At 48.7% G+C, this 70,602-nt stretch overlaps 4 protein-coding genes across 4 annotated transcripts; 2 read left to right on the forward strand and 2 right to left on the reverse strand.

Annotated features, from left to right (window-relative positions):
- The first annotated feature begins 1,253 nt into the window (after nt 1–1,253).
- Nucleotides 1,254–3,780, forward strand: LOC144123545 (deoxynucleoside triphosphate triphosphohydrolase SAMHD1-like). Its single transcript, XM_077656362.1, has one exon. It carries the CDS (start codon nt 1,796–1,798, stop codon nt 2,891–2,893), a length of 1,098 nt encoding a protein of 365 aa, XP_077512488.1. The 5' UTR covers nt 1,254–1,795; the 3' UTR covers nt 2,894–3,780.
- A 302-nt stretch (nt 3,781–4,082) lies between these two features.
- On the reverse strand, nt 4,083–11,020 carry LOC144123546 (high-affinity choline transporter 1-like). Its single transcript, XM_077656363.1, has 5 exons — nt 10,893–11,020; nt 9,423–9,552; nt 8,191–8,408; nt 7,439–7,640; nt 4,083–6,047 (listed from the first exon to the last, which is right to left on the reverse strand). The coding sequence occupies exons 1-5, from the start codon at nt 10,998–11,000 to the stop codon at nt 5,302–5,304; spliced, it is 1,404 nt and encodes a 467-aa protein (XP_077512489.1). The 5' UTR covers nt 11,001–11,020; the 3' UTR covers nt 4,083–5,301.
- Nucleotides 11,021–13,356: 2,336 nt separating this feature from the next.
- Nucleotides 13,357–18,830, reverse strand: LOC144124320 (high-affinity choline transporter 1-like). The gene is made up of 4 exons (XM_077656955.1): nt 18,806–18,830; nt 17,981–18,088; nt 16,280–16,435; nt 13,357–13,580 (listed from the first exon to the last, which is right to left on the reverse strand). Exons 1-4 carry the CDS (start codon nt 18,828–18,830, stop codon nt 13,357–13,359), a joined length of 513 nt encoding a protein of 170 aa, XP_077513081.1.
- Nucleotides 18,831–22,603: 3,773 nt separating this feature from the next.
- Nucleotides 22,604–25,010, forward strand: LOC144123547 (adult-specific rigid cuticular protein 15.7-like). Its single transcript, XM_077656364.1, has 3 exons — nt 22,604–22,656; nt 23,088–23,186; nt 24,099–25,010. Exons 1-3 carry the CDS (start codon nt 22,645–22,647, stop codon nt 24,516–24,518), a joined length of 531 nt encoding a protein of 176 aa, XP_077512490.1. The 5' UTR covers nt 22,604–22,644; the 3' UTR covers nt 24,519–25,010.
- Nucleotides 25,011–70,602: the final 45,592 nt, after the last annotated feature.

Here is a 70,602-nt window from a genome sequence, read left to right on the forward strand (position 1 = left end):
TGTTACAGCGACACATCGGCGCGGGTTTCTGACGCAGAACCCCCCTCTCTCTCTTTCGTTCATTCCTTTCTCTTCTTTTTTATGACAACAATAGTGACGTAGATGCAAATATGTCATTGATTAGAGTAGGGCCAACGAGAGCAGTCTCCAACGGAATAACCTGCGTTAATGACGCGTTCATGAAGGTTGCCTGCTCGCGGCTTCAAATGTCACCTCAGCAGTGCTATAATCTGTTCTGCCTGTTTCTCGAACATATCTGAAAAATAAAAATTCCTTTTTACCGTAAAATAAATCTGCTCGCTGAACTTGTTTGACAGGAGTTCTCCCATGCACTAGGGCACGGGGCGTGCTACTTGCGCCCTTTCGTGCCCATTCGCTTTAAGCCGTAAGATGGCTGTAAAATGTCGGTCACGTTCGGCTCCCTTACTGATCAAAATACAATGACTTAATCGTGATTTGGTGCAGCATTCTGATCAGTACGTTCCTAAACTTCTCGAGAGCGTCAGGATGCCGAAAACGGTACGCTCGCCTTAACACATTCCCTATGCCTTAGCTGGCTTATATATATATATATATATATATATATATATATATATATATATATATATATATATATATATATATATATATATATATATATATATATATATATATATATATATATATATATATATATATATATATCAGGCCAGCACCATATATCTATGGTGCTCGCCTGCTCACGGACATCTGGCACGCGAAGAGCAGGCGTCACGGCGTTCGGGGCACCATCTCCAAAAAGTATGCCGGCCGCATAGTTTCGGTTTCGCTTCTCTGAGCTTCGCTCCAGCCCGTGGCGACGGTGGTTATCGGCCGTACGCAAATTGGCCTGCATCCAGCCGAGGACAGCTGTGAAACGACTTCACAACCGTTGGCTTCCAATCGCCTCTTCGAAGTAACCATGCTCTCCATTTTCTGAACACGTTCCTCCGGAAAATATTCAGTCTTCAGGTAGCAGGCGCACAGCTATTCACTCGCAATTGCATCATGTCGCTCAACGAGCGTTTCACTTTCCGTAAGCGGACCTAAGCAAGCGGAATGTAATGAGAGAAGGGCGGAAAACTAGCGCCGACGAGCCTTGCCAACTCCTTCGATCAATGTCGAAAGAAAAGGCGTCCCCGTCACGTCAACGTCAACGTTGCGCAACGGAACGGCAACTGAGTTAGAGGGAAAGAGAATGTGAGAGTGTGAAAGAAGGGCCTATAGAAGCGGCACGGCTACAGCGGCGCTCGGGCATTCTTTTCGCGGACGAGCGAAAGGCGACACACGGCCGATGAGTAACGCTGATGATGCACGCGCGACGTCGAGTGCCGACCCCGCTGCAGCTTGGCATCCAGACGGAGACAGCCCTCCGGTGCCACTACGCCGTTTCAAGTTTCCGCCTCCGAAAGTCTTCTGGGACCCCGTGCACGGCGAGATCTCTCTCCACCCCGTTTAGGTGGCCATCGTGGACACGCCCGAGTTCCAGAGGCTCCGTCACATTCGGCAGCTGGGGCTGGTCTCCTATGTCTACCCGGGCGCCTCGCACAGCCGTTTCGAGCACAGCCTTGGCACGGCACACCTGGCAAGACTCCTGGGGGCTCGCCTGCGAGACAACCAGCCCGAGCTGAACGTCACCGAAAAGGAGCTCCTGTGCCTGGAGGTGGCGGGCCTGTGCCACGACTTGGGCCACGGGCCCTTCTCGCACATCTGGGAGCGGTTCTACCGCAGTGGAGCGAGGGACAGGGGGCTTGCGCGGGTGTGGACTCACGAAGCTATGTCTTGTAAGCTCCTGGAACATCTGATCACCGCAAATGGTCTGCAGGACGTCTTCGACGCTTGGGAGCTCCACTTCGGGCAAGGTCTAACCCACCGCGACCTGAAACTTATTCAGGACCTCATCATGGCTAACTTGGAACAAGCAATGCCTTCAAGGCGCTTCCTGTTCCAGATCGTGAGCAACGACGACTCCGGTCTGGACGTGGACAAGTGGGACTACTACTTGAGGGACTGCCACGCCGTGGGCGTGACCTGCGGTTTCCAGTACGAGCGGCTCGTAAGCAGCGCTCGGGTCATACGGGGCCCAGACGGCGCGGCGCACATTGCTTTCCGCGACAAGGAGGTAGGGAACGTGTACGAGATGTTCCGAACGCGCAGCAGACTACATCACAGCGTTTACCGTCACCACTTCGTAGGCGTCGTCGAGGCCATGGTTTGCGACGCACTTCGGCTGGCCGACGAAAAATTACGATTTGTCGGGCACAGTGACAATCGTCGCCTGCGCCTGTGGCAAACCACGCACGATGCTGCTCTTCCGGACTCCGGTCGAGAGGAGATGGAAGCGTTTGTTGCCCTCACTGACCATTTCGTGGAACTCTCGGTGCGCTACGCGGATTCCGGAGAAGCCGACGTCGTGCAAGCCAAGGCTATCTGGAACGCTCTGGAGTGCAGGTTTCGCAAACCGGACTCGTTGTACCGTTCTTTGGGAAGCTTTCCCCGCTACGGTGACTTCACTGCCGAAGCTCTGCGCGCGTTGTTCCTGAAAGCTCTGCCAGAGGGAGTCCGACCACGGCCGCAGGACCTTCTGGTAAACTTGGAGAACGTGCACTGGGGCCGTGCACGGGAGGATCCGGTCAAGAGTGTGCTGTTTTACCGGAAATATCAGCCGGAAGTAGCAGTTAGTGTCGACCGGCTGCGACCTTTCGGTTACACCGCCTTTCTGCCGTCAGAATTTGAGGACTCTCGCTGGCACGTTATTTTGCGGACATGCCCCGAACCTGGTCTTGAGGAGCACCTGGAGCAGTGTTTTGACACAGTGAGGGAGATGATGAGGAGGCATTTGCTTGGGCAAGAATGTGGCGTAGCCAAGATGTAGGGCGATTACTTATGCCACATTCTATGGAAGTAATTCTTTCTGCCTTGCTTTCTGATGGAAATACCTCCTTTTTAGTTCATTCATATTTACAGGTGCGAAAATAAGCGCATTAGATTGAGCTAACACGCGAGCTCGTCGGAAATTTGTGGTATTGGTATGCCATTACGAAACCATGGTGCCTTCTGGCGGTGCCTTCAATTAAACACTGCGATACCAATAAATATGTATGTAATCGAGTTTGAAGAATTTAGCGTAAAGCATTTAGGATATATTTGTATTATCTGGCACAGTTCTGACAACGGGTTTCCGTTGAAGCGGTTTGCACGAGATGACTCCGCCTGTAGACTTATTTCACCGGCCCTTGTGAGCAGGCACGCGCTGAACTCGTAACGGATAAGCGCATAGTCACAAAATGGCGCATGGCGTCACAGTTCATGGCTTAACTTTGCTGGCCTTTCGTTCTTAAGCTTAGCGAGGGCAGAGCCGGTGGGTGAAACATCATCATTGTTCTGTGGATAAAAAGCGGCTGAGGCGTCACTGGCTGCAATTAATAAGTGACGAATGCGGGATCTGAACCGTCTAAGACACCACGTCTGGTAGAAATTCAGCAAAAACCATTAAAATATTCGTAATTAGCACTGGAAATAAACTAAGAATGGTTATAGACACCACTTGTATGGCCGGGTACAAGTATGAGCGGACAACAGTGTTTCTTGTAAAGAATATAAACATTTCCTCTGGAGACGTGACCAGTAGCTTCTCTTCCGATATACGTAAATGTTTTTTTCTTAAAATCAGCACAAGAACGAATACGAGTTTCGAATCCGAAATTTTGCAAAGAATGCTCGAGCAGGACGAGAACCGTTGTCCGCGTCCGGACGCCTTTGACTGGGCGCAAAATGTAGGTCCTTTCTTTCTCCCCCCCCCCCCCCCCCTCTTCCCATCTAGAGCTGCAAACCAGATTTATACCTGCTTGACCACTTTTCATTCATTATTATTCTCTCTCCCGTTCTCATCAACGGTCTGCAAAGGGGGAATCTCGTGTCCCGCGGTGTCCCGTGCTCGTGCTGTTCACGAGCAGCCAGCTGTTTAAAGATACCATTAATTTATGCTCCTCCTTGTGCCTAATAGAGTGCAAAGATTATTCGCGGAAAACTGTCAAGCTAAATTATGCGCAAGCTAAAAATTTCACGAGAAATCTGCATAGACCGTTCGAAAGGTCACATGGAAGTTTCACGAGGCCATCCGCAAAATTTCCTGTTTCGGTCCGTTGTGTCTCCCGCACGCTTAAAGAAATGCGTGGCGCTCTCCGCTCTTCACGGTAAACTACAGTAACAAGAGGTTCGTGCATTATGAGCGTTGGAGGTGACGCGACCACCTGCGATTCGCGTGCCGGAAGCAGGACCAAGAGTAGATTCAGGCCAGATGCGGTGATAGCTCATTATTTCTAACAATGTGACTAAGTGTGCGTTGCTAAGGCTGCCGAGTGAACCTTCGAGGATAGCGCTGGCGTGTGCTGCCGTTAGGAGAAATTTGTGTGTTGACACAATAGCGCTAATATCACTATGTACATCGGCCCCAAACCAGTTGGCAGCTTAAAGAAACTGGCCATTTAGTGTCTCTCTCTTTCAATGCCTTTATCAGTTCATATTACAATCGTCGCCAATGCTTTTTGTTTTCAGCTTTGTTTAAAGCTTCGATCGCAGTGAGCAAGAAACGAAATGACAAAACTCATCTTGCTGCTGCAACTTCCTCTTAGAGGATATAGCTCGCAGCGCCGACTCCACAATGATGTTTTAATTGCTTGATATTTTAAACTGGCGCGCAATACCGTGATATATGTCAGGCTGCCACAAAATGAAATATCGATCGAATACATGCAGCGGACTCATCTTCTCCTGGCTCTCTTTGTGTCATTACGATTTGGTGGTCGATCAGAGTTCTCTTGATAACGGTAAGCTTGTCCATTTGATGAAGAACATTGCCTGATGAACCCCCAAAATTGGTTCAACAGACGCGTGCTGTTTTTTTCCCTGCGCTGTTTTGTCGTGTGCTGTTCTTCCTTGTCCCCGCGGCTAAGATAGTGCGCAAGACGACACTCTCACTCGAAAACAGGTAAGGTTGACCAGATTCAACTTGAATGTCCTGCCGCCGGTGCGCTCAAGCAAGATTTTCTGAGCGTTGCTTTTTTCACACAGGAGAGAATTGAATGCGATTAACAAATACAAAGCGCAGCAATGCGCGTGAAAGTTTGCGCTACAAATAGATTCCAACAAACATAAAACTCAGCTGCTTCTCTAGCAAGTGTATACATATAACAGAAGTAAGCATGCGCAATTCGAAGTAACACAAAATATACGAGTAAAAATGAGGTTCCTCAAGTGCACCGGAGAGAGCGCTGAGTGGAGTCATATTTTTTGCTTCTTGGACACCTTCTCGGAGTCGCTCTTGGGGCGCTTGATCCTTTTTGTGGCAGTGGCCGCGAGGGGCTTGGTGGATTCCAGGCTTGCCTTTTCATCCACAACCACCGGCGCTGGGTGTGGAGCGCCATCAGCGCAGGATGCAGCCGACGACGATGGCACGGCCTCCTCTTTCGGGGGCTGCTCAAGGACCGTCTCATCGGCCTGCTGCAACGTTGCCTCGGGGGCTGATGCTGGGACTGGAAATGCAGCTGGCGTAGGGTCTTGGACTGGGGCTGGGACCTGGGCTGGGACTGGGACCTGGGCTGGGACTGGGACCTGGGCTGGGACTGGGACCTGGGCTGGGACTGAGACTGGGGCTGGTACTAGGGCTGGGTGCGGGGTTGGGACTGGTACTGGGTCCGGGGTTGGGCCAGAGGCTGTGCCAGGAGCCGGGGATGGGGTTACCGTGACGGAGGTGGCCGGTAGCGCAGCGGTATCGGCGCCGGAGCGTTGTTGTCTGGCGGCAAAGCAACGCCACACGTCGAATCGTGGCGGTATCAGCCCGGTCCGGAAGGATACGTCGGCGACCACGGAGGTGACCAGCAGGACGCAGAGACTGAGCAGCATGCAGAGTGTGCGGAACGGGAACTGCTGGCCACGCTCGCGGTCGTACAGGGGCAGTTGCAGCAGCACTGGCAAGCCGAGCAACGGCTCCCCGCACATCACCCTCGTGAACAGGCCCAAGAAGAAGCCTGTTGACGGGACGCGTGTCTCAGTTTCGCGCTGCATATGTTGAGCTTCTTAACTCACAACCGTCACCACTCTATTTTCTTTAAAAGACCGAAGGGTCAGCATCCTCTGACTACTCTCGGTGTGACGCCGTCGCACACTACATAGAAATAATTGAATTTTTGGCAGTGCCATTGATTCGATGGAGTTGAGATTGCCTCATAATACTCATGTCATTCCTTACAATTAAGACTGCTCAAAGTTTATTGTAAGGCGGAATGAACAGTGATCGTCACTGGGTTGAGATAAGCTTTCTGATTATGACACCTGGGACAAACAAAACTCATGAGTGCAAAGTGAATCATGAGTTGATTCTTTTCAAGGTTCATTGAAATATTGCGTTTCTTCAAAGGACAGGTAATTGATCTAAGTGTTTTACCTAGTAAAACGACTTTATGCTTTCCTCGGCAAGCGCTCTCTGTCATTTATTCGTGTGGACACCCGCCGTGATGCTTAAGTGATTCTAGGGTTCGGCTGCTGATCCCAAGGTCGCGAGTTCAATACCGACCACGGTGGCCGTATTTTGAAGAAGGAGAAATAGAAAAGATGACCGTGTGCTGTGCGATGCCAGCGCACGTTAAAGAAATCCCAGATGGTCTAAATTAACGCAGCACTACTATGACGGTCCTTACAGCCCATATGTCGCATCTGGGCGTGAAAACCCAGTTTAACTTAATTTCATTCCAGTGCAAAGTTGCAAAACGCGTCTAGCCCACGTGCAACGTACTGACTGAATATTTTCGCGCGCCGTTATTACAAAATTCTGAGGGCACTTAAGTCTGCATACGTGCAGGAATGCGAAAGCATGGAACTTTATAGAACGCGTGTTTTTTTCCACGGCGCCTGTAGCCCCTGTATTTTTTTTTATTTTGAGGGCACTACCACCATCGGGTTGCCCATGCTCGAATTAGGCTAGATATCGGGGTTTTTTTCCACGACGCCTGTAGCCATTGTATTTTTTCTGTTGTTTTTATTTTATTTATCTTTTTAATTTGGCATTTTTATTCATTTATTTATTTCTGCTTCTGTTTTCTTCATTTCTATATGCCTTTATTTCTATTTTGTTTTTTATTTTATTTCTATTTCTTTGCGTTCATTACATTTTTTATTTTTGTTTACTGCTTTAGTTTTGATGACGTCTTTTTGAATGACAGGTGAGGCAAACACTTACTGCTAACGGAAACTTCCGGCGGACTCATGAGCCATTAAAGGCTTTCGCCTTAAAATACAGAGAGAGCGACTGGCCTTGCGGTGGGGCCCCTGGCATGCCAAATACAATGCCATTGGGCCAGATCTAAGACCGGGTCGAACATTGGGAGCATGCCAGTCCGAGCTCGGTGTTGCCAGAGCTCACCGAGCACGGCTCCGTAGGCGTTGCTTAAATTCCGGAGGAAGAAATAGGCGACAAACTGCGGGAACAGCAGGACGTAGACGATATCCGAGGACAGCGTCCAGAGGTCGAACACAGAGGTCACGTTCAGTGCCATGGTCGTAGCCACGGCGCCTATCAGGCAGACCATGGAGCGGAGTACTATGCACACTTCCATGTCCGAAGCCTGGATGCGAGAAACAGAAAGCCGCTCAGGCGTGCTCACGGATCGGTGAGTTATGGGCGCTCAAAGATATGAAATGAAAAGATCTCGGGCGTGGCAGTGCATGCCGTGGAGCACTGTGAGCAGCCATCACTTTAGCATCGAATACTCGCGAATAGAGCTTACTTTGGGGAATTTATATCTAAAGACCACACGTCTTTTGCCTATTTTAGCTGGTAAGGCGCACGTTTGATGTGCGATGTCAGTGCACGTTCCAGGCGGTCGAAATTATTCCGGAGCCCTCCAATACGGCACCTCTTCTTCCTTTCTTCTTTCACTCCCTCCTTTATCCCTTCCCTTACGGCGTGGTTCAGGTGTCCAACGATATATGAGACAGATACTGCGCCATTTCCTTTCCCCCAAAACGAATTATTATTATTATTATTAGCTGGTGAGGAAACCCACTGGTGCCGTTTCGCGGCTTGCTGCTCTTCTATGCCATAAGAATCTTTGTTGCCTGCTGCGCATTGCACCAGTAGCCATGTCTTCCGGGTTGAAGGCATATGCCACGCACCCTTGGCTTGATGATGACGTGGTATATGTTCCGCGTGATAAGCGTCGAGGCGCTGAGCATCGATGAGTCGACGGACGACATGACGGCACCCGTGATCGCCAGCTGTCCCAGCAGGGACACGAATCCCGGGTTCATGTAGCGCATTGCGTAAGGAAGCATCTGCTTGCGGTGCTCCTCCAGTAGGTTGAAAGGTCCCCGGTAACCTGCCGCCGTGAAGTCTGCGCAAAGTACAGCCTTTCAAGCTAACTCGAAAAAGCCGACGGCCAGCAATATCTGCAGAACTAAGGTCTAGAGCTGGATAGAAAAATGCAGAGAACATCGCAAGAGCAGAAATCTCTGAAAACTGCTCACGATTTAAGGCGCCACTGTTTTTGCCGTCATATTTCCTGATTTCTGTACTTTTTTGTTGTGCATTTGGGAACAGGAGTCGTTTCAATATACAGCTGACGACTTTTTGTATTGTCCGGCTGCATTAATGGCAGAAGCTGTGCTAATCGAATAACTCTGATCAAGTCCACAGGCCCGGTTTTCTATTTACAGTAAAGTGCTGCCAGGTCTGAAATGAAATAAATAAATGGAAACTCATTTTCCCAAGGCGCGCTGTGCGTTTTATGTGGTGGCCTTGATTTCTTATAATACGTTTACATTACACCGCGTCGGCGGTGTGTGAAGCCTCGGGGAGAGGAGGCAAATTGGAAAAGGGGAGAGAGAGGGAGAACGCACTGAAGAAGGATGGGCAGTTGGGAAAGTTGGTATCGGTTCATACTGGAATGCTAAGATTGCTGGATTGGGCTGGGCGAGGGGAGAGGAGGTACGGCCTATTACACGATGATTGGTGGACTGGATAACGCCGCCTGCCACCGTCAGGGGGGAACACTAATGCTAACGCATAGTGTGCCGCACGAATCGCATGGAACATCTGTGACTTTCTTTCTTGTTAACGCTAGTTTGATACTTGGCATTAAAAGATGATTTTTAAATATCACAAACGCAGAATATGAGGTACAACAAAATATAGGGAGGTATTACCTCTATAAAGAATTTTGTGCAATGACTTGCCGAAGGAAAAAAAAAATATTCAAATGCGAAAGTAGCTCTTGAGGGTTCTGCGTCTCGTTTTAACGCAAGATTTCGTTCTCGAGGCGTTGCGCGTTTCAGTAAGCGCTATTACGCACCTGTATTGATACCTGACATCATGACATATATACTGAACAAGAATAGAAAACGCGTACTGGCGCTCTTCCCGGCTGCGCCAATGACAACCGAGGGAATGGCCAGGAAGCAGCAGCCTAAGGCGGAGAGGTACGACAGCATCTTGGAGTGGAAGACCGAGCCGGAGCTCAGTACCCGCTGGAAGTACACCTGCGGCGTGTTGAAAGACGAGCAGTCACATTCCTGCATTACTGGCAAACCAGGGATCCTTAAAAGCGCATTTCACGATTTTCCTGATAAATCAGAACAACCGCATGCAGCCAGAGCATCCAATAGCTTAAACGCGTGTTGAAAGTGCACGATCTGTAAGCGAACCGAAAAAAAAAAGACTTATGGTACGGTTACCACTGTGGTACGCGAGATTCAGCGAAAGCTGTGGAGGTGTCTTCATTTCTCGATCTATTGAGGCAAGGAATTTGAGAGCCGCGTGCTTAGTTATAGAGGAATCTTGTTAGATTTGCACACATACTCGTTCGTCGACAAGCAGCGCTCTCCAGTCCTCCGCCCCAGGGGCGGAACGTTTCGCAGCAGTTGGCGTAGACGGAATGTTCCGCATTTCTGCGCTCTCGTCATGCTCTAACCATACTATACTTTCGCCATAACCACGCTCCGGATGTTTCCCGTGGAAACCACCCTAAGGTTGCGTGTTCCGAGTCGACCAGCTTCGTCTGATCGCCCGGGCCTCAGCAGTTGCAGTCGCCGTAGGGCTCCTGGAATGGGGGGCCTTCCCCGATACACTAGTTTACACTGACCTGCAGATAAATATGTTTTACCCTCTCTCTCTCCTGCGCTCTTGCCATACACTCCTCCTTACGCGGTAACTACCCTCCAACCAGCCACCTTACGGTAGCGCTGCTCCTGCTACACCTTCCTCCATTGCCGGTAACCATAACACTGGTTAATTCCCTTGGCAGCCACCCTCTGGTTGCACGTTCCTCTGATCTCCCCATACCCTCCTCCCACGGCAACCCTCCTCGTCCTCCCCCGTGGTTACCGCCCTTCAGTTACGCCGACTACTGCAACGACACTAAAACAAAAGAACAGCGAAACAACTTCAATGGAAATCGTTTCCGTACGTGGGTGATTGCTTTTCTCTAGGAGAAAGGCGTGGGTGTGTGTGATTTTCTGTGACAGAGGCCGCTGCGTGCGAGAATCGGCGCTTAAAGGATTAGCCATGTGAGCGAAACGTCAGAAAAAAGAATCACTTGTAAGTAAGCGCTCTGTCCTCTCCCTCACTTTTGTTCTACGCCTTTCTTGCCGTTAGTTTCAAGCGATGCATCTCGTGCACGCAATGTGGAAAGACCTAAATCTCAACTACGTCGTTTCGAAGCTAGTTGTGGCAGTGTAGAGCAAAAAGGCAGACCGAATCGCACTGCATATCCGCTGGCCATTTGTCCTGCGGCTGTGGGTCACGAGGGGTTACAGAGGGTATTACACGGCTGCTCCGGTGCAACCCTCCGGATGGCGCGATCAGGAGCAGGTCCACCCACCTGCCACGGGATGCCACCAAGGACGGTCATGAAGAGCTGGTCGAGGGACTGGCTCACATCCCTGCTGTGGATAGTGCCCACCCAGTCGTTGTGCGGCGCACCGATCATCCCCACGGCCTCGTTCGTCAGGAAAGACGCTAGGCTTGTCCACTGGAAAGGGGGAGGGGGGGGGGGGAGGACCTGCCTGAGTGGTTGCTGAGCGCTGCCACGCGCTCCAAACGAGGTTGTGTATATTGGCTCAAGACTTGCACTCCACAATTTCCTTACACTCCCTCTCCTTTTTCTTTCTCTTGTTCGTCGTCAAGTCTCTGCGTTATGGGCAGCCCTGCCCTTTTGCTGCCCGCGTATGCTAGATAAAATATTGAGTCTAATATATACGCCTATCGACGCAGATTAAAAATTTTCAGAACCTGAGTTGAGCTAATGACGAAACACGAGATATAGGTGGCTTCTACTAATTTGTAAAAAGACGGGCCCGTTGCATGGTTGTTAAGCGGTCCCTGGATGCGCTCGAAAAGCACAAGCCTCACGACCCACCACAAACGGGTCGAACTGGGGTAGTGCAGAGTAGGGCGTAACCCGGGACGACGCTTGGCTAACGTTACGACGCGTTAAACGGTGAAGTTATTCCTATCAAGATGCAGCGTTCTAGGGAAAAATCCCAGCAAATACCGCGACGACGCGAGCATTACAGCACGACTTTTAAAATCGTATTGTTTTAGTGCGCTAGCACTATAACACCAAATCTCGGATTTTGCCGATGTTTATCTGTTCGAAGCCTCGCTCCGTGGCTTTGAGCTGCTCAGGAAGAGTAACCTGGGTCTTACAGTCCCCGCCAGTGGCAGCACCTGCCGTCGCAGGGCAGTGGCGCATCGCTCAACCGCGACACCACTGTGCCAAGTGTGGCATGGGGACTCGCAGGTATCTATGAATGTGTGGTAGAGAATGACCAATACCGCATATATGGGCACTGACCCATTAAGGGGGGACACTGGTCTTTGGGACCAAAAAATGACCCAAAAATTAGTAAAAAAAAATGACATTATTGGAGCCTATCGCTATTATTCTTATACTCTACCAGTTTTCTCCTGCAGGAAATGGTTATTTTGACCATATATAATATTAAATTTAGATCACTGTGTGGGCTCAATTTGTGCAGGAGCAGGCGATCTAACACCATGAAAATTTTGGACACCTGGATGTCTTAGTACATCAATATCTAAACGTCTAGGACAGATAGACATGTCATATTATTTGCTAAGGGAAGCTGAAGGCACAATGTATGCAATAATCGAAGCGCAATTCTTCAATCACGTTTCAAGAATTAATAATTTTGCGAAGTTTACTGATGCACGATATTCACACTTTGACTGCTTGTTATTCTAAGTGCTGTAAAATTACTAATGAGGGTAAAATGAAAAAATGCTTTGATTATTGCACTCTTTACTCACCATACTATGTTGCCATTGTTAAAAATTACTTTCTATTGAGCCATTTTTTGTACCGAGGTAATAATAAACGAGTAATTAAAATTAATTACCTTAGGAAGTAATGTATTAATTAAGAAAGCAATTTCAAATTTGAAACCAATATAAAAACTGAGCAAGGTGATACAGTTTCATTAGGATTGGACTAAAAATAAGGAAAATAGGTCTGAGACCGGTGTCCCGCCTTAATGCTATACGGAGCTTTTGTCCCATTTCACCGATATTTGTGTGATGCCTACTTGACCTTGAAAACCGAGCCTTTGACCGAATCTGAAGTGCTAGCGCCCCTAGTTCGCATTTGGTCTAACCACGCTACATCGTCCATCGTTTTTACGCTCACAGTGTGTATTTTTTGAAAGGCGAGAACATATCGGCCGAGAGACGGGAGAGTCATTATTTTGATTCCGAGCAGAATGTCGATTGCACGAGCTGTAGCTATGCATTTGACAGTGCCTGCGGTTTATTTAGGGTTAAGGGCTTATCACTACAGTGAAAGATGAGGCCGAAAAGAGGTCACGAGATGCAGCCCTACGGTCCTGCGCAACCTTTTCCCCAGATTCTTGTTTTCGCACTGCATCGAAAACGTCACGCACTCACTCAACTTTAGTGGCGCGAGCAAGCTAACAGTTATGCAAGAGCCCCATTAGCTGTAGGGATTTTGGGTTGAGCTGTTCTTCCCGATTGTTTGCGGATATGTCTGGACTGACACACACGCTCAAAGGGCGAAACTTGTAAGCAACAATTCGTTCTTCCACCGTAACAGCATCAATATTTTGCAACGATTCATTTCTCAATTCGTTCTTTTGCCCCAAAATCAATTACCGCTTGTGTCAGCAGAGCTGATAGTTTGAAAGAAATGTGTTGCCATCTTCAAAGTCTACAGTGGTGATGACCAATTGCAAGAGGGCTCCATAAAGAAATGAACGCGAGAAAAATCTGCATACGTAATGGCCTTTGGTTTCTTTCCAAAGTTTCCCTTAAGGGTCACGCAGACGTGTGCAGGCAACCCTATGGTGGTGATTTCTGAGGCGATACCAGCGCCTTTCCCTCACCAAGCCGATGACGACGCCGATCATTTGAAACAAATCCGTGTAGATCACGGAGTACAGGCCGCCCAGTGACGTGTAAAACAGGATGACGAAAGAGGAGACCACGATGAAAAAGGTGGAGTCTATGTTCATCGTAACCGCCACTGTGTCGCCTGCAACAGAGCATACTTCTTTGAGAATGCACATTTGAACACATTTGTGTTGACAGAGAATGAGGTAACGAAGTAACCCATTCGTTTGTGTCACCGAAAGTATATACACGAGGCTGGAAGGTACACTCTAAACGCAAATACACGTATATGGGAGTAAAAAGGGGGTAAACTGTCCTCTTGCGCACACCCTTTTATAAAGGGTGCGCGCTAGAGGACCGTTTTACTACCTTTTTACTCCTTTTGTTTACAGTGTAGGAACAAAAGGTGTTATAAACGACAGCTCGACTGAGCCACAGGCCTCCGTGCACTGAGCACCACACTTGCAGTGAATGATGGGCCCATTTATGAACCAAATAAAATTACGCAATAAAACTACTACTAATGCAACTCGGCGATCAACTTCATCACCTGGTTTAAATTAGAGACAAAGGAGCACAAAATATAAATGGCAAAGTCGGCTAAAAGGAATCGCACTTTTTTTTTTTTTCAAATCGTAGAACACGAACACTACCGTAAACAAACGAACTTAAGGAAAAGAAGAATAAAGAAGGTTTAGAGAAGAAAAGAAAATGGCCTGACACATTTTAGTATAAGGACAAATTTCCCTGTATGTCCCTTGTTTCACTTTGACCACCGTTTGCGAACTCGGCGTTTCTGCGAGGTTATTTCTTTCGTTCAGGTCCCCTCGCGCTCTCACTGCCACTTTTCTTAGCCTGCTCACAAATCTGCCTGCCTAGAGTTGAACAGAAGCAAACATAAGTAAGCATAAAAGCTACACTGGCAATGTTTCTTGTAGGTGGCGTGTGGCTACTCTTTGAAATGCTGTCGAGAACTTCCTGTGCCACATAGAATACTTTTTGTCAGCAAGGCCTTCCTGCTTCCTAGACTCGCATACGTGAATTTCAAACGCCTTAGGTTGCTATTTCTACAGGAACAGTTGGATTATGCAGGTTTGTAGTGCATAGCAGCGTCATAGGCGTCAGTAACTAGACATTTTATGACGCCATAATCTCACAGCATAGAGTCACTCCTTATGGTTTCCCTCTCATGTTGTAAATGTTATGCATAACATGAATAAATAATTGGATTTACAGCAAAAATGAAGCCATTAGCGTCTTAAACTTTGGTTGTTCCCAAACTGACGCTAGAGAAATCTTTATAAGCCGCCGATCTTTCCTGCGCATTTGTTGCCGTGGGTGAAGTGAAGAAGACAAGAGGAATAACCTCGTGCCCGCATTTCGCGGCATGGGGGAAAAGAAAGAGGGAAATCAGCCTTGTTAAAACAGATCCAGAAAATTCACGTCTCCAGATTTCTCAGAAATGCTAGGAAGCCTCTAACATGCGTTGCTCACAATCTGCTTTAGGTCATACCATGCGGATGCTTTGCAACGTTCAGTGTTTGTATGAAAGATGAAACTATTGTGTGTATTAGCAGCCCTAAAATAATAGTAAATTATAAATTACTGGGCACATTAACTATAATGGCGGTGATATGCTGAGCCCAAATTACCCCTTTCTGTATTATGGTATTGTCCTTGAGAAAGGAGGCGGAATGCAAAAACGTTCGTATTCTCACAATTTTCTGCGCGTTAAATACCCCAACGGTTCCAAATTCATTCGAAGCTTTCCTTCTCGGCAAGCCTCATAGTCACAGTGCTCACACATAAAAACTCATTGATCGCTCAGCACGTTGAGTGCACGTGGCTACTGCACAGCTTACATATATACCGATTAAAGAAATTTCGACAAACAGCAACAACCCCAGAAAGAAACGCATTTAGCTCGGGCTGCTGCCACTAGGTGCCGCATGACACTGGACATTCAAAAATACCACGGGAATTTTGGTACAGCCTTTTCCAAAAGTAGATCGCCCCTCGAGCGCTCAGGACGGCTCCCGTCGGCCACGATTAATTCGGTGCTAGGGCACACAGCGCAAACCGCTCAAAATGAACATGCCAGTTCGATACCCAGCACTGTCGCGGCTGGTTATATCCTCGCCGTAGCTCTGACTCGACTTAGTGCCGAACACGTCCCTTCAAGTCACCCTCCCTTCAACACGTCCCTTCAAATTGCTCTCACCTTGGAGATATACTAGACATGAACAACGAGCCACACAGCGCGGCCAGAAAACAGACCAGTCGAGCTCGAAACTTTTGACAAAGGCTGTACATGCCATTGATTTTCTACTGCCGTTAAAACTAGCCCATGTGGGCGCAGTAACCATTTTATAACTGTAGTTTTGCAGCGAGTAGGAAGAGTAGGCCAGCACAACGATCATGTTCACGCAGCACCTCACAACGCTCTGTAGTTCTCATAATCGCAAGTAAAAAAATTGACAGACGATTACGATAGTCGACAATGCGAAATCTGAGCGCGGCTCTTCACACGTCACCTGCCACCGCTGGCACTTCCCGAGGCAACTGTCACCTTCCGGTTGTCCATTCCTTCGCTCTCGCAGTGGCGTTTTTGCTCTGCTACTACCAACAACCTGTCTCCTGTCAGCCACCTTACAAATGGCGTTTCGCTCTGCTACTTGGGCAACCGGTTACGCCGACTACGACGCTAAACGCAGGAACACCTGGAACGGGCGCCTATTGAAATGCGCTCTAAAATATCTCATTGATTCACTCGATGTTCGTTACTGGCAGGCGACAGATGGCGCTAGTTGTTCGCTGGGCTTGCTTGCTCGCGTTGCTTACCGAGCGCGGCCAAAATGGCTGCCGTCCAGAAGAGCTCTCCGCAAATGGCGGGCACGCAGAGCAAGATGGCGATCCAGGGACCATAGTGCTGCTGGAACGGGTCGAGCATCGTCAGCGCCTTCGTCACGTGCATCTTGCCAGCGAAGAACCAGCCGCCTGCGTTGTAGACCCAGTGTAAGATGTCCGGAGCGCAATGGCGAGATGGCGTGCACCACCGGCTATGTTAGAAGTGCTTGGTTTGGGTCGTGTACATACGTCGAACTTGCTCACCACGGGACAGCACAAAAACACCAGGGACGCTTCCGCCTGAACCGACTAGGCTGCACTGCAGTGGTGTATAAAGGTGTAGACTTGGCGGACGACTACGGACGCACAACGTTTGACCATGGAAAAGATCTAGTCACTCAGTGAGCGACGCCTCAAAGTCTGGGAAGTTGATATTAATACTGAACTTGACACAAGCCATGCATCATTAGCCACGTATTCATTAAGGGGTAAATCTATAGCTTTAGTAAATGAAACTAGTTAAGCCTCTAAGCTTCATGTAGGCGTACACCATACAACAGACCAAGTGGCAAAAGAGAAATTTCAAAACAATGACAGGAAACCACTTAGGACACAGGGTGGGCCCTATACCTCTCATGTATTTTGGGGCACATGTAGGACCTGTTTTATCAGCAACTAATGCACTTGGCTCTTTGGGGTTTATTGTATTTGCTTCCCCCTTATGTTCTCATGCCACTGGACTAGGATTATTATTCTGCATCAATTAGAAACAATTTGGCAATTTTTTTCGAAAGCATAATTTTTTTTTTGTTTTTCACAAGAAAATCGTTTCTCAAAACTAAAATTATAAGCGTATAGGAATAATCCTAGTTCAGTAGCTTGGCGCTGCTATTTAGCTTATGCAGAAAAAAAATAGCGTTCTGTCTTCACTGGGTTTTATAAGAAAAAGGCAAATGTAACAAAAAGGTCATTCGAGATATTGAGGTTTAAAGAAAAAACCCATTTTATTTCATTTTTTCTCAAGTACAAGATGCACTGAAGAATTTATTTAATAGCCCCAGCTATGTGGTCTTCACTACAGTCAGTTTGTCGCTTCGTTACTTGTCGTTTTTGCTTGCCTGGATTGTTTTGTCATCCATTCCGCATTTCTCTTGGGTAAGTACTTTCGGCGGCGGTGCGAAGTTTTGCAGGCAATCCAGCTGTGACGCAGAATTTTAATTCTAAATCAGATATTTTTTTTTTTTTTTGCGGCCGCCGCGGTGGCTGAATGGTTATGGCGCTCGGCTGCTGGCTCGAAAGACGCGGGTTCGATCCCGGCCGCGGCGGTCGAATTTCGATGGAGGCGAAATTCTAGGCGCCCGTGTTCTGCGCGATGCCAGTGCACGTGAAAGAACCCCAGGTGGTCGAAATTTCCGGAGCCCCTCACTACGGCGTCCCTCATAGCCTGAGTCGCTTTGGGACGTTAAACCCCCATAAACCACAAACCAAACCAATCAGATATTTGCAGATACTAGGCCTACAATTCCGAGATATAGATTTCTGGTTTGTTTTGGTGTCTAAATCATACGGCTCAAATTATAAAGGAAAAAAAAATCGCTGAAAGCACACAGCACCCAGTCGGGCAATTATTGCGTGTCTGTTAAGAAACCGCTGCGCTGCACGTCAGCAGTGTTTGTGACGTGCAACTGCACTCACCGATAATCAAGCTGAGCGCGTAGCCGAGCGGCGCCTGGCACCAGACGATCCCGTAATTGAACACGGCTTCGGCAGTTCCGTTGAGGTAGCCGCCTCCGACCCATGTGGCTGCGTTAGAGAAGGCATTGCATTGCGTAAACCTATAGCTTCGCTGGCATCACTTCAGCGGCGGGGACTCCTGGTGACTTGCCATTTGAATCGCGGCTTCGTGCTAACAGGCGCCAGCGGACTTTAGACTATGGAGCCCTGCCATCGGTAATATTTTGTTCGCCACTTGCAGCAATCGCCTCGGGGGATCAGAATTTCACAGAGAACGCCAACTGGAAGGATATGACGTCCCTTCGCGAGAGAGCATTGAGCAACGCCCTTAAAGCGGAGCTGAAAGGACATCCGAATGTCGTTTCATAGCCATGCTATATAAAACCATTCTTGCAAACTATTGGGGCAATGATGACATTTTTAGGCTTTTCACAAAGACAGATGAGACGGTGCAAACAACTTATAACCGCAGAAACCAAAAAAAATCATTTCTTAATGGTGCTTTAGTGGAATTCGCCGTAAAAGATGGGGTCACACTCACGAGGTACGCGGGTGTCGCCACCAAATGGGCACGGGTTGATATAAGGGGATGTCGAAGGTTGAAGTTGAAAGTTTATTAAATAATCCAAACAAAGTTACAAGTAGCAACACAGCAAAGTGGGCGAGTTGGTATTGCATCTTAAGGTACGAAACAGCGCCACTAACACGAAGGACCAGTGTCCATGTTTCTTCATTTTCTGGTCCTTCGTGTTAGTTGCGCTGTTTCGTACCTTAAAATAAAGTTACAAGCGTGTACAGCGACAGGTCCCATGGTACAAGACCGCAGGTGGGATCTCCCATGACAATAAATTTCAATAAGCAACAAAACAGGAAATATACAACACATTAATTAGCGACGCAGAGAATAAAAAGATACATAGTGTAATATGAGTTACCGAAATATTTAAATACAAACAATATAATGTAGGCGAATGTACAATAAAACACTCGCAGATGAAGCGATACATAGGATCAATAACAAAAAGAAGAAAAAATCACACATTAAGAAGCAAAAGCTTTAATTCGACCTTGAACAAAGAACGCATATTAGTTTGTTTGATGTCTAAGTTCAAGGAACTCCAAAATGATATGCTTAAACGGGGAATTTTAATGCAAAGGCGGGAAGCACACATGACTAGCCCTCCAGGACTGCAGGCGAATTGCGAAGCACCGTCTTGGTGTATGTTCCTTGCAGCTTCCAAGCACCCCTACGTATGATGCGAATATTTTGTAGTTTTAGCAATACAAGCAACGCTGTAATGGCGGCTAGTTGGTTTGTTATCTTCGGGTTGGTGCGCTATACTTTGGCACAAAGACTAGTTTACAAAAAGCGGGACAAGACACGCACGTGCGCGCACCTGTCTTGTCCCGTTTTTTGAAACTAGTCCTTGTGCCAAAGTATAGCGCGCCAACCTGAAGGTTAGTAATGCAGTTCAACGGCTCCGAGTTGTGGAATTCTTTACTAGGGGCCCATGCGCTGTGGTTAAAATATATGAAATTTTAGTGCTGTACATATACGGACTGTGATTTTTATTCCTTTTGCTGTCGGCACACAGACTTATTCGAGATCCTTGTTCATGCTCCATCATATTTAGTGTGCCGAACACTAAATTAGACTGAAGGTATTTGTAGAGCTGTCGAGTCGTACTAGGATGATATTTGCATCTGATTTTTTTTCAGGAGAGAAACATATAAACCTTACAACTGCGCGCAGCTTTAAACCCCAGCCTGCACACGGCATGCCGACAGCAATTAGTACCGGGATGCCAACTAGCATCAGTCTGGGAAGAAAATGACAGCAAAATCGTATTTTCACGTGCTTATAACCATTTACTATACACAAAAACGCGTGTTGTCTGAGCGCGTTGAACAACTCTTGTGGTTACTCCATGTCGCAGAGAGAATCACCACAAGGGGTACAATACTGTTCGCTGCCCCCAGGAATGCAGCCCATTACCTTGGGCATCGGAAGCATTGCACTTTCCCCAGAAATGCTTTACAAAAGCAGCTGAAATACTGGGGGCATAATAGTTTCCCCTGCATCCGTAAAGGTGGCACAACAGTGGGCACTGGAAGCACTGCAATGTCCGCTGTCGTCCCGAATGCGGTACAGTTGCGGAGGAGGCGCTGCTGGCGTTATGCCGTCCGCTGCCCTCAGGGATGTGATGCACAGCGGCTGAGGCACTATACATACTACCGTATCCGCTGCCCCAATGAATGCAACACAACAGTAGTTCAGGCACGACAGCATTGGCGATGACTAAGGGGCCCCTCACCTGTCATGGAGATGAAGCCCAGCGTAAGCGACACGTTGCGGTTGGCCAGGAACAGGCGCAGCAGGTACTCGTTGTCGTCCGCCTCTTTGTGGTCCGCGGCTGTATGGACCACGTTCTTGTGGTGCCTGTAAACAGGCGGAGAAAACGGTAAGCCAAGTTTTGAGAGCTGCAAGACAGTTAAGGCTCAAGTACGAGGGGCAAAGTTCACTGAGGGGATGTTGGGCCAGACCCAAGGGGCACCATCTGGTATTTATTGCCAAGGATGCTCGCATAAAAAGAGGTGAAAAAATAACGACTTACTGCTTTAGCAAAAGTTGCAATGTATTCGAGGACGAGAATATTCTCTTATTTATAAGCACGCTGACTTTAAAAACGCTGAAGGAATGTAGCCTGAAACCTTCAATTTTATGGTATTAGCGAACATCATGGTACCAGATTGAATCACCTAATCTGAAGAGATCGATGTTGATGATGGATTTTTATGACGCAAAGGCACCACTGGCCAAAGGGCGCCATGGCACAAGGTGTTTTCGACTTCTCAAGGTGGGGTCAAGGACCCACTTCCCAAGCATTTCACCCTAAATAAGCCGAGCATCAGGCCAGGGGAAACCTTCTACCCATTGTTTCACCGGTGGGTGCCCGGCGGCACTGGGGATCTAGCCCCGCACCTCTCGCATGCGAGGCGGATGCTCAACCACTTGGTCACCGCTGCGGTTAAAAAAAAAAGGTGTTGCTGGTACTCACTGCAAGTGGGCTGCAGAGTGGCGGTTGGCTGCGAAGTTAACATTATAACTACCGTTACGGCTAGCAACGATTCTGAGAGTCTCTTGTAGTACATGGAAGTGAGGCTTTCACTTCCTGTCTAGAATAACTATGAGGTGCCAGCTGTACTTCAGGCGATGGGTGATGTGCGAATTAACTGCACGCTCTTGTTACACGGCAGGCACACGGCGTGCCAACAGCGCTCTGCTCAGAGAGTGGTGGTGAACTCCGTACCATTGCACTGGGCCTCGTATCCTGGCGCTGGCAGCGAGCCTCGCAGCCTCGAACGCGCAACGGAAATGGGTGTCGTCGGCGATGTAGGGGCGCACCTTGCGTCCGGCCCACACGCCAACGGTGACGACTGCGATGTAGTAAAGGATAATGGTGAGCGCATCGAAGATGTTCACTGCCATGGCTCCCGTCTGAAAGAGTTCTTTTCTTCTTCTCCCAAAAGGGGGTGCGTCGCGGGCTCGAGCAGCTCGAGACATGAAGGGAACGCGCCGAGGATGCCGAAGAAATAAAATATTGTAGTTAGACATAAAGTTGTCCTATACCACAGCCCGTATGAAACTATTTTTTTTTCAGATCTCCTATTTTGCCTCCAACATGTAGTTCCATGTGTTAACTTCTATGATTTGTTAGGTTCGGGATTGTTGGCTTGGAGACCTCACACAACAATCAACACTGAAGATAAAACATAGTGGTTATGGAGTTCTCCCAAAATTGTATAAGAAGTGAAATTACTGAGGCATAGTTCATAAACGTGAGCGTCAAGTGCATGTCTAGCGTCCTTTCCAATGGTCTCACATTCAAGATAGTCCAGCTCATAGGTCTGAATTTTGCAGGCCTCAACTGATACTTCGCGAAGACAGAAGTAAAAGAACTACCATTTATATCACATGCAAAAACTTATATCTTTTCATACTCAAATAACATGTTAATGAAGTTCCCATTTACGCTCATGTGTTCGTGTCTTGTGGTTCCTGTGCCCTCGCCTTCTGCGTTGAAGGTTGAACATTATCTTCAAGGCTTATATTTCAGTCACTCTAGACAGTTAATCGATAGGAGCCATGCAGTCTTTGGTACAGTTCTGAAGCAAGTGATCATATCCTAAAAGTTTGGGTTTCGTTGGGCCCATCTGATCGAATGAATGAAAACAAGTCATTGGGTGCCATGAAGAGAGCTTCGACTTCGGGGTGCGAAGTGTCAGCCCCAATCAAAGCACTGCACAGCCTCTCTGCTGCGGCTGTCAGCCAAGGTCACCAGTCAAGCGGCGTGTTTCCTGCTCCTTCTTGCGTGACATAGGTTCCCAATGCGAGCAATGCGGAAGGCCCCGCCTTAGGTGCGCCACGGCCGACTTAAAGGCTGCTCCATTGAAAGCGACAAGGCGCATTTTTTGAAGCACGTAATAGCTGGTAAGCGCGTTGCCTGTTGCAAGAGCAATAATAAATCCCAAAAAGAACACGTTCTTCGGCACGCAGCGGCCCTATAAAACGGCGTCACCTGTTGACGAGTGTCAGAGGAGCTCCAGCACTCGCCGCTGCCAACATGATCGCTCAGGTAAGCCCTCGGTAAAATCTGCGCTGGGCGCAGCGAACAATGATGTTCGTTTATGTGAACATATGCCTAAAGTGAATGGCGCGGCCTGGTCTCGCTGTCCGGTCACGGCAGAAGAGACCAGTGGGCTTTGAGCCGTTATAGCATGAACCGGAGCTTGAACTTTCCGAAGAGCTGGCTCTGGGTTCGAGTCTGCTCATATAGTAAGGCATCCTACTTAGAGATCCCCACCAAGGAGTGGCTGGAACCTAAATTCTGATATGCTGTGTATTTCGCACCTGCATTTATCGACTGTTCGAAAGGCCGAGATCTTCGACGTATCTTAAACCTACAAAGCACGGTGACCCGTTAAGGCTTTATGATTCTAAGACTGGGGGATCTCGCGGTCTCAACCACACTGTGCTGCTTGTTTGATACTTGCTGCTTTTTTATAGCTTGCAGTACTACTTGCCATACCTTTCTTGGTTTGTGCCGGAGGCTACGGCGGCTACGGACACCACGGGGGCTCTAGCAAGACCTACAGGAAGCAGAATGTGCGTTGTCTTTTTTACTACATACATTGGCAGCCATACAATCGCCGTTCATGCTAAACGCAGCTAAAATATTCAGAAACACGACATATATTACTAGCTGTATGCCTTGCGACTTTCGATGAGGGACAGAAAGTTTTAACGACTGGAAGAACGGGAATACACTTTCAATTGCATTTTCTCTTTTAAAACACATGACTTTTTTATTGTCTTTTTCATCTCCTTTGATTGGCGTCGAAGCGCACGCCGTTTTATACGATCGCGTTATATCTCCTTCATTTAATTACTAGCTCAATCGTGTTGCTGTCTGAAAGCGTTGGACTGTAAATCAGCCTGTGTTCTAATGTCATTTTTGAGCAGCAGACAATATTGCTCTTTCGGTCAGGTTTCTGCACATCTTTGCTGCACTTCCGAGAGGTCACTGCTGCTGATTATGAGTGTGCCCTTTATTATCCAGGATAACAGTGCAATCTGAGAAGAGACGAAAGGAACTGGAAGGAACGAAACGCTGGCTAAGAACTGTCAGTCAGCGCCTGTCTTAATAGTAATAATAATTGGTTTTTGGGGAAAGGAAATTTTGGCGCAGTATCTGTCTCATATAACGGCGGACACCTGAAGCGCGCCGTAAGGGAAGGGATAAAGGAGGGAGTGAAAGAAGAAAGGAAGAGGTGCCGTAGTGGAGGGCTCCGGAATAATTTCGACCACCTGGGGACCTTTAACGTGCACTGACATCGCACAGCACACGGGCGCCTTAGCGTTTTGCCTCCATGAAAACGCAGCCGCCGCGGTCGGGTTCGTACCCGGTAACTCCGGATCAGTAGCCGAGCGCCCTAACCACTGAGCCACCGCGGCGGGTCAGCGCCTGTCTTCGCGAGTCGTTTTCACTCTGATCGCTGTTGCGTCTCCTCTATCCAGGACCACGGCCACTACAGCTTCGGCTACGACATCGTCAACGGCTACGGGGCCGTAAACGGACGCCACGAGACCGGCTCCGCGTACGGCCCCGTGCACGGCTCCTACTACCTGGGCGACATCGACGGCCGCCACCGACAGGTGCACTACGTGGCCGACAAGTGGGGCTTCCGCGCCGTCGTCAAGACCAACGAGCCGGGCACCAAGACCAGCCTGCCGGCGGCCGCGCCGTACCTGTCAGCCCACGGCAAGGCAGTCCCCGCCTACGGGCACGGTGGATACGGACATGGAGGATACAGTGGATATGGCGGATATGGACACGGTGGATACGGTGGATACGGCGGATACGGTGGGCACGGCGGATACGGCGGCTATGGTCGCGGTGGATTTGGCGGATACGGGGGCTATGGCTTCCGAGGTTAAACCTTTGTCGTGAGCAGACGCCAGACACTGATTCAGAGCTCGGTGCCATGGACTGCGTAGTTGTTCTTGCATTAGATTGAATAATGCCTTTTTGCGGATAGAATGAGTAGCTCCAAAAGTAGTTTGCCGAATACTGGAGATAAAATAACCTTTACGGCATGATGTGCGAGCTAGTGCAGATCTGGACGGCAGATATGTATGCCGATTATTCCGCTGTCTTTCAGATCAGCTCTGATAGCTTTCGGCTTTTACATTTTTCCATTTACCGACGCGCATATCTGAGAAACCAAACGAAAATTGTAGCCCTGAAGAACACGAGATGTCTCCTGCGTCTTTTTTTCGTGATGCACAGAAAATGACCCATATTTCGATGTCACTGTCCTCCGCTTGATTGTGCTGCTGATGCATATGTGCATTTTGTGTCGTTTTGGGACTTAAGTGTTTGTGTCTGTGCGGTGTGTAATGTGTAAATAAAATCTTGATAGAGTTACTGCGAAAACTGCGTGCTCTCCCTCTCTCTCGCAGACTTCCCCTTTAGCACTATAGAGCAGGTAGCAATGAAGAATAAGCTCGCATGTTCCGCCATGTCTTAGGGCTAACGAGCGGACATTTCACGCGATGCAGAAGCTATACAGTTCTCTACCCGACGCGGTGGCTCAGTGGTTAGGGCGCTCGTCTACTGATCCGGAATACCGGGGTTTCTAGCCCGACCGCGGCGGCCGCGTTTCGATGGAGGCGAAACGTAAAGGCGTCTGTGTGCTGTGCGATCTCAGTGGACGTTAAAGATCCCCAGGTGGTCGAAAATATCCCGCAGCCCTCCACTACGCCACCTCTTCCTTCCTTTCTTCTCTCAGTCCCCCCTTTACCCCTTCCCTTACAGCTCGGTTCAGGTGTCCGCCGATATATATATGAGATAAATACTGCGCCATTTCCTTCCCCCCAAAACTAATTTTCATACAATTGTCAGACTATGAAGCCCCATTTTGTACACTTTACTAAATTGAAGGAGAAGGAGCAGAAACGATCTGTCTTATTTTGCTATGTTCCTTCACACGAAGACATCACTTTCTTGGACGATATTGCTTAAGTCGACAGCGCATAGGACGGGAAACGTCCTTTGGCACCATCCCTCCCTCCCCCTCATCGTGTATTACTATATTAGCCTTTCGTAGACAAAACACTGCGGGAGCGATGTACCTCGCCGTACCGCAAGTACTCAATCGCGCTGTTGTACCCTAAACGAGACGCGAATCGCATGCAGCTTCTGTTCAGCGAAGCATGTAAACCCACATAGAAGTGAGAGACAAGTTAGTGAAGGATTCAAACACTAGTCATCGTGAACGCAACGCCGTAACTAGTTCGAAAGCCAACAGAAGTGGTCCTCTTGCAAGAAGCGCCGCAGCGCAATGGACAAAAAAAGTTCGATATGTAACGTTTCAAGCATTGTTTAGTAGATGGCGCAGCGGTGCTGTGTTTAAAAAAGAATGCACGCAAAATCGTATTTACGAGTTTAAGCGTGACAATATTTTACGTCCCCTATCGCATTTGCAGAAACGTGCACATTGTGCGTTTTTGATCCATAATGTCATTATGATCCATACTGAGACTAAACCATAAGGAATCCATCGCTTTGCTCGGGGGAGGGGGCAGGGGTTGCGACCCAATAGACCCTCTAGCTTGCAGGCATTTGCCTTTTCGCTTCGCTTCGCGTCCCTCTTAGCACAGCGCTTGTTAAGTGTCGGTAAAGATTATTATTATTATTATTATTATTGTTGTTGTTGTTGTTGTTATTACTACAAAGGATACTTCAGATTATTTCACGTTACTTACGTCAGGCGCCTAAAATAACTGCAGCGACTCAAACTTCTGTGATAACCAATGCGTATCTGCCTCGTCATCTCGTCATCTTCAGCCCTTTGTTCAGCCTCTGGCAGAACAAAGGCATCCTTTACTGATCTTTAATAACCTCATCCCGTGTAAATCCCTGGTGACCCCTGCCTAAACAAACGCAATAACTGGACCTTCATCTCTACCAACCCGGCGATTTATCTTTTACCTTGTATCGAGTCGCTCGCTCTAACACACAACCTGTTCTTTGCTCTGCCCATCGCATCTGCTAACGGGTCATGGCAAGTTTTAGCTGATGTTAGCATGAGGAAATTACTTATCAGAAATTCAGCTCGCAGTTCGTCGGTTCCTGTTCGATGTGTGGGGCATGCATGCTACTCACTCTTTAACCTTGACGTCACACCTAACATTTTCCTTTTTATTGCTCGCATTAATTTTGCCCTCAAAATTTCTTGTCAGTCTTACCTACGCTGCCTAAACTGAAGGCTAACTAAGTTGTTCGCTTGAAGCACCAAATAAAAATGGAAGATAAATTACCTTTTCTTAGCGATAGTGCAGCTGTCATTTTTTGAACTTATGTGAACGAATGGCTGGCTTCCATGGGGTGCGGTGAGCCCAAAGTCCTGGTTTCGGTGTTTTTAACTTATGTAATTTACTTTTCTAGATTGCTCCCACAGAAAAGGTATTATGTTTGAAGCACATTCATGATTTTCCTAGGAAAGTAACCTTCCAGCTTAAAATGATTAGAGGGTCATTGCTTTACAACAGTGCAAACACCAAAATTTTGTCAGGTACATTAAGGGAGTGGTGTTCCCCATATCCTAATGTGCTGTGATCTTGGCGATTCAATTTAGGTTACGCCTCGTCGGAGCAAAAATCCCAGTTGCCTGGGAGTGTTCAGTATTGGATTATGGTTTCCTAAACACTGCTACCACAAACGTAAGAGGAGAGAAGCTTCGGCAAGGTAATCTTCGCAAGAAAAGCAAACCTTTCGTAATGTCTTCGCCCCATGGCACTAACCAACCGGACAGCCTCATCACACATGCGCGCAATAAACCAGAAGATATGTGGTAGCACTCGAGTATTGTTTCTTAATTGCGCATACAGCCGGTTTCTCGATATTTTCATTATCAATGTACACAGTACAGAAAAAAAGGGGCTAAAAGTGGAACAGCTAACTGGTGATCACAAGAGGCATCACAACGAGCATTATGCAGGCATGCGCCATACAGGACTTTAGTCATTATCTCATATTTTTGCTTGCTTATGACTGCTGTGAGAGTACAATGTGGTACTCGATTGGGACTGGTGGGGTAGTTAGTTTTTTTTTGAACCCAATGATACATAGTACCAGCGCTATCAGACCAGGACTGTCCTGATCTGTTAATCTAGTGCCATGCCCTATAGGGTTCGAGCGAGACTTTCTTCGAATTACGACTGACTGAACACGTGCAGTCATACAAGAAAGTTTGCGAGATGAGGATTCACTAAAAAAAAAAACAACAACTTATTTCTGTGTTGCTTCGCTGCTCATTCATCTGGTATTTTGCCAGAGGACAGAGCAGACTTGCCCCAGTGATTTTCAATGCTGTCTTTTTACTGCGGCAGTGTGCCTGCTGGCATAAAGTATTATTTAAAAATATTGGTACACACTGGACTCTCGAAGAAAGTCCAGTAACATCCGGTGGTGCGGTCCAAAAATCTTGAGGGCGGCCCGCACCGGAGAAGGTGTTTCTGCCGGCGTCAACTTCCTTTTCTCGATACCAAAGAAATATTTTTTTTTTTTGCAGTGAACGCACACCCCGGAAACTTTTGTCCATGATTATTTGTACATGGGACCCAAATCCTACAGAAGGTCATGAAGCGAAAGAAAAGACCTACACTGCGTCTTCGGATCGCGATGGTACGAGCTATTATGTGGAACGGTGACTGTGTGAATGTTTACGTGGTCCGCCTGCTGAGCATGAGGAGCGTAGTGTTGGAAGAAAAAGGAAACAAAAAATGGCTTCGGACAGAGCACTTCCTCAAGGTATGTAACTCAAAGAGAAATCTACCGTACTTGTTCCACTCAATAATATGAGACTTTCGTCAGAGGCTCGCTAGTATTTCGCTTTTCTGCTGAGTTTGCAAGTAAAACCCATACAGCTGTTTAAAGCTGCACGAAAGCACGTATGCTCGAGTTTATCAGACGTTATGGGAGAGTTGCGAAGAAACGTATGGATAAACGGCTTCGCTGCATCGTGCGAAGGAAAATTTTTTCGCGTGAGCCATAAAAAAAAAAGCAATCTCATAAGCATGCGCAAACAAAATTTTGATTAGTTTTTTTTCCCGAGAATATCGCACACAAGGCATTGCTCAGAATACCATGACCTCCATACATAAAGTAGTCAGCTCGAGAGTTGAGACGCGGGAGCAACCCTGTTTTTAGCCCCGTTTAGGTCGGTGAGTTCGCGCCTGGACGTGCGCCTGTTAATTAGCATTCGCGAACGCATTTGCGTCGTTTTGAATTTATCGTAAATGAGTCTTCGCTGGCCGTTCAACCGCTTCTGTCCATCGCTGTGCAACACGGCACACGGAAAGATATCTCTGTAAAGACGTGAAACTGAATGTAAAGAAGAATACTAAAGAATCGTGCGGAGATATCCTCCTTAGCAGCGTACTATGCAAGAAACGAATTCATTTCGCACTCACTCTTAAATCATGAACCAAGGCTTACACATATCATTCTAAAAGAAATTGTGCAACCGACAGCTGCTGTGAGCACTTGTCTACGTACAGCGCCAGAACTTGGAGGTTAGAAGGCACGAAATCAAGCTAGCCAGAGTGTAGCGAGTGACGGAAACGAAAACAAGGCATCAAATCGAAGGGGCAGAATGAAAGCAGCGAGTATTTAAAAGCAAACGCGAAAAGGATACACCTTGGCTCCTAACGGAAAGAACTGGACACGGGCAAGACAAAGGAGGGTCAGAGCGGAAACCAAGGCATAGAAAACGTAATGGGGCCAATCTAGAGATCGATAGAGTGAGGAGACTAGAAAATATTTTGGATACGTGACCGTGGCTGGTGTTGAACAGAAATAAGTCAGAGTCCCTTGGAGCTGACTTTGTTTTAAGATGACTAAATTTGTCTGACGACGATGGCAATATGAAAGGGAAACTAAGGAGAAACTGAAGTCTGCCTGTATCGATAGACTGCCACATCAACGACAATGGCGCTACTATCACCAAAAACGGAGCTCAAATAAGCAACGGAAGGCATAAAAATAAATGCAAATGCTGCCATCACCGTCCAATTTCGTAAATGAACTGCTTGCGCCGACCCATTCAACGCAGATCTCAGAGTATAGGCTACTCCGCCGTTTACTACAAAACGTTAATCACAGAGTTCTTTTCGATGTATATGTCACGCGTTGAAATCTAGTGGCGGGAAAGTTTTTAAATGCAAATTTATCGTAAAGAATTGCGTTGTTTACTGTTTGAGAGAAGCATAAAAATAGCCAATAAGAGGCACAGAATCGACATTTATTGAAGAAAAAAGACTGAAGGCCCTTTAGTATCGGTTTGAGACATTTCTTCCATGTTCTTCCTTTGCCCAACTCATTCTCATTGCATTAGTCGTGAAATACGCTCTCTGTTTCGCTTCCTTTTCAGGAAGCCTCACTGTAGGTATTGGAGCTTGTGATGAACAAAATAAGGAGTTTTATATATTTTTGAACGTTTCCTTAAGCTATCGCGTAAGTAGAATTTTCTTTAGCACAAGGCTGTCAAGGCCTGTAAAATCTGTGGCCTTCAAATTGATTATTGAAGAACTCGTGAATTGACGCACCAGAATGCTACTTAGGAATGCGTGTAGCGTGACAGAGACAACAAAAGACAGCAAATGAATGGGGCAAGCGCTTGTCCCGTCCATATGCTGTCTCTTTTCGTCGCTCTCGCGCTACAAGCATTCGCAAATAGCATAATGAATACACTAGGCAAAAAAAAATGTTTTCTGTACGTTTACCAAAAGTCGTGCTTTTACATCTGCTCAATGGCGGCGCGAATTTATTTTGGCCCTATTGCGATTTAGACAAAGGTATCTCTTAGTTCAGGAGCGTATATAATAATGATCGATGCGCGCGCACAGATATGAAAGGTTTGTAAAAACAAACGTTTTTACGGCGTTAGTCAGAGTTCCCAATGCCGCAAAAGGCGAGTCCCGTCGCCCGTTCGTGACTGCAGGCAGATACGCGGCTATTATGCCTTTCTGACGCCAGGACTCTTCAATGAATATCACAGTGACGGAATAAAAAAAGAAAAAAAAACCTGACCACAATTCGAATGCGGAGACTATCTGTTGTTTAAGTGATGCATCGCACTTAGTTTTAAATCCTCAAAATGGTACTGCAGAAACTGCACGCTTGAATAGAGAGAGTAGGGGGCTGCTATTATGGTAGTTTTGCAGACAAGCATTGCCAAAACAAACCGCAAACACTGCCAGCAAAATGAACGTTTGACTCCTCAGTAGACCTGCTGTTATGACAGATTTACGAACAAGCATTACCACTACAAAGCGTACTGTCAAGGAAGCCGCACTGTTCCCCGTATAGTAGGGCTACATTTGTGATAGTTATGCGTACAAGCAATGCGAAAACAGAGCACAATACAAGCGACATTTCATGCCGGAGCACGCAAAACGTTAGAAGTCTCGTTGCATTACCGGCGTTGTGACGGCAATCGAAAGAATGGCGAGATAGTCTCAGCTATTTCCCGTTGGAACCGGACGTGCTTCATCGACGCAGCTTAGGCACGGGCAACAGATAATTATACTTAGTTTTTTTTTCACAGTTGCAAGGGCTGAACGAGTGAACTTTAACGAAAACAGTGGAAGGAGCGGGAAGGGCAAGTATCAGCGTTAATGGTGCGCTCTGAAACGTGGTTTTGACGACGGAGCACTATTAAAGGCAGCTGGCGCGGGGCCGGATCAAGCTGTGGTCATTAATCCTTCCCTGCCACTGTGATGGCAAGCTGGAACTCAAAGCGCCGAAATGAACCGAATGGTCGTATGCCTCCGCACGTGTTCTGCGCTTCGAACTCTGGCTGCAGAGAAAACAGCATGCCGTTTTGCGTTTGATCAAGAGATTTTCTTTATTTTTATTACGTGTGAATACAGCAGAGGAGCAGGACGCCCAAAGCTCTGAAAGGCTGCGGCCATCTAAAGTGCCAGAAACCGGATTAAGAAATGTGAAAGACATTTAAAGCAAAGAAAGCATTCATTGGAGGACTCAGTGTTGAAGTACTGAAAAACAAATACGTAACGAGCTTCTTTGAAGCCGGGCTGTTAGGTTAAAGAAACTATTTTTGGAAAACAATCCAGGGCGAATGATCCGATTAGACGCCGAGACCAGTGAGGGTGTTTTAATAGCTGAAGTTTGTCGCAGTGCACCGAGAGATCGGCAGCTGTCGCTTAGACCTGCCGTTGTCAGTCGAAACTGGATAAAAAGAAGTTTGACTGCAAACACAGTAGCAAGCAGAGCTTTGTTGTTTTTAGACACGCACAGTGGGGTAGTCTGTCTCGGTTTATCGGACAACTTAGTGAAAAAAAAAAAACATCCTCGTTTCAGATGTCACATGCGTCACATGTCGTTTCGACGTCAGATATGTGTTATTAGAAAACAAATTTAGAATAATCCAGAGTCTTGTGTTCTCAGAAATTGGGCTCTTCCTTGAAGAAACAGCATTGTAATGGTGCATGCTGTCACGTACTGGTGATGACATGAAATGATGGTTTATGGTTTATGGAGGGTTTGACGTCCCAAAGCGACTCAGGCTATGAGGGACGTCGTAGTGAAGGGCTCCGGAAATTTCGACCACCTGAGGTTCTTTGACGTGCACTGACATCGCACAGCACACGGGCCTCTAGAATTTTGCCTCCATCGAAATTCGACCGCCGCGGCCGGGATCGAACCCGCGTCATGAAAGGAAAACACGCGTGTGAGACAGACAGACAGACAGACAGACAGACAGACAGACAGACAGACAGACAGACAGACAGACAGACAGACAGACAGACGGACGGACACGGACGGACACAGACGGACGGACGGACGGACAGACAGACAGACAGACAGACGGACGGACGGACGGACGGACGGACAGACAGACAGACAGACAGACAGACAGACAGACAGACAGACAGACAGACAGACAGACAGACAGACAGACAGACAGACAGACATACAGACAGACAGACAGACAGACAGACGGGCGGGCGGGCGGGCGGGCGGGCGGAAGGGCGGGCGGGCAGGCAGGCAGGCATAAAGTAATGAAACTCGGTGGTGGGAATGCTTACAGACGCAAGCTTTGTAGCCGTATGGCTGCGCTTAGGTGGATGCTAATGAGTAATTACTCCCTTATTACAAATCTACTCCTCCTTGAGGTATTCCCCTCTACATTGGACCAACATCAATGCTATCTCACCGTACATGCCATACGCTAGCCACATAACTCCCGAAACTTTGCAGGAGGACCCACAAGATTCGTACCACTAGAAAACATTCGATGAGGCCTTTAGAACGCCGTGTGGCGAAGTCGTCAACAGCGGCTAATTTTCGCGTTTCCTCTTCTGAAAACAAAGCTCGTCTCAAATGTTGTGCAACTTGATACTTTAAGGATTGGTCATCTTTGGGAATATTCAGAGCATTGGCTGCAACTATGGGTTCCCTTACTTTGGATATCTGCATATATCGATCGCCTCCTCGACTTTACGAAAAACTTCAGCAGACGTTCTTACGCTGTGCTGCAAGACGGGCAGCGCTATTCGCCACTGCACCCATTTATTTCCGGTGTCTGTTCGGCGGAAAAGATGCGGGAACAGGCAGGTCTGTGAAGCGAAAAATTTTCTGCATGATTTATGGCTTTTGCAAAGGCTTTTCATTTTTCTCTAAAACTAGAGTGAAATTAAGTGGCCAGTTGGAAGCGGCTTTTTGTGGAAGCGAAGTATAGATACCCCCACCCCCTTCGAACACGCCACATCTTTAGTGCAGCCGACCGCCAGCGAACGGTATATGAGATGCGGCAACCTTTCTAAAGGCGAGAAACTTTGGAGAACTAAAAGAAAAACATCGGAAATGCGGTTAGGAAAGGACCTTTTAATTTTCCCTCCCTGATGCGTGAGGGCGTAAGTGGCGCGTTTTTCGCCAGAATGAGGGATAAGAACAAAACGGGGAGCTGTCTCGCATAAAGCAAGCATTCTTCACTGCCACGCGTTGCACTTCTCTAATATCGGTACTTTAGCGTGCTCGCGCTCCTGCACCTTTCTCGGAGCGCTTTCCACTTCGATATTAATCCTGCTAAAAAATGATGAACTTCCGCGCGAGGTCCGAGAAAAAAAACGATTGCGTCACCACGAGCGAAAGAATACGCACAACTTGTTAACTCATAAACTAAATATATCTCATTCCAAAATTCTTAATAAGTTATCGTCAGTGCGAACACAATACTGGTAAAGTCATTTTGCTTCAACCAATTGTTGCAGGAACTGAAACATTCAAGCGGCGTTTTTTTTTTTTTCCGGGGACCTTTACCGACTGGAACTGTCTTCCTGGGGGGTGGGGGGCGACATCGTGATTGGCGCTTTCTTGTGCCATTCTTTGTTTTCTTGCTTTGTATTACCTTTCCTGCATGCCAACAATGTGGGAGTGTAGTTTTTCAAAGAAACAAACAAACACGAAGACATTGCCATAGTCTGTTTTATTAAAGAATGGAAAAGAGCGATTTAAAGCTCGCTACCTAACTGAGACCTTGCGGCAACGTTTTCAACAGCTTGCGTGTTGGCAGGGGCGAGAACTCCGTTTCTAAGCCGACATTTCCTTTCAACGCCTTGGTACCTATTCTGCTCATGTGCCACAACTCGCCGATATGTCCAGTTGAAAACGAATCACCGTTTATTGGCGGCAATAAAATTTATCCCGCGATTCTCGTTTTCCGAAACCGCTCTAGTGCCAAAGACTGCGATCAGCCTGCATAGAACTCAACGGAGTTCTGTGGACGTGCGCGATTCAGGCCCGCAAACTCTCTTCTACTCTCGATACCTCTGCACACTGCTCTCAAAGCAGCCACGGCCAGTCCCAGTTTTCTATTTCCTGTAGCTTTGTCGCGCAAACCACCTGTCACCAACAGGAATATCCGAACGGGTACCCTCACTACTTTTTCCCTGCTCTACCTGTTTCTTCGGGGTGGGGCTCAATCGGCTGTACCGGCCCACCTTCAGTAAGTTCCCTACCAATGTTGTGGTTATACCCGCGATACCAAATTCCTCGGCAACGAGCCCTCGTCAGTACTCAACGCAGGCACGTCTCTATACATTTATAGTACACAGCTGTGATACAGAGCAGCGTTGCATCTCTACGGATTCCTCAAGTGTTTAAGAACAGACGAGAGAGCGATGGAACACGGAGACGAGAGTACAATCAATGGCTATCGAATGTTTTACCGGAACAAGCAGAGCAGAAATTTATACGAGGCAGGAGCATCATATGGCCAATCGCGGAGAAAGAACACCTCTGACCACTGCCTCTCCCAGCGTGCGAGCCTCGAGCATTGCCTCTCTGTGCCTCGGATCCTTCGCCCTCAGATTCTCTTTTTTAAAGCGAGATTTATTGTCTCAGGGCATCAATGATAGGCGAAGGTGTGATGAAAGATGTAGTAATGATTAAATTAATGAAAAAAAGACTAGCTGATGTTATGAAGTCTAGTAGAGAGTGATGGTATGGTCCCTGCGTCCAGGCAATATATGAAGCAGGGTTGCTTGGTGAACGACCCGCTACCTTCAGGTGCCGGATCCTTGTAGGCTTGTCAGCAGAGCAGTCCCACAGTAAGTGATGAATGTTGGCTTCAATGTCCTCGTGTTTACATATCGGACACCCAGGCCAGGGAAGGAAATCTCCACACTGAGGCTCCTTCCGAGTGACGGCAGCTGTGAGGGCAACCCCGGCCCGGAACCTCCGAAGCGCATCCTCCTCTGCACGGGTAAGACCGCGGGGGAGGGTTCCAACACACGGAGGGTTGAGAGCACGTGTGCGGCGCCGGAAGAGTTCCTTTCTCGACGAAAGGAGGGTAAGTAGTCCAAATGATGCAGCCGAGGCAATGATGATGAGCCTGGAGTCACGAGGCGGGTCGTTAAATCTGCCTTGCTTTGAGAGGTCAGCAGGTCCCGTGGGACCCACTCAATAGCATCGCAATTTGGGGCAAGGGCTTCTGGTTTCCTTGACTGCCACCATGGGGCGCATAGCTTAGATCAATTAAAAACAAATTGGAGTGGACACTCAAGCTCCACCTTGTGGGAAGCCTGCTAGATTCCCGCCGTGGCGTCTGCGCGGCATCCCGCGTCGCCCTCTTTCCCTTTCTCCCGCCTCGGGCGGCGGAGAGACGGCTGGTGGCTAATCGCTGTCATTCGGCCGCAGCTCCGCCCCCGGCTTCCCAAGGGCCTTTGCCATTGGTGACTTTTGGCGGGAATTCGGGACCCGTTTGGGGTGGTCGCGCGACCTTCCGAGCGGGGCCGAGAGGAGAGAGAAGACCCCTCCGAGACAGCGTAAGGTGCGTACGTTACTGTTCGTCCGGGCCGGCCTCTGCCGTTCGGACCAGTTCATACTCGAGCTCGCCAGCGTGGGTCCTTGATCCGCCGCGGCTCGAGCCTGTCCAGGGGTCCAATGACCTCTGACAGGCGCACCTTGCGTTGACTGCCCATTCTCTCTCGCAAACGGCCCATCGGCCGACACGAGAGAGATCACAGCACTGCCGCGGGGACAATCTCCAGCAGCGGCGTTCTAGCGGCGCGCATTTCTCTTGTTGCCCCGAGCGCGCACCGGAGCCTTGCTCTGAGCGCGCCCCGGGACGGGGTGACTGTTGAGTGTGTGTATGTACCGCTGGAGGACGGCGTCAATAAACGTCTCCTTCGTGAACTTGGAGGCCTGTTTCTTGCGGCGAGCCGCTCTCCTCTCTTCAGAGGTTGAACGCCGCCGCAGCGGTGCCCCAGGGTGCGTGTGGTGACGGCTGATCGGGGCCCTTGGCTCGCGCGAAGCTCGAACCCGCGGTGGGTAGTGGCCTGTGCCTACTGAGAAACCCACAACTGGCGCCCAACGTGCTAAGTCACTGGCTCTTAGCCTTTGATAGCACATTTGCCGAGCAGGTCGCCTTGACGATCACGCTTGCGCACCATGTCTGCCACCCCCATCGGGGCACTCGGCAGCTACGTGTCGGCTCCCTTAGGAGTCGAAGCGTCCTTTGATCCGTTGGCTGCTGTTCCTTCGAATAGCCAAACACCGTGGTTGGCCGCGGCCCCCATTGGGGCATACGGCGCTACAACCCCCAACGTCGATCACGCAGCTCCCATTGGAGCTGTATCGGGAGCACCCTTCGGTGCACCCGTCAATCACATGCCTCCGCTGTGCGTGCTTTGCACCCAGTGCGAAAGCGGTGCGTGCGACGCTGCCGCAACCGGCCGTCCTGCACAGCAGCAGCCGTGCCCCGCGAGCAGTCAATTCTGCTCTGGGAACGGTGAGGCGCTGGCCCGGCTCCCTGTGGAAACCGCGCCGCTCATCGAACTGGGCGCCTTGCCTCTTGCGTTCGTGCAGCCCGCCCAAGCCTCCTCTGAGGCCGGGGCGCAGGCGCTGCTAAGAAGTGCTGCCCAGATGATTCAGTCGCTGTCAGGGGCGTATGAGACGCTTTTGGCCGCGCCGAAGGTGTCTCACCCCGCGGTCAAGTTGCCCATGCCAACATACCGCGGGTATGATGACCTCCTCAGTGCCCGGGATTTCCTTGAGTCCCTCACCCATTACCAGAGAGCTATGGGTCTCACTGATCAGGTTGTGCTTGCACACATCATCCCCGCAGCACTGACTGACACCGCAGCTAGGTGGCATCGGCTTTCCGGCCACCGGGCAGCGACTCTCGAGGAGTTCCGTGCAGCATTCTTGCGCGAATTCCTGCCCGCTGACTATGAGCGTAGGATGCGGCGAGAGTTGGAGCTCCGTACACAGGCTCCGGATGAGTCACTCCTGGAGTACGTACGTGCGATGGAGGACCTTTTCTCAATCGCCGAGCCCAGAGCCTCGAACGAGGAACGTGTGGAAAGGACTATCAGGCAGGCACATCCGACTTTTTCGGCATACCTGCGCGGAGGCCGGTTCCGAGATTTTGAGGAGCTGGCCGCCGAGGCAAAGCGCATTCAAGGCGACATTCTCGCCGCGCGCGCCTATCGTCCGCCACCGCCGGCAAGCGAGGCCCTCGAGCCACGCTGTGCATGGAGAGGGGCCATGCCTCTACCCAACCGGCGACCACCCGCACACGCTGCCTCTGCAGCCGTTAGCGGGCAAAACGAAGTATGGGAGTTGAGCGATAGAGCTCTCGATCCCTACTCCTACAGGAGACGGACAGCCTGCGCTGCACCGTTTTCTGGACCGCCTGCCCAGGGACGCCAAGCGCCCCAACGCACGGCGGAGGGGGAAACCCGAATCAGCCGGCCCTTTGGCCGTGCAACGGGCGGAACCAGGCAGGGAGAGGCGCCATTGTTCCGCGACCAAGCTCGCGGCGGTGCGCGCTGTTTCCGCTGTCAAGAGACGGGGCACTTAGCGAGAGAATGCCCCGTAACCAGGCCTCCTTTGAGGCAGGGAAATGGCGGCGCGGGTCGGTCGTAAAGGGACGACCGGCCCAGTCCTCGCTAATCCCCTCAGCGTACAGAGCAAGCTCCCTTGCTAATGCGCACGCGCCGTTTATTCCGGTCACCATTGCTGGCCGCGAATTTTTGGCGTTACTGGATACGGGGGCCACTGCCTCCTTGTTCGGTGAAGAGGTGTTGTCCCACTTGCAAAAGCACTCGGTGCGCTTGCGGGACTGCCGTACGACATTCAACCTTGCGAAAGGCGTAGCCCATTCGGCTGGCGCCGCGAGGTTGACTGTCAGGTGGGGAGAGCGGACGAGACGCACTCGTTTCATCCACCTCCCAGGGCTCAGTGTGCCCGTGATTCTCGGAAGGGACTTTCTCCTGAAAACCGGGATCGTGGTGGACATTGCGAATGGCGGCTATCGCGACGGACCATTTTCCCAGCTGAAGCCGTTCATCTGCCCACCGGCGTCGATAACTGCCTGTGCAGTGAAGGCGTTCGGAGAGTGCCACGCTCAGCGATCAGGGCCAAGCCCTTGTGTCGAGCGTTCCGTCGTTCACGCTCCCCTTTGGGACCGAGCGGCGCGGCACGACCAGGCACCACATCCGCTGGCCGCCTTTGCGGTAACGTTGGATGACACACAGAAGGCTCGTTTGACAGCACTGTTGTGTCAGTACGATGAGCTCTTCACGGATCAACCTGGCTGTACTAATTTAGTGAGCCACAAGATCCACACCGGAGATGCGCTTCCTTTGAAGTGCAACCCCAGACCCGTCAGCCTTGCGAAAAGGCAGGTGATCGATGGGTTGCTGGATGAGATGCTGTCGGCGGACATTATCCGTCGCTCGTCCAGCGCTTGGGCGTCTCCGGTTGTGTTGGTGCCTAAGAAAGATGGCAGCCACCGGTTGTGTGTGGATTATCGCCGTCTGAATGCGCTGACTCGAAAGGATGCCTATCCGCTCCCGACGATCAGCTCAATCGTAGGAAACCTGGGCAGTGCGCGGTACTTTTCCACGCTAGATGCCTCCAAAGGTTACCTACAGGTCCAGATGGCGGACGCTGACCGGTCTAAGACCGCGTTCACGTGCCACAGAGGGCTGTTTGAGTTCACTCGCATGCCCTTTGGTCTCTGCAATGGTCCTGCGACTTTTCAGAGGCTCATGGACCGCGTCCTGGGGGAAGCGAAATGGTCTCATGCCATGTGCTACCTGGACGATATCGTGATTTATTCACGAACCTTCGATGAGCACTTAGGCCACATTGCCGACGTGCTCGCGAGGGTACGGGCTGCTGGGATGACTTTGAATCCTGCGAAAGCCCAAATAGCGCGGACCCGAGTTCAGTTGCTAGGGTTCACGCTGGGCGAGGGCTCCATTGAGCCCGATGCGGACAAACTCCGAGCCATACTCGAGTTTCCCGTGCCCAAGGACGTACGCGGCCTCCGCCGTTTTCTGGGAATGGCCAATTTCTATCGGTCGTTCATCCCGTCCTGTGCCCGCGTGCAGGCACCCTTGACCAAGCTCTTGGGAAAGACTGCCGCGTGGCGATGGGGGCCCGAGCAAGAGCGATCCTTTCGCCTCCTGTCTAGTGCCATTGCCGAGACAGCGCAGCTCAGGCTACCCGACCTGACCAGACAGTTCGTAGTCCAGACTGACGCGAGCGATCTGGGTTTAGGAGCAGTTCTCCTACAGGATTTCGATGGCGTGCTGCAGCCGCTGGCCTTTGCCAGCCGCTCCTTGCTACCCTCGGAGAGGAATTATTCCGTGACCGAGAAGGAGTGCCTCGCCATCGTGTTTGCACTGCGGAAATTCGACGTCTACCTTGACGGAACGCAATTCGTGGTGCAGACAGACCACAGTGCGCTCAGTTGGCTGATGCGGCTCCGCGAGCCTGCGGGTCGGCTGGCGCGCTGGGCTCTCCTGATACAGCATTACGACTTTTCGGTGCAGTATCGAAAGGGGAGCACGAACGTGGTAGCTGACGCGCTATCCCGTGCCCCACTCGCCAGCGGCGCCTTGACGCCAGCAGGCGGAGCGGGCGAAAAAGCGGACGAGCCGCCGGGCGGCAAGGAGGGGGAGCCCGCAAACGGGCTAACCCATTCCGCTAACCAGGCAAGCAGCGCTTCGCAAAGCGGGCGGGAGGCAAAGCTCCGCGTGAGCGCCTCGGAGACGCCGTCGCGAGCGGAAATTTTGGCTGCAAACCTGAAGGGGGACGAGACCAGGCCCCCCTCTGGGGTAACAGGAATCGTTTTCAGCCGGAAAGAGCTGCTGAAGGCCCAGCAAAATGACCCCATGTGTCGCGAGATGAGCGACGGTCTCAGGGAGACGGAGCGCCGGGACGCTACTTGTATTGTAGCGGGCGCAGGGGGTGAAAGCCAGCGTGGGTCGCGGCGAGCCCCGGGGGATTCATATTTGCTGGGCCATGACGGGCTCGTGCTGAAATACATAGCCACCGATGATGAGTCCATTGACCCGTTCAAGGTGGTTATCCCCAAAAGTCTGAGAGGCGCACTGTTGCGATTTTCTCATGACGAACCACTGGCCGGTCACCTGAGTGGCTCCAAAGTTTTTGCAAAACTGAGTCAATCGGTGACGTGGCCCGGCATGAAGCGTGACATTTTCCGCTATTGCCGTTCCTGCCATGTCTGTCAAGCGGTGAAGTCAAGGGGCGGCAAGCCGCCCGGAATGATGAAACCAATTGACAGTGTGCGTCCGTGGCAGATGGTCACCTGCGATCTGATGGGGCCTTTCCCCAGGAGTAAGCAGGGGTTCATTCACCTGATGGTAGTAGCTGACCATTTTTCCAAATGGGTCGAGTTGTACCCGCTTCGGAAAGTGTCAGCACGAGCGGTGCTGGATAAACTCCAGGAAGTGTTCTGTCGGTTCGGCTTTCCGGAAAGACTGATCACGGACAATGCGTCCTATTTCACCGCTCGGGTGTTCGGTAACACGTGCCGTTCCCTCGGAATCGAGCACTACACCACTTCACCCTACCATCCCCAGTCCAACTTGACCGAGCGAATCAACCGAACGCTCAAGCCAATGCTGGCGGCCTTTGCCGGGTGTCAAAAGGACTGGGCAGACCATTTGAGCGAATTTGCGTTCGCCATTCGAACCGCTGAGAATCGCTCAACTGGTTTCTCTCCCGCCTTCCTCAATTTCGGGAGGGAGCTGGCGAATCCGATGTCAAACGTCGTGCAGAGCCAGCTCGGGGATGAGCAGACGCGGGCAGACTGCTCTGCTTATGCGTCGACGCTTCGGGACCGGCTTGGTCGGGCTCTCAATAGAGCAAGGCAGAGTTTGGCGGCAGCCAGAGCCCAACAGAAGGCTCAGTATGACCGCAAGCACCGCAGCCTGACTTTTCAGGCGGGCGATCTTGTCCTGAAGCGTAACCACGTTCTTAGTGATGCGAGCAAGGGGTTCTCAGCCTCGCTCGCTCCTAAGTGGCTTGGTCCGTACCGAGTGGTCAGAGTCTGGTCGCCGCTCGCGTACCTGCTGGAGGATCCCATTACGGGGAAAACCAGCCGTGCCCACATCGCAGACCTGAAGGCCTATGCGTCACGGTCTGACGAGTTTGCGTCGGTGCCCATTGGTATCACAAGCAAGCGCAAAGGCACAACTGGTGCTGCGGAACGCAACCGTACCGAGCACCGGTACAATCTGAGGCGACGGTCACCGATGTGATTGATGCCGGATGGCGGACTCTTCCGCAACCGAAGGCACGCAGCCTCAGCTAGCTGGCGAGCTTTCTCGTCGGGCCCTACCCCAGGTGAAGCACGGCGGTTTCTTTCTTTTTTTGTTTGCCGCATGCTCAGTTCCAGCCTTGTGCAGTTTAGTCGTTTGTTTGTTTTAGTCAGTCTTTAACATGTTTTTGTTTCCAGTTTATTCGTTGTTTCTTCTAACGTTCCGAGATCTGTACATATGTAATATACGTTTGCGTTGGCGTTCAGTTTTTTTTAACCAGACTTGTACATATGTAAAGTTCAGCCTACTCGCGATTGCACTTTTCTTGTAGCGCAGAGATGGCCTTTTTTTTTTTTGTACAGCGCGCCTTCTTTTCATTTACATTCTGACCCCACTGGTGCGGCCTGCCTCGCGAACACGGGACCGGCTGGTTCGCGGAGGGGTCGGCGAAAGTCTCCCCTTCCGGCTGGGGAGTGGTTTGCTCGTTAAGGAGCGAGTGTCTCGTGGCATGGTTTTTGTGTGGCTATGGGGAGCGCGAAGAGTGCGTCTGAAGACTGTGTCCTTTGACCCCTGCCACGGCGCCTCGGAACGATTCCGACAAGCGGGTCGTTGTGACTGATGAATGTCCGCTTCTGTGCTGGTGCGTGCCTGCGATTGTGCGTGTTCCCAAGATCAAAGGCAACGCCGAGAGGGGGGCAGGAAGGACAGCGCCCTTTCCCGTTGGGGTTCCCGCCGGCGGGCGGAGGCCAGCCCGGCGTTCGCCGCGCTGTTGGCCCCCGGAGTGCCGGCGCCTAGCGGCGGCCAGGCAAGTGGTCCACCGGCGAGGAGGTGTCGGCCTGCGGGTCCTCTTCGGGATCGTCGAGCGTCGTCAACTTCCTCACGCTCAACTGTGATGACCTTGTGGATAACATGGGACCGCCGTCAATAAATCGTCTACCGGGACCCTGAAGGCAGCAAAAGCGTGAGTTGGCCGCCGACAGGCCCATTGGGCCTCGCCACCGAACATTATGAGGCTGCAGGCCACCTGTAAGCTGGCCTTGTGTACAGTGTACAGTGTAGTTAGTTTTTTTTCTCCTTGGAACGTATGCAAGTGTTGTTTGTTTTCTGTTCTTGTTTGTTTGTCTTTTGAGTGTATGGCTGGAACTGAAGTGTGGTAGTTTTATGTGGATTAATTTTTTGTTTTATATTTTTTTTTGCCGCATGCTTTCGCCGATGGGTAGGAGGGCATTTAAGGAGAGGAGGAAGATGTGGGAAGCCTGCTAGATTCCCGCCGTGGCGTCTGCGCGGCATCCCGCGTCGCCCTCTTTCCCTTTCTCCCGCCTCGGGCGGCGGAGAGACGGCTGGTGGCTAATCGCTGTCATTCGGCCGCAGCTCCGCCCCCGGCTTCCCAAGGGCCTTTGCCATTGGTGACTTTTGGCGGGAATTCGGGACCCGTTTGGGGTGGTCGCGCGACCTTCCGAGCGGGGCCGAGAGGAGAGAGAAGACCCCTCCGAGACAGCGTAAGGTGCGTACGTTACTGTTCGTCCGGGCCGGCCTCTGCCGTTCGGACCAGTTCATACTCGAGCTCGCCAGCGTGGGTCCTTGATCCGCCGCGGCTCGAGCCTGTCCAGGGGTCCAATGACCTCTGACAGGCGCACCTTGCGTTGACTGCCCATTCTCTCTCGCAAACGGCCCATCGGCCGACACGAGAGAGATCACAGCACTGCCGCGGGGACAATCTCCAGCAGCGGCGTTCTAGCGGCGCGCATTTCTCTTGTTGCCCCGAGCGCGCACCGGAGCCTTGCTCTGAGCGCGCCCCGGGACGGGGTGACTGTTGAGTGTGTGTATGTACCGCTGGAGGACGGCGTCAATAAACGTCTCCTTCGTGAACTTGGAGGCCTGTTTCTTGCGGCGAGCCGCTCTCCTCTCTTCAGAGGTTGAACGCCGCCGCAGCGGTGCCCCAGGGTGCGTGTGGTGACGGCTGATCGGGGCCCTTGGCTCGCGCGAAGCTCGAACCCGCGGTGGGTAGTGGCCTGTGCCTACTGAGAAACCCACAACCTCAAAAGCATGACACGACAGGTATAGTGGGTTAATGGCCATATATGAATAATTGGTCATTCTCGACTTAACATTCACAGATCCCAGGGAGCCCTCATACCGCTACCAGCGCAATGGTCCAGCGATTAAGCGATACGCCACTGCCCGCGATGGCAGGTGCTCCCAGCAGTGGGCCTTGTGTAGCCCAGGTTGCTCTTGCCGAGTGACCAATCATTGATTTAACTGCCACGGCGCACAGTTTGCTCGCAGTCTGATGGGCAGGTTGTAATGTCATCACAAGGTCACGTGACCTAGGTGGCCCACCTGTCTCCTAGTTTGCTTCTCTTGAGATTTGTCGTGGATTTTGCCCTCAAGGTCAACGACGCCGACGCCGGATTTTCTGCGACACGAGCTCCTCAACGCTATGGCGTCGAAAGCGCTTTGGCGTCATTCATTATCTAAGAAAGGAAGGAAGTGACCGAGTGGCTTCCGCAGAAGGGCTATAGGCCGCTAGGCTTAGCGGCACTGGCTGATCGCTGTCCCAAGTTCCCAGTAATGCACGCAGATTTTTCAGCCGTCGCATCAACGGGACACCCAACTACAGCTTTTTTACGTCAAGCAATGTACGTCGTAGACGCTCAGTATGTCACCGAAATAAAGCGGCTCATCATATCCAGACACGAGCGCCTCCAGCGCCGCCCGTGCCACCCGGGAGCACAATGGTTTTCCCTTTTGCTGTCACTGTGTGGCCAATAACCAAAACTTGTCGGCGACCGGCTCTCGAACATCCAGACAGCGATCGCACTGTGGCCTGCATGTCGCTCAGTCAACAAGCCGGTGGCCGCTTAGCCGTGCCCTTCGCACTCTTCCCGTACTCCTCATCTAGGGCGACGCCTCAGGCTCATAAACAGTTTTTACTGGCATGATTTCAAATCCAGAGAGGCGTCCGGTACGGGCCGGAAACAGTAAAACCGCGACCAGTGACACTCGTAACACGCTGAAAATCTGTGTGGCCTCTACAGGGGTTTATGATCGCTTCCATCTTGTATGCAAACGGCTGCGCGGAGATACAGTTTCGGCTCCAGTATGATGGAAATCTTAAAAGAGAGAATGCTCATGTATTTTCAAGCGAATGGGACGTTGATAGCGTCAGGCTCTTCACACATAGTCAGAAACGAACCTGCAAGAGCTGGGTCGAAAGCAGACACGCGTGTCTGCCTTCACAGAGACGTTCATCGCAATGTCGTTTTTATTTATTTCGCTCGAAGTTCAGTTGTTCCGGCTTTAATGACAATGGATCGCGGGCGAGGATCAGCGCTGTGCTCGCTCTTTCTCTGGGAAAACCACGCTCGAGGAAAATACTGGACACGCCGTTGCAAGTGCACCCGTCCACCCATTTGGGTGGGTGCACTTGCGCTGGCAAGCAAACATTCCCCGAAACCCCACATTCAGACAGCTCGTTCAACAGGAGTACAGAACTGGGCTGCATTGTCTTCAAACTACGTGAATGGGCCACTCACTCACAGTTTTTGTAGAACCGTCGAGATCCAGTGTTCCCAGTTTTACTTCGATGTCTTATGCTTCCTGAAGTGATCACCAGGTGGACAGTAAAAAAGGCGTCACTGTGTACGCTGGTCCTGGGACCACTCTTTGTGCGTTGATCATGTTAAACGAGTGGCAGATTGGGTCGAGAGCGCATTGCTGCTCGAGATGACAAGGAACGAACAAAAGTTCGTGCAGGTCCATTGAGGAGCGTCTTGATTTTAAAGACTACAAGCGCGCCTTTGGGACGACACGTTTGTCGTGAAATTGCGTCATTATACGCAAAGCCCAGTTAACTTACGTGCCCGCAATTATCACCGGCTCTCTCACCTCATGGCGTTATTTACCTGTCAACATTTTTTTCCAACTTATATATTTCAAAGAAAAAGAAGCAATACACAAAAAAGGATAAGAGGCAGGATTGGGCTGATTTGTACTCTGAAGGCAGAATACATCCGCCGGCAATGATGGAAATTAAGAAAACGCAGCTCGCTGCAAGCGCTCTGTGCTATGAGAAGTTTACGCGGACGGCCACGCAAAACGTTGTAAAGATAAAAAAAAATCTAGGTTTCCCCTCCCCCTCCCCTTCTTTTTTTTCCTTCAGCAAAGAAGTATAGATGTCAGAGCACCAGTTCAGCTTTTTCTAACCGCTGTCCCAAGTGCAAGGTGTGTACGAGAAGTCTCTTTACGCAGCCGCAAAGCACAGACACGCGGAGAGGAGGCACTAATTCCTTCTCACTAAGCCGTTTCTTCCCGCACCTTCCAGCGAGTTAAAGAGATGGGGAATAGCTCCCTATATGCGCTAGCTCCTTTTGCTTAGTCTCCCGAAGGTACACTAATGGGCGTGCGTCTGTGTAGCCAGGAACTCTGCGGCGTAAACCGACTAGGAACCGGGATTTTTCCCTTGGGGGCTGCATTCTATTCGCTGGTGTCCCCGACTTCGGGTGACAGACACTCCTTTGGCATCGCTGGTTTCGCCAGGCATCCTTCATGCACCCTGGGGACATCTTATAAAGAGAGAGAGAGAATACGAGAAAGCAAGATGAAAGAAAAGAGAAAGACTTGGGAGTTTTTGGTCACTGCCATCTACAGGATCAAACTAACTACGTGCGCTCCAGTGGACATAGTGTTTTGTGTTTGCGTTACTTGCGGGCACAGGTAAGGTTTCTTTCAATATATTGGGAGCCTTTTTGTTATTCTTTAGGCGTCTTGATGGCGTCACTACTTAGGCTTTTACATATTATCGCTCTTTCGTTTGCTCAGAGTGACGCACGTACGCTACGCAAGGTGTGTAAATATGATGGCGCACTCTTATCGATATAACCAGTTCTGCTGAAACGGTTATGCACAGACTGCGCCAATAGCACAGTTTTCGCAAAGACGTTTTTGTACCGTCGTCATCACGCTTCTCTGCAGCGCTGGAACGGAGTGCTGTGGAACCAAGAAAGCGAAAATTTTGATCAGCTGCTTTTAAATTGGTCTCGCAATTTCTAGGGTAAACTATATACCTATGCACCTTCGCTACACCAAATGCATGTTTAAAAATTTCACTTTCTGTGTGACTCCAGCGCTCTAGACAAGCGTGCCGACGTCAGCGCAGTATAGGCCCAGGTGACAACGCGAGAGATTCTTGCGGAGCGCCCGCGGAAGAGAACGGGCTTTTGCATTGCTGCACACATGGGGAAACTAATTAAGTGACATTTCGATAGCTTTGGACCAACGACTACTAGCATAAAATCCTGAGGCCATAACTAACAGGTGCTCTATAAAGACGTGGCCGTGACACCAACGACTTTTAAATGCTTTACCTGCGTCAAGCAGCAGAATGCATATTTGTAACAAGGCGAAGACTGGGCCACGATGAAGTCCAAAACAAACAGAAGTGGGGTTTCAGGACCCCTATCAGATCTTTGTTAACGATAAAACTGTCTCGGAAAAGGAGGGCTTATAGATGAATCAGGTTCCTTCGTAATGTTTCTCCATAGACATGACGAAATGTGCCTTGATTACTGTTCAATGTGTGCGGCGTCGTTTGGATGATTAAGGACTCTAGATGTAGTCTTGTTAAGCCGTTCATTTCTGTTGTCACGACTGCCGCCTCATCCAAGCTTATCTCATGGTAAGTGGTCTGTTCATATTCCGCAATCGCGAAGACAGATTTAACGTATTCATTACGGTGGTTGAGTACCCACTAAAATGCAGGTGAGGTTTTTGTACTGTAGTAACTTTGTCAGTATTCATCATGATGATGATGACGATAACGGCTGCTCTTGTAAAAAGGTAAAAAAAAAGATCGCTGTTCGTTCAATACGAGACTTCGTCGGCCAAGGTTATTCCGCTAAGTCCGAAAATGCCCGCATAGTAGCTGAGCCCCGCCTTTCGTAGTTAAGCCCCGCATAGCACCCAATGCCAGCTTATGTTTAAACGTTATTAGTTGCACTTCTATCAAGAATTTGAACAAAATTTCTGATATAGCATCTGTTTCACTGCTCGGGTTTTGTACTGCCCAACTTAAAGCTTTAGTTCACCACGGATGTGGAGGCTTTCCATCTAAGACGATGCCAGCGTATGCGGAGGTGAGGTCCAAGAGAAAGAAAGAAAAGGTTAAATTAACGTCCAGAGTCCAAAATCCGCAAACGCTGTCTCCGGTAGTAACGTAGGAGTCCAAGAAGTGGCTTCAAAGACTTAAAGATTATTAATTTCTCAGACTTTTTTTTTTACCTCTAGGGAATTATACTCTAATACATGCACGCTTATGAAGACCAGAATGTTGGGGCTGTGGTCTCTGCCATCATCAGCCCTGAAGGCTTTCCATGCAATGCTTGGCTTTTTAGTGGGCTCGCTACTGAGAGACAGGTCGAGACCGGGGTACAGATTTTTTCGAGACTGTCTTTTATGTACGTCGTCTGTCTTTTTTATCCAGTCTTTGGATTTTCCTAGTGGATTTTATCCACCCAAATACTCTCTCCGATTAACCTTCCTATTAACCTCCCTTTTACTCTGCTCTCGCTGCTCCCCAATTTCTTTAGCTCTTCTGCTTTTGGGGCCGCCGCGGTGGCTCAGTGGTTATGGCGTTCGGCTGCTGACCCGAAATACGCGGGTTCGATCCCGGCCGCGGCGGTCGACTTTCGATGGAGGCGAAATTTCAGAGGCCAGTGTACTGTGCGATGTTAGTTCAGGTGGTCGAAATTTCCGAATCCTTCACTACGGCATCCCTCATAGCCTGAGTCGCTTTCGGACGTTAAACCCCAATAAATCATAGACCATCTTCTGCTTTCAGCAAAGGCAGCTAAGCGTATACTGTGTAATTTCGTAACCAACTGGCGACATAATTTGCTTAAGGCAATTGTGAAACGCAAAAGAAGGTACTGTGTAATTACGAAACCAACTGGCGACATAATTTGCTTAACGCAATTGTGAAACACAAAAGAAGGTTTATTGCTTTCAAGACTTTCGTAATACTAACGCCGTAGCTCTGCGGGGGCGAGATATATCTTCACTGTGGTTAATTTGCATTTTTTGCCATGAATTTTGTGGTTTACGAAAGCATTTCCATACGCGCAAGGTCATTCACCGGGTCTTACAATGAACGTCGCGGTGTTCAAGATTCCTTTCATTTTTGCCCTGGAAAATGTTGGAAAATCAGTAGTCAGGAGGCTCCATGAAAGAAAATGAAAAATGAAGCTAACACCTACGTTGCTACAATACAGCTTGTGGACGTTGTGTGAGGAATTCATCTAATCGGCATTCCATGAGGCGTAAAATAAAGCAGATGACGAAACCACGCTTTTGCAAGACAGAGCTGGAAGACATGACATTATCTACGAAAGAAAAGTGCTGCCAAACCTTGGAAATGATTCAAGTTTTTGTTTCAGGTATTGTGCTGCAGACTTATTACTATACGTTTTGATTTTGGTTTAAAAGTGGACCAGTATTTGAGCTCACTACCTCCTTTCTAGTTGTTTTCGCTGAATTTTTAAAAACTATCTATTTGTATTTCGCCATATGTATCAAAGCTAAGTATGCCTTAGTTTAATTGTGGGCTCAGCTAACAGTCTTTTCAGCGTATATAAGCAGCTGCACGAAAGCGAAAAAAAAATAAATATTGCTCGAGCAAATGAAAGAGAAAGGAGCTCCTGGAATGAAGCTACTTTGTAAGGTGACTGAATACTCCCGACAGGCGACTTCAGTGGCTCGTCTCAGTGGGCAAAAAAAGAAGCCCCGGCTTACATTGAAAGTCACCTCACCAGACTGCCTTCTATGTTCCAACGCGAGGGGTTAAACCTTTAGCAACAAAATTTATTCTGGTCTGGCTTTAGCAACGAAATTTGAGCTTAAACTCAAACTGTCCTTCTGAACGCCAGATCCGGAAATGAATTACTGCACCGACTTTATCAAGGACGTGTTCGTCAAGTTCAAGTCACCTTCCAAAAGACGTTAAAGCCCGTCCAGTAGCCAAACAGCGCCATCAGACCGCCTCTCAATGAATTTGACTTTCGGCTGCTGAGCCTAAGGTCGCGTGACCGATTCCCGGCCATGCTCGTCTGCTGTGCGTTGCCAGTGCACGTCAAAAAACTCCGGGGGTCGAAGTTAATCCGAAGCCATCCACTGCAGCGTTTCTCATAGCTCATGTACAGCTTCGGTATTTCGAGTCCCCTCCAGTCAAACCAAACAAAACCAAACCACCCTCTCAATTTTCTTCCCTTTGTTTTAGATTTCGCGACAAGTGGTCGAAATCGAGCTTGTCATACGTAATTCCACAGTTTCCACCCTTTTTCCATCGTTGGGGAAAATCAGGTTTGGCAGCATCATTTCGATGTGTCCGTGGAGAATTCTCTTTGAAGATGATATTATTTCATTTATACGCCTATAGACAAATTATTTTTTTTGTGCCGATTATTTCTGCGTGAAGCAAAAAGACAGCGTTTCATGCTTGAGCTCGTGCCTTTATTTCAGTGCCGTGCTGGCTGTGGTTGTTCTCAGAGCACGTATGCCCACCGTATCCCAACACTCCTGGAGAAGGCAGATGTCGCGGTTGAACGTGCAGCTGGTACCCAGCTTCTAAGTTTTACTTGCCGTCTGTACGATGGCAACGACCACGCGTCTACGCGCGTCTGAAACAAGCACAAAAGTGGCCTCTACACTGCAGCAGTGCAGACGGCGTACGTGAACGGAAACCCTGGTTTTGTGGAAGCACTTGTGGTTTGTGGAAGTACTTACGCCGGCTAGCGTGGATTTAACTTCTCCATTTTCAGCAGCGGATCTGTGTTGCTGTCCTATCATGACTGCGGAAGAACGTCTGTCTCAGTCCTCGCTTCTTGCAAGATAGAAAAACGGTAAAGCTTTGCTGCGCCGTCTCCGCTGCTTGAGGCTGTCGGTGCAGAGTGGCTCCCTGGGGATGTAGACTTTACGTTGTTTAGTAACTTCCTTAGGATTAGGAAAGTGGTCGAAAAATGCACCCATTCTGAACTGCATGCCTCCTCTCTTAAATCGTACGCGGATGCTTCCTGTGTGCCAAAAGGCTTTACAATTTCCATGCGGCCAGCAGCCGCACAAATGTCCGCCCATGATAAGACTAGATGGGAAAAGCTACTAAAGAGGGCATCAATCGATCTTACCAGTATTGTGGCCAACCATTACAGCTTAGCAGCAAAATCGTTCAGAACCAAAGAAATGCAGCTAACTGCCTCTTGCATGCTCAGCGCCGCCGCCAACAAGACCCAGGAGTTGCCGCGGCAGAGGATAGGCGGCGCCTTCGAGAGGACTCTGCCGTTCGCACCGCCGAAACAAAGAGATCTGCGCTGAAATTTCGCATTAGGGAGTATCGTAATTGCCCTTAGAATTTCTTTCTTCCTGTTCTTTCCGCTTACCGTTCGGCTGCTCTTGGCCTCCGTAATTACACTGTGCTCTTCGTGGCCACGACTTACTCCCGGATTTCCTGCGTGTCCCCCAAAAAAGGTACTGAGTGGTCCGCGCGATGCCAGCCTATCTCTCCACACACGCGCACACTTTCAAGAAATGAATTCCATCTTTTTCAAAACGTCTGCCCACTCACGGTCCTCGCAACACCTCGCTCACGTCTACACGACTTCGAAGCTCTTCACCCGTCGAAACTTCCAGAGAAGCACGAAGGCGTTGGGCTGTCGTGCTTCATTCTGACCCATCGTATTTCAGATCATTGCTTGAAAGGATACTCTGCTGAGAACCCTACCCCTCATTGAATACCCTTTTAATGGGGTATTTGAGGCACTTAGAAACAAAGAACAGCCTCCACGCATTACATTTTGGACAAAAGTAATATAAGACTAAGCCATCCTATTGAAAAGTTACTGCAAAAAGGCGCCAACTTTTTCGACAGACCTTTTAAAGGATCAGCCTTGCAGCTTCGGAGAAGAGCAAACGGATTGCAAATCATAGACGACGTAGGTAAAAATATTATGCTACCTACGTACCGTTGATGTTACTCAAGGTATCTGATCGATATTCCACATTCTGCTTTTTTCCGCAGCTGCCACAAGCAAACCAGTCAAGCTTGCAGCACTTCTTTTCTTCTTGCACCATTTTTTGTGAAGAGCGCGAATGCTTGTACGCTGGGGTATGTGCACAGGAATCTTGCACCAATCGTCGAAAGGTACCCACCAAAGGTATATCCCACCAGCTCTACTTAAACGACAGCAATCTCTCGTCTGTCTCAAGCTCAGGAGTCCTCAAGGCCAGTGAAGCAGACCATATACTATTTGTAGTAACAGAGTGCGTCGCCAGACGGCGCAGAAAGTGGTTGCAAAACTTCGTCCAGCAAGAGCAGTCTATTATTCCAAACTCCTGCCTTTAGCTGAGCTGAATTCACGCCGAGCCGCCACCGTGACGGATTGTCGACGCTTGCAGGACGCCAGACTCCGGAGAGGACAGAGAGGTCTGCGGTGTGACCCCCATAAGACCAACGATACGTCAACGTCGCCCATTTGTCAGTAGCTCGCTGCCAGGGGATTTTGGCGCCTCAGGGTTGTGCCTTTTGATTTTTTTCTCTGTTTCTTGCGGATCGCGTCTCTTCTCAACCCTCGACTGCTCTTTGAGCCTCGGTAGGCGGCTTTAAGTGGCGCCCTACTCTCGTCCTGTACTCGCGGAACTCAGTTATACTTCGCCTTGTGCATTAACTGAAACTTGACAGGCAATACGGCGGAGCTCGCATTACATCGTTTCGGTCCAAAGTGCAGTGAATTGCTCCGTCACATCGTTTTCTCCACTGCCTTGTACATTATTTTGTTTTGTCCATAGAGTGTCCCGGTAGCGGTGCGCTTTCAGCCGCTGGTGTATTTAGGTATTTATTCATTGAAGGATGTGATTTAAAAGAATGCACGTGCAGCTTTTATTGCCTCTAGTCGTATAGCGCCCGCATGCTTTCCGCGTTCAAGGGACACTAAAGGGGAGTGCTAAGTGACGCTAAACTAATAGATAAGCGTCACGTGATAGCAAACATGTCATTTTAGCGGACGAAAAGCTTCTATAAGGCAGGAAATTGAGTAAAAGCGAAGTAGACGTGGCGCCGCCATGCGCGGATCTGTGCAATTCACTCAGTTAACGGAGGAATACAAGGAGAGCAGCGCGGCGAGCAAGAATATGAAGAACCTCATAATTGAAACAGCGCTAAACAGACAGCGCAAAACAGCTTCCGCCTCGCATCATGTGCACTCAAGCTGTGTTTAGCCGCTGTACGCAGCAAGTTCACAACGGCAAGTAGCAGTAATAACTTTATTGATAGAAATATATGGGTGGGTCTCGGTGTCGAGCCACTCTTCACATCTTCTGACATGGTCTGTGGCTCTTGTGGTAGGGCTGGAGCCCCTAGTCCAGGGCCCCACTGAGCCTTGCCGCCAGGTAGGCTTTCCGGACCAGTCCTGCCTGGACCGCCGGATCCTCGCTGGAAAGCATCCTCTCCCACTGCTCCGCACTCGGGATTTTGTTTATTGCAGCCGCATTTGTTCTCTTTTCACGCCACGTTATATGAATTAACGTGGCTTTGTCCTCGCACAACGGGCATTTGCTGCTATATAGCCCTGGGTGGATCTTGCTTAGCATGTTCTGAGTATCCTAAGGGCACTGGTTCCGCGTCAGGCTGCTCGAGGCTGGTTTGGTTGGAGGCTCGGTTTGTAAGCTCTCGAGCTCTCCTGTTCGCCTCGGCATTCCCCGCGATACCTGTGTGCCCGGTACCTACATTACTATGTGTTGCAATTGTTTTTCCTTCGGCGGTAATTTGGCTGTCTTTAAGACATGGAGCGCTGCCCCCCCCCCCCCCCCCCCCCCCTCCTATTTTGCCGTTCATGTAGTTTCTGCACGCTGTTGGCGAGTCTGTTAGAATTATTAGGGACCTTTGAGCACGGTAGCCCTCTGCCGCCGCTAGGGCAATGGCAGCCTCTTCGGCCTCCTCAATCGTGCCATCCCTGATAGTTGCGCTGGCTATTTCTTTGAGCTCATGATTAATTGTGAAGAGCAAAACCGCAAAACAGGACGGGACTGAGGCAGGCGACAACACAGGGCGGTACTGACACAGCACAAGGCGCCCGTGTGCTGTGCGATGTCAGTGCACGTTAAAGATCCCCAGGTGGTCAAAATCATTCCGGAGCCCTCCACTACGACACCTCTCTCTTCTTTTCTTCTTTCACTCCCTCCTTTATCCCTTCCCTTACGGCGCGGTTCAGGTGTCCGCCGATATGTGAGACAGACACGGCACCATTTTCTTTACCCAAGAACCAATTTTCAGCCCCGCCGCGGTGGCTCAGTGGTTAGGGCGCTCGACTACTGATCCGGAGTTCCCGGGTTCGAACCCGACCTCGGCGGCTGCGTTTTTATGGAGGAAAAACGCTAAGGCGCCCGTGTGCTGTGCGATGTCAGTGCACGTTAAAGATCCCCAGGTGGTCGAAATTATTCCGGAGCCCTCCACTACGGCACCTCTCTCTTCCTTTCTTCTTTCATTCCCTCCTTTATCCCTTCCCCTACGGCGCGGTTCAGGTGTCCAACGATATATGAGACAGATACTGCGCCAATTCATTTCCCCCAAAAACCAATTAAAAAAAGAACCAATTTTCGTTTTTGTGTTCGTACTCCTCTGTGGATACTTCGAAGGTGTGCACATCGCGACAGCACTCGATGCACCGAAAGCCACCCGCTCGCGCCGTTGTCGCAGATGTATGCGTGGGTGAACGTGATCAGCTGTTTTTTCTGCATTCTGCGGCTGCTCTCTCTCATAACCACGAAACCTACTTACACCGCATGCAGACGTTACAGCTAGACGCAACCACTCGCAGTGCAGTCGGCCTGCATTTGTGCCTTCCCGTCGTGATGGCTGGTTTCTGGCCGCGTTTCCGGTATTTGGAAGTGGAGCGTCTGATTGGTCGCAGAGCTCCATCACAGGAATGACTTAGCTCTGCTCTATTTTCGCGGGCGGTTTGAATGCGGAAAGACTTTGTATGCTCAGTTGTGGTTTTCTCAGGAACACAGCCAGCTTTCCGCGCAGAAAAAGCATTGCTAGTGTCCCCGAGGAATACTATATACGTCTTGAATAGCTAAACAGTCTCCTTTAGTGTCCCTATAGTAAGAATGATAAATTTGTCTGGTTACTTGATGCTTTACCAATCTAGATACTATAGAAAAACAGTGACGCTTTCAAGACCCTTTTTTCCCATTTCAAGACCCTTTTTACAAGCAGTTCACCCCAGAAAAGCCGAGCACCAGGCCTGTTAAAAACTTGTACCCATTAGAAAACCGGTGGGCAGTTACCCGGCGGCACTGGGAACCAAATCTGCACCTCCCGTATGCGAGGCGGATTCTCTACCACTAGAGAGATATTCTCGCATATATTCCACCCTCGCCGTTCGATCACGTTTCACATGGCACTCGCGTTAATACAGGGCGCACTAATACGTCCGCCGCTACGGACGAGGGTGGCGCTGGTGAACGTCCGCCGCTACGGACGAGGGTGGCGCTGGTGAACACTCTCAGTGTTCGCTTACACTACACATAAATACTCCTGAAAGCAGAAGATTGGACAGCTGTAACACCGTAGCTCAGTTGCTTGATAATCGGACGCTTAATTTCGAGGTCATGGTGGCATGTGGTTGGTCTTTATTCTTCTTTCTAATCAATTAACCTTAAAATAATAGCCTATTGAGGTTCCACCAATAAACACCACAAATTATAAAAAAAAGCATTCCCTATGCTCCTTGGTTTCGGGGATCGTTGGCTTCCGTCATTTATATTTCAAAATTTGATGTATAGACACTTCAGTGTAATTGCAGATTTGTAGCTAGAAATCTGATCAGGCCAGATCAGATGTTCGACATTGAAAAATGCGATGTTTTTCGGAGCTGCGTCGTAAGAAATTCTAGCAGTCCGAGTGCTTCAAGCTGAAACCAAGCCACACACTCACGAGCGCTCGACAATCGATGCTGCAGTACGTGTTACGTGCTCTCTCCTTCGATGCCCACGTTGGAGCAGCGAGGCAGAGCCCGGGGCCTGCTGTCACTCTGCCACAAGCCAGGAGTGGCAGGGACTGTGTGAAGCGCCGCTGTTCACCCGACTCTCCTTATCGTATACCTATTATCGATTCAATCGCATCAAATGAGTTCACGCTCGGCATCCACTGGGTGTAGGACAAGATTAACGTGCTTAAGGAGCACGGCAATTCAGTTCATTTCTTACCAGATTTGCATGATCAAATTCAGTGACTTGTTGCTCGGTTTGTATCGTGCAAGAAAGGAAATATTTCAGCGGATTTGTTATTTGGAGTTCTTTTTCTCACTCTAACAAGCATTCATAAGGTCACACGCACACTGGAGGTCACAAAATGGAGCGTTGTTGTAGTTATGAAAGCCATCCTTGTTTAATGTACATAAAGAAATAGGAGCCATTACGCTCCACGACGTTTTCGTTCCCGAAGTGGTCTTTTTGGAGCTCTTTGTTTTACCAGTGACCTCAAAGCTGAAAAAGTTTTCTCTCTTTCGAAAAAAAAAAAAAACACGCATAAATGGAAACCTCTGGAATCATCGCCAGCCTTTCGAACACCCCTAACGTTTCTCGTGGAACGTCATGCGTTCTAGTCGGAAACGCGTCTTTTTGCATGCTGGCAGTCTAGCATTCTTTTCCACAAAGGAAATACAAGGGCTAGAAAAAATTTCAAGATATTCGGAGAGTGTTACGAATTGTGCGTTAGTTGATGTAAGACGAAAGAAATGTGAATGATAGCGGGTAAAGAGTTCAACTGGTATTGAAAAGCTCTGAGGGCTTCAAATGCTGAGTGCAACGCCCGGCTGCGGGAGATAAGATATAATAGAAAATTTTACAGCTTTCTTACACCTTCCTTCCACGCTTCGCGGTGTTAAGAAAATTTCAAAACTGCCAGAAACTAATTGTAAGCCAGCAAGTTTGTGCTTGAATGGTGTCGTGTGAAACACTGCTTATGAAGTAGCTCAAGTTTTCTGTCGTCATAATCTTAGGCCATATCTGCTCTGTAATGTTTTCTAGTAAAGTGCAGCCCGATTAACAAGAAACCTTTCACTCTTGATTATGATTAAGCACTTTCACGCTGAACATGCCTTTCTTAGATTTCGGACTTCGGGAGGCTGCTGGCGGTAGTTTTCGGCGCACTAATGCGAGAAGAAAGCTTGTGCTTTTCAAATTACCGGATAGAACAATTATGAGCCTCCAAACAAAAACAAGGCTGAGTAAGAAAGAAAAGGCAAGCTGACGGCCGCGTACCCCCACGTTCTACAAAGTAAGCTGAAATGTGAATGGCGGCTCAAATAACCAATCAACTCTTTAGGGCACCAGGTTACATTAAAAAAAAGCTAAGCTGGAGAAGCAACGTCACTACCTTCAGGAACAGACCTTCTTCAGCACATGAAATAGTGACCATGACCGGATGTTACGACGCACTAGGTTTGAGGTGCACGAAGCTATTATCGCTGGGTGCCTGATTGCTAGCAAATAACAAAACTGCTGCGTGCTAAAACTAAGCAGCAAACTCTGGAGCGAACACGCTTGGCAGTCCTGCATGCGCAAGGAGTGAAACATGAGATAAAAAAAATTCCGGGCAGACTTAAAAAAAGGAGAAGCGTACAAAATAAAGAGCTTGAATTACCATTATCCCCCATCAAAATGTGAAAAGAAAAACCGCCTAAACGACGGGGTCACATTATTACAGCAGCTTGAATTACTGGGCGAGTTGGTTCATGCTTTAGAAAAAGAGGACCAGCGAATAATGAGACGTAGGAACAGAAGGCACACACACTCACACGCACACACTGTCGTCTGATTAAATGCAGCGAGCAAGATGGGACAGTTATTTTTCAAGAGTCCGCAGGCAAACATTGCAGCAGGTTACACGTGGCTCGTCGTACAGTAAGCTAAAAAAAAAACGCTGCAGAAAATCTTCTCTATGTAGAGTCGTAAAAGGAAAACAAGGAGCATGCTTCAGAATTCGAACTTTTCCGCCGCTCGCATTTAGTTGAGAAAATTTTGGTATGAAATGTATGAAAAGCGTGTGATCGCAAAAGCGCATTTCTATTATTCTGGCCTCGACTGTAGATGCCTGCATAACACACCTAAACACATTGCTCAGGAGCTTCAGTTAGAGTCGCTTTGCCTCTCTTCTTACAACACGTGCACTCCTGCAGTAAACGGAATACGAGTCGATGTCTTCTTGAGCGAGTTTCAAAGGAACTAATCTTCTTGTAGGACTGACGATTCTGTAGGGAGTAGATTATCATCTCCTCCATCTTGTTGCTTCTTCTCGTGGATAGAAAAACGGCAGTGTGAAAGAAATTCTCGAGGTATCTTGCTCTACTGTGTGCTTGAAGCAACTGTTGCTTCTTGTAGCTAGAAAAAACAAACAAGAGCGAGCGCTTGCGTACACCAGCTGTCGGCAATCGCACCACACGGTCTCTCGAGAAATCTGTCCACCTCCGAGACTCGGCGAGGCGTTTGCCGCTTGCTGCTCGTGCATAGGGGCGTTCCCCACAGCAAAAAAAAAAAGCCAAAACATTAGGGAAAAGCGAAGGTCAGGAACACCTTTGAAGCCATCGAAAGGCGTCATTTCTTTATGTTTAAGGGCGCCATGACTGTACTGCAGCACGAATGCACAGTTTCAAGCTAAAAAGAGCTGCATAATTTGTTCGGTCATGTGTGAGCAATTCGCATAAAGTGACTTGACTGCCCTCTGAAATCAGGTACCGTTTTGTTGTTTGCTTGAAACGTGTCTGCAACATTCACTGCTAACTTTGAGATAGCGTATTGGCCATTGGTAAGGCGGCCTGCCTCAGATCGAAGCCTTCCCATAAAAGACACGCCAAAGGAAATGTTCAAGCGCTTTTAAAGAGCTCGTGTTTACTTGACTGACAAGTAAATACAAGGAAGCTTCCACACAACCCTGCCTCTCCTTCCTGGGGTGCTCAAGTGCATGATGTAGTTTAGTAGTCCGCGGCACGCTATACCACGCAGAAAAGTTTTCAGGAGTATGAACGCTTTGAGCGAACATTAAGAAATGACTTAATTATAAATGTTCTTTCTTCTGGACAAGGCTTTTCAGGAAAGAAGTTCTTATTCTGAGACTCAGGGTGCCGAGGCATATAAAAGGTAATAAACGAGCGAACTGTGGAAATTGCTGTACTTGGCCTGCCTTTGAGCTCGGCTTCGTAAGAAAGTTAGTTTTGGCACAAACTGCTTCACAAATATTGCTCATATCACACCTTTAATATGCAGTGGCGCACATGCAAGCAAATAACATTAAGTGTCTAATACTTTAAGTTTGTTGATGGCGTTATTTGCGGAATCTATGCGGCACATCCAGATTTAATGTAATTATAAATTACGACGACGACAGCACCTAAAAAGCAGTAAGATAACGTTTACCTGATTATAAACAGTTGTTATGACTACAAAATGCCGCCAATGTGGTTAATATGTAACACACCGATTATGTTGCAGCAAATCCCGCTTTCTTTGTTTGGGAAGTCCAAAAAGTTTCTACAAGCCCATTAGTGCGATTACATGCCAAGACTGTCAGCCAGAACTGCTGGAAAATGGCGGAAGTCGTGGCAAAAATCAATAAATCAATCTAGCGTTGATGCCTTGTCCGAGCTCAGGTATGAGTAAACCGTTTTCTAATTCATTGGAGGCTGTTTGTAACGAAGTTCTTTGCTGCTCTGCGCAAAGAGTGGACATGGCATTTCATGAGCGCATGAATTGCAGAAAACCAACATGGACTTCACTCACGTGTTTTCTGGTGCCTGCATTGAGCTGCGAACTAAGGAAACAGATTCTTAAGAGCTCGGTGAGGCTGCAGCGCCAGAAAATAAGAGCCTTTCACACTTCGCACTTTAAAGCCCGGATGTCGCTTCCAGTGGCTAATATTTGATTCGAAGAATTCTGGATATAGTTTAACAGTACGTTGTGTTGGGCAAGTTGAAGTAATTCATATTGTGGACGAGCTCGAAACGGACAACGGACCTAAGAAAGAGAAGACGACGAGAAGCACAGTAATTTATCACGAGAAAAAATGCATATCATCCTACATCGCTTCTAAACCATGTCACAGCCCAGCAGCACTTGAACACCGGTCCTTTCCACACACATAGTAATTTGACGAAGCGTTCTGGTGCTGGCTCTACGCCACTTCCGCGTAGTCTGTTTTTGTAGCCATCACGACTTAATGACGCGACATTCGTACAGGCGCTGCACCACAGAATGGCTTCTTCGAACGGAGATTGCAGTCGAATCCTGATTCTGAACAGGCAGCGGTTACAGCAAAAAAAAAAAAAAATTGAAGACAGCTGGGGAGGACCGAAAACTATCAGCCTGCACGCAATAACAAGCGTTACTTGCTTCAAAGGAATAAGCCCGGATAGACTTCTCCAGAAATAAAGCTGTTAGTTCAGCGCAGTCGCGTGTGTCGTTTTAGCTTCACTGCCCTCGTCTGCATGCGCTACTTATCCTATGTTGTCTGAAAATCAGCTAGCTCAGCAACATACCCGTCTCAATTTCACTTACTGCTTCTGCCACTCTACAAATCCGTATCAGTTTCTACTTTTCGTGTAGGATCGAATAGGCAAAGCGGATAATTTGTTCTTTCCAAAGCCTTCTCCAGCCTGTCCATCGGGTGTCCAACGGTCGTGAACGTTTGGGGAGCCATTAGCATTCCAGGCGGCTCACTGATGACGCCTGCTTGCGGCACCAGTAATTACCTGCGCAGGTACTTAACGCAGAGTCTGCACTCGCCCGGTTCTCCAGGAGACATCTCACGCCTCGTTGTACCTTAAGGCAACGATGGGACGGAAGAGGCGTTCCCCAAATGAGGGCTAGTTGGGTGCGGCATTGATCGCCGATGCAGCTTCTTCAGGTGCTTGCTTGCTGCGTGGTAGTATTTTCGGTTGACAGTGCCACTGCTTCGGTCTGCCCAAGCGTGGATCTTTATGGTTTTGCAGTTTAGGTGTCCCTGAGTCCTTAATTACTTCCAGTGCTCCGACACCATGCTAGTCATTATTTAATCATTAGCGAACCGGCCAGGTGACATGGGAGACGCAGTTCCAGATGTCTTTTATGTTCCGTATACGTATGCAGTCACTTTCAAGAGAAATACTCAAGTAAAACGAATTTCAGGACACGGCAGCAGTACACACTGTGCTGCCTGAAAGTGGAAAGCTGCATGCGGGATGTCAGTCATAATATTGGCGTACAGCCACCCTACGTCTTCTAGAATTCATTGGAAATGGTGCGTTGCCTAACATCGTGACTCAACTATTGGTATACAGGCGTCTCTTAGTCTGGAGAGGGGGCGCTGAGCACTCATGGAGAGCTATAAAGGCAACCGTTCTGGTGGTATTTTTAACGCTCGTTTTCAATATACAGTTTCGGTACAGATTTCTGTACAAGTGTGTGTTAAGCGTGTGTTTTGGTTGTCCACCGCGCCCCCTAAAATTCGCTTCATCACAGCTATTGTGCTACGTTTGTCGCTAGGCAAACATTTGCAGCGGCCATTAAAGCGAAGTTGTACCAATGACGATTAGCGTGGTCGTTCGTGGTGTCATCTCCTGTCATGTTAACGCTCATAAACTGGCAACGAAAGAACATAAAAGAAACAAAAAGTGTACACTCTTAAAGTAAGACATGCATATACAGGCCATAAAAGCTTGCTAAATTCTGCTTATTTTATTGTCACCTCGCTTAGTCGTCATCACCACACTACGAAAATTAGCGAAAATTTTTTTACCCCCCCCCCCCCTTTTCTTGCTATATATTAGGATGCACTTTTCAAGTTTCTAGTTCTACTCATAAAACATACAACAACCTTGGTTAAACAATACGTGTTACACTAGGAGGCCCCAAAGTGAAAACTGCCGGAAGGTGCCTTCTAACAATGAGCCCATTAGAAGGTGATGCAAAATCCAAAAAAAAACAGTGATAGCATTAGTACAATTATTAGATTTTTAAAAATTTAATAAATTCAGTGCAGTTTATCTCGCGCTAATAATTCGACGCCGCCACAAAAATGACTAAATGTTCGTACTGCAGGTACCCCTTTGTTGTGTAGCTGGTGCAAGTAGAAGAGTAGTGAGAACAGTAAATGAAATGTTGGCACATTGAACGTGACAGTCCACTGCAACTTGAAAACGACTGCGCTCTTTTTCACCTGTGTCTCGTTGTACTTTAACTCACTTTTAACGCTATTAAGAAATCGTTATAACAGCGTGCCAATAATTGTTTATTCACGGTGTGCGCAATGCCGACAAATTACATTCAGAAAAAAAAAACTACAAAAGTTCGCGAAACGGAAGCGGACGCATATGATTGAAGTTTTTGCTTTCTTGGGAGCACGGCGGCAGATGCTCAGTGCGCGAGAGTCGTTTTGATAAAAAGCGGGTTTTACTGATACGAACTTCGGAGCACCCGGTAAGCTCCGCTGCCCCTCGAAAGATGCGCATCCAAGCGACAGCTGGCGGGGTTCTGCGCGACTGTTGTCGTTTAATGTTTTCCATTTTTTCCGCTGAGCGATTCAGAAAGCGAGAAGGGCTTTGACGCCCAGCAAAAAGTTGTGCCTATGTTTGTGTCGACTGAATTAAACCAGCAACTTATAAAAGCGTAGCTGATGAAATGCAACGGCGTGAGAAGGTTTGGGCGAAAACACGCAGTAGACAGGACGAGCGCCAAATTTTTCTCGCGCCGTTGTATTTCATCAGCTATGTCTCACCCCCCCCCCCCCCCCCCCCCCCCCCAACTAGCTCAAACCAAAGCTTTACCGAGACAGTGTAAGAGCAATGCTTGGTTTTTTGGAAAAGAAACCCCCGCCCATTTTTTTTGGATTTAGCTGCTGTCCTTGAGACCGGGTGGCTTGATTGCGCCGCTACCGACGGTAAAGAACTGTAGCAGACGAAGAGTGAAATGAAATGAAGGACATGGTAGTCTGCTGCTGAAGCCGCCTGAAAGTGCGAGGTGATGTTTTTCTTTTTGCTTCTCAAATGTGCGAAAAGCAACAACGCAACGCAATTTAGGGTCTTCTGCAGAGAGTTGCAGTTACTGCTAGAGTTCGTTTAGCGGGGTAGTTGAAGGAGTTCAGAGAAAAGTGAAGCGCGATGAACTTTATAAGCTGCAAGAACTTTCGTGCACTTTCTCAGTACCGAAATTTCTCGGCCCTGTTGGGTTGTAATGGGCAGGCTTCCTAACTCCAGAGAAAAGGCACAAGAAATAGCACACAAGATGGGATCGTCTGCTATGTGTGTCCTCTTGTTGGATTTATTGGGCTCGTAATATTCTGTTTTGCATAGTTTTTATCTATGCAGCTTCACAACTTGCTTTCGAGTTCATTGTCCAGTCTTGGGGAGAGTTGAAGCAGCTGTGCTAAGTTTAAAATAGAGAAGTTGGACGAAAGTGCGTGGATAAAGGAAAGTCTATAGCAGCGGTGTAATGGTTTCGCGTAAAAGTCTCATGTGGAACTTTTTCGATACTGAGGGGAGGAACAGCGCTAAAATGAAGAGCACGGTAAAGAAAGATACAGACAAGGATTTGAAATTTATGCAAACGACTTGTGCACAGGAAACAGTTAAGAATAATATTCATGCACTTGTAATAGCCGGCTATACTAGCAGACAGGAAGCACGGTCATGCTGCCTGTTGTGACTAGCGTAAAGTTTACGACAAGCTTTTTTCCGTGCTTTGCGACCAGTGCGATCTGTGTAGAGCGTGTCGTCCTGTCCATGGAACAACACGTAGAGTTGAAAGTAGTACGTCTCGCAGCATGGAACATACAGTCTTTGCCAAAAGTACACAGCTCAAAGGGGTCTGCTTGTGAGCCCTGCAGCGTGGCTCCTCCTGCATACTCAAATACCCTAATCTCACGAAGGCGGGAGGAACTTAAGTCCTAAACCCTCCCACGCATTGGGCTGTCAAGTGTGCTTAAGAGCCCCGCTACACGGCCTGGAAGTAAACCCCTTGGAATGTTTAGTTTTGACAAAGACTGTACGTTCGTAGAGCATGAAAAACGAAGGCATCAGTGTGGGGACCCAAAGCGATAAACGCATACGTCCATGAGGCTCCGTGCGCATTTGTTATTGTTGTGCTTTTTGCTTTTTGACAGAAAGCAAAATAGTCTGCTTTTTCTTCGTCGAAGAAAATCTAAGCGCCTGCCTGACCCTACTGCTGGTCAACGCCGGGATTCGGTGATAATGGATCCATATAATGCTTTCGCTTTAAAAATCGCAATTTTATTAACTGTGATTCACCTCAAGTGCTAATGCAGGTATCAGCGGATAGCACCAAGTGCGCAGACTACCACTGACGCCTCAGCTGCCGGGTTGTGGCACCACCTTTGTACTTCGATGTTTTTAGCCTTTGAAGTTTTTTTCCATCTTAATCAAGTTCTTTTACATAAACCCAGCCATCTTCAGTTTTGCCGACTAAACAATTCAGCCCCGCGTTTTCTGTGTAACGGTGAAATCAGATGTATCATGTTCTAGCAGCTTGCCTGTTTGAACCCGAAGAGAGTCTGAAAGTGTCTTGATGCGTTAATTTTCCACCCGCCTTTCGGGGTTATGATTGTACAAGCTTGGTGCATGATGGCAGCTTATTATATTCGCTTAGTATGCGCATATAGCTTATTATATTCGCCATTATTAACCGCTAGTGTTAAGCTGTAACCCTTGTGCGTAGGTCACTATAGTGGGCGGCAGCTGCCGGTCAGTTCGCTGCTCAGTAGAGGTCACTTAGGTGATGCATGGCAGGAGTGACCTCGCCGAAGCATTTTTAGGATAAAAAACGGAAGCGTATAAGAAAGCGAGACGTCTCAGCCTTTTGCGCTGAATTGAATTCCGGTAGATTGACAAAGGCTCAGTTCTTTTATCGAGTTAGTCGCACCAGACTGGACGCTGCAGAGACCCTTGCATTCGATATGCGTGATATTTCGCGAAAGTCATATTTCTTTCCTGTACATTGTTTTGTTGTTTGAAAGGAAAAAAAAATTACTTTCGAGTGCAGCTGGTCCATACGCTTTTTATATTCAGCCCGCTCGCGCTACATTTCAGCGTGCAATGCAGCTTCCTGACGAGGAATTCGATGTCCCTTGACAGACAAGCTCACTCTTACAAAAATGGATGTTGTGTTTGAATTAGCAGCAGAGAGGCCCATAAGAACAAAGTGATTTCGATATCCGCTGTGAGTTGTGATACGGCTGTTGCGCATGCCCTGCTGGTCTTGCTGGGACTATGTTTTTGTCTAATAAATCTCAGTTGACAGTCCAGTCGTTGTGGCGTGTACACTCCTTCTCTTGTCCATTGTCTTTTGTGACTGTTTTTTTTTCAAGTAAAATAGGCGTTGAGGCCTTAGAAGCCCAGTAATGTATAACATCATCTGACAAGAATCAGCGGTGTCTTTGGGGCACGACACCGCCAGCAAGAAAGGGTCACCAGAGCGAAAACACGCGGCACGGGGTAGCTAACTAACCTGCAGCAGAGAGAGAGCCGCCGCGGTGGCTCAGTGGTTATGGCGCTCGGCTGCTGACCCGAAAGACGCGGGTTCGATCCCGGCCGCGGCGGTCGAATTTCGATGGAGGCGAAATTCTAGAGGCCCGTGTGCTGTGCGATGTCAGTGCACGTTGAAGAACCCCAGGTGGTCGAAATTTCCGGAGCCCTTCACTACGGCGTCCCTCATAGCCTGAGTCGGTTTGGGACGTTAAACCCCAATAAACTAAACTAAACTAACCTGCAGCAGAAGGAAATGCGTCTGCACGACCGGTTGGCTTGCGGCGACACGCCCCAAATGGCTCCAGCGGGTCAGGGCCTTATATAGCCATGGAATTCTTGTGGTGGTACTGGCATCGGGTTGCCAAATAACGGTCCTCTAGACATCGCCGGGAGCAGCGGATGCAGGTGAGGATTGTTGTCTTCGTGGATGATCGCCCTCGCGGTTGGCAGCCAGGTCGGCTCAGTGCGCCGCGAGAGGGCACGGGCGATCGATGCCGAGCTGTTCAGCTGAGATGGTCAGGTTAAGATAGCCTGAAGTAGACGGAAATGCGTCGGCATCATCTTTTTGGTTTCCGGTGACGTGCCTTCTGACGGGCAATCGAAGCTTGATGAAGGCTTATACTCGCTTAAACGTTTTCATTTTTCTAGTTCCATCAATTTTTTAGTACTCCAAGTGAATGGCAATGAGGTGCTGAAACCTTCTACCTATAACACTACTGATCAGCTTTTATTGAAGCTACCATGATAATTAAGCGGCAGGGAAATTACTGTAGAGGAAGAACTGAGATTCGGTTGACCCGTAGGCAGTTGGTTTCCTGTTGACTCATCTCAGTAGAGAGAGTGTGACATCTTAACTAACGAGCTGAATAAAATTTGAGTTTTTATTGAAATGCTACAGACTCTGCAAAGACTCAGTCAGCGGTTAATTGAAACTCAATGTGCTTTTTTGTAGGGATGCAAGCAACCAAGGATTGCTCGCGGCTTGCAGATGTATTTTGAGCCGCACACACGGTAATGGTCAGCGGAACGAACAAAACTAAATAAATAATTCTCCATGAAATAAAATAAATAACTGTTTACTTTGCATTCATGAACTTAACGAGGCGATGTTCGTATTTTCACAATGAAAAGAAGGAAATAATGAAAAGAAGGAAAGACTAAGGTTGCAGGAATAGCGGAACACCTGGCAGTACTTTTTAACTGCCAATAATCTTTTCTGAAGAAGTTGACAAGGTGGATGGGGTGATAACTCTTTTTTACTACGATTAGTTTCCTTACATCCTTGGTCACTGAGTAAAAAATTGCGATGCCCCCAATCTAGACGAGGAATGGGTTGTACGGCCTGACGAATGATAGCAACAGAATCAATTTTGATGAAAGTTAACTTGTATTATTGTGGTCTTTTTATATTCCTGTATTTATGTAGACGAAACTACCGAGTATAAGGACTGCAGCAAAACCATGGTTGTTGGGTGAATCGCGGCAGCCATTACGCGTCTGCCACTATTTTTCTGAAAGGCGATGTGCATTTCACCGCTAATACTGAGCATTCTGGTGCTTAGTTGTTAGCAATGAATTCATTTACATATGCTCATTCAATGACGAGTAGCATTGCGATTTTCAGAGATATAAGTTTTTTTTTCGGCGAAAACTGCAAGCGTAGCCCTTTTGCACAATACGTATTGCTAGCTGGTAAAAATGCGAAAACTTACAGCTTGAATGGCGCAATCAGTGCCTTGTGAAATAACACCGCAGAAAATGTCCTAATTGCCTAAACCAACCACCAAAAATTTATGCATGTTCATCTGGTGCCGTATTACACAAATGTCACAAATTCTGTCAAAAGTTATTGACAGTGACGTCAAAATGACGAAACGATGAGACGTCACCGCTTGACGCAACGAGGAATCAGCCAATTACAGCAGGGCGGTGCCCCGAGAGCATTTATTTGCATGGCGAGGGGCAGTTTGCTAAATTTTTGTAAAAAGACTTAAGAAATACGCAGCAATAAAAGTAACTAATATTTTATTTGCCAAAACATTGTGTTTAAAGTTGTAAAATATTAAGCAAAACAAAAAGCGTTTGAAGATGTACTTTTAAATTTGCTGGTGGGTAACTTTCGGTGCCGCGGGGATACGCTGCCGGCGGTAAAACGTCAAGCCGCTTTGCACGAAAGCAGCCGATTCCACGACGTGTTATTGTTTTTTACGCGCGTCTGAAAGCAAGCTACTGTGCGGTTGACCTAAGTGTGCAGAATAATTTCAACGAATGCAGTGAAGGCTACGAGCCTACGGAGCGAACTTGCAAGAAGCACTTGGTACGAAAAAAGACAACTTGAAGTCTGTGTTTTTCGGCTCCTATGATCGATGACGAAAATGCCAAAAGGTGAGGTGTTGCAGTATGTCATGTGTGGTTGTCTGTTTCTTTTCTCTTGGGAAACAGAAGACGACCACGAAGTGCGATTTGCTGGGGAAAATAAAGTGATTTGCCAGCATAAGCGTGTTTTATTTGTGGCACAGAGGTGACCGCGGGAACCCACCCCTTCTGCGCGCTAACTTTGCAGATTGCCTCCAACACCTGCCGCACGCATTTGCTTACCATCGGTTGTGCGATGCCGACGTGCGCCTCGTAACCAACGGCAGCTTGAAAGCCACCGGTAACAAACAGCCGCAGTGCATACAGCACCTGCCGCCGCACCGACAGCGCGCTCGCACGCAAACCTCCCAGTTCATCGGGGACTTGGTCGCATAGCCACTCCACAGTCTGCTTCTCCAGTCGAAAAAGGCTTCGAAACAGATTGTCCGGCTAGTCAAACATACTCAAACGTGTCTTCGTGCGCTCTCCGCCGCCGTTGCTCGCGCCGGCGCAGCCGCCTCACTCTTCGCGTACACCGCTGCCATTTTCTGTCAAAAACGCAACAGTCAAATTGACCGCTTCGAGGCTTTCACAAAAAACTGTCAATTACCGACGGCATAATTAGGTGTGCAACATCACCACTTCTGCCACATCCGTCACGTAATCTGCAGCCACCAATGACGCCAAAAAGCAAAATGGCCGCCGGCCACGACCGACCAATAGGAGCTAATTGACACCTTTTTGACAAGTTTTTGACACCTTTGCTAATTGACAGTTGCGTAATCCGGCCCCTGATCACTAAACCGATGCGCCTGTGTTTAAAGAAAGGGCAGGCGAATTCTTTGTGCGTGTTTTTTGGCTCCCTCACTGCTAAAGAAATGGAAGCGCTTCTGTTTTTTTTATTTCTTGTTGTGTCCATTAACATCGGGCTCATTAACACTTCTTCCTGACTTAACTGCTCTTCCTTTACTCAGTAACCTGTTGGTTCATTTACTCGGGGAGAAAAGAGGAATTTCCCGTGACCTCTGTCGAGCGAATACACAGGTTCGGCAGCCAGAAAGCAAGAGGGGCCGCTCTTTGTCCGCTCAGCAGTTCCCGCCGTTCAATTCCCGAGGCCTAATGCAATTTCCCTTCCTTCCTTGCACCGTGCGCGTCGAGCGTTGCTTTGTGTTGCGGCCAGCTAAGAGGGGAACAAATCTGTTTACGAATGCACTTTCCAACACGTACGTGGAAGCGTATCGCGCCAGAGTGCCCCATTAGGAAAGAACGAAAAGTTAGCATCGGTTGCAAAAATAAATGCTCCATAGATGGAACTCACGTACATGAAGCTGATATGCGTATTCTGTTGTTGAAGTTCCCATCAGCAATGTAAAGCACTGCCAAGGTTTTCTAGACGTTAAAGTGCTGTAGAATAGAGGCCACAAAATGCGCTGAAGTTTCTCACATTTTTTTCGGGAGGGAGGGGCGAGGGGGGATGCAACTGTCTCTTAAACAGCTTACCCATGGTTCCTATGGTAATATGCTTCTTAACGTTGACTAACACACGAACGATTACAACGCATGTTTTATTGTGGGGCCTGTTTCACCTACCACTGCTCTTTTCAACAGGAACACCTGCAGATGCGTTTCAAGGTTATCAGGCGGCTGCTGTCAGTTTGGTATTACCCTGTTTAATATCAGTTTCGCATCTTCGGCGTTGTCACTGCGGTGGCACTTAACGTAATACGCAAAGCGCATCTTACATTCGCCTCCGACCTTTTTGTTGTGCACCAGCAGATAAGAAACACAGCTTCTAGTGAGAACTGCTAGCTAACCAAAACGCATGCGATCGAAGCAGACCAGCATCGCTGAAACAGTAGGCGCAATTATAAACTTACGTCGAGAAAAAGAAGTGAATGATTCTTAGAAATGCTTCAAAAATTTCAGAATAACACCGATTACATTCTGTGGTCTGCTTATGAAGTGTTTTTAATCACAAAGAACGAACGTATTTGCATATGTGACCCGTCTGTTATTATCACTGACAAAGAGTGGCATTTTTTATCCGGGTTTTAATGACGTCCGGAATTTGATAAATGGCGCAAGTAAGTGACTTTAAATACGTGGTTGAACCGATAATAAATCAGCTGTAAGTCCGGACACAGTCTCTGTGTGTGTTCTCTTGGTCCTGGGTCTTTTTTTTGAGTTTTTGTCTTGTACAGGCACCTATTTCTCGCAGCAGCACAGTAAGCCCAGAACTTCGAATTACTTGAAAGCACCGCCCTAAGGTTATGGGACTGACTATCGCCACGCACGGGTTCATCGACAGTGCTAACAAAGTGCAACATGCCAAGACAATTAGTACCAGGCTGGCGTTGGCGCTGTGCATGCGTTATTCTTTTGAAAACCTCGTTATTGCAACAGTACACCATAGCGGACTGTACAACTTTTGCGCACTTTTTTCAAGGTACTACTCCTGTTTTCTTGCTGGGATGCATTTCAGCTTAATTTTTTGTTTTGCCATTTCACATGTGCTGTCTTCCAAAGTTCTCAATCCTGGCATGTTTACCTGGCTGTTACGTGCAGCATACGAGAAAGGGTTGCTTGTGCTGTTGGCGGAAGGGGTATGCGTGTTTATTTTTACAGTTTACCCCACTAATGTCATGGGAACCAAGCTCTTCAAGCCCATTATCTTGGAAATAAGTACAGCCTTCAGAGGCAAGAAAGCAGAATACCTCTTGCATGGCAAAGTAGTTTCGCACTTTGGTGCGAAGCCATTGATTGTAATGACGTAGCGTAAATCAGATGCTAATATAACGTACGGGAAGGCAGGTTCTGAAATAGCATGTTTTTTTCCCCGTTCGTTTGTGTACGTCCTGGTGGCCTAACAAGCCTTACAGCTCCTTATTTTTACGACCTCCAGGGGTTATAGCCTCTGCACATTAAGGCTGTGCTCTTCTCGAAACATTATGCGGTTTTGAACTTTAGTTTGGTTTGTTTGGTTTATGGGGTTTAGCGTC

The sequence above is a fragment of the Amblyomma americanum genome, chromosome 3, assembly GCF_052857255.1.
Source record: "Amblyomma americanum isolate KBUSLIRL-KWMA chromosome 3, ASM5285725v1, whole genome shotgun sequence".
Lineage (NCBI taxonomy): Eukaryota > Metazoa > Arthropoda > Arachnida > Ixodida > Ixodidae > Amblyomma > Amblyomma americanum.

Bases quoted from the DNA above. Each gene is read 5' to 3' on its own strand.
- LOC144123545 (XM_077656362.1), top strand. From the start codon at position 1,796: ATGTCTTGTAAGCTCCTGGAACATCTGATCACCGCAAATGGTCTGCAG.
- LOC144123546 (XM_077656363.1), bottom strand. From the start codon at position 11,000: ATGATCGGTGCGCCGCACAACGACTGGGTGGGCACTATCCACAGCAGG. The intron at 8,409-9,422 runs GTACGCGTTTTC...TACTTTGCGCAG, and splicing joins CGCAGCCGGGAAGAGCGCCA to ACTTCACGGCGGCAGGTTAC. The intron at 6,048-7,438 runs GTGAGCTCTGGC...TCCCGTCAACAG, and splicing joins CGCCTACGGAGCCGTGCTCG to GCTTCTTCTTGGGCCTGTTC.
- LOC144124320 (XM_077656955.1), bottom strand. From the start codon at position 18,830: ATGGGACCTGTCGCTGTACACGCTT. The intron at 18,089-18,805 runs GTAACTTTATTT...TCTCTAACGCAG, and splicing joins ACCTGTCGCTGTACACGCTT to CCACATGGGTCGGAGGCGGC. The intron at 13,581-16,279 runs GTAAGCAACGCG...GCTCTGTTGCAG, and splicing joins AGCCATTTTGGCCGCGCTCG to GCGACACAGTGGCGGTTACG.
- LOC144123547 (XM_077656364.1), top strand. The intron at 23,187-24,098 runs GTGCGTTGTCTT...TCCTCTATCCAG, and splicing joins AGACCTACAGGAAGCAGAAT to GACCACGGCCACTACAGCTT.